Here is a 70,032-nt window from a genome sequence, read left to right as displayed (position 1 = left end):
CCCCCTGCTTGTGTTCCCTCTCTCGCTGTCTCTCTCTCTCTGTCAAATAAATAAATAAATAAAATCTTAAAAAAAAATAAAGAAAGAATGTTTTTAGATTCTCAAAGGAGATCCCTGCCTGGCCTCAAGTTTCTTCATTTGTAATCAGAGAAAAGGGACTGCAGGACCCCCAATGTACTCTTGGGGGACATTTTATGAGCCAAAGATTCTACCTCTGAAGCAGGAGGGGATGAGGTCAGAACGCACGAGGACCGCTTCCTCCTGCCACAGGGGACAGGTGCCCATCCAACTTTAACTCTGACTATCCCCAAAGCCCCCTCACCGCACTCCCTCACCCCCACCAACCTGCTCCTGAGACCAAGGCTGGTGCCGGAACCACTCCCTCCCCAGTGCCTTTGCCTCCTGCTCCTGGGGCAGGACGGAGGGCTCTGTCCGGGTGTTCTGTGTGCCCCCGGAGCCCTGATACTTGGCTCAAATGGGGGCCCAGGCCCCCCTGGGTCTGCCTCAGGTGCCTTCAGTTGGCACAGCCAGAGGGCAAAAGTGGCACTGCTTCTCCCTCAAAGATTTTTCAGGGAAATGTTTGTAATTTAACCGGGAGGTGAAATATTTTCACAGAGAACAACACGGATGTGTTATGGAGTCAAATACAAATTGGCTAGAATTTTGGAAGCAAAACTGGAGAATCCATCGTGGGGCAGCCACTGAAGGAAAAGCTGGAGGAAGCAAAGTAGAGGCCCCTCCTGGGGGCCCTGGAGGGGCCACACGGAGGAGTTGAGAGAGAAAGCAGGTGTGTCCTGGGGGCAGCTGGGAGGGAGGGAACAGAGGAGATTAAGGGCAAGCCCCGGGGAGGTGGGGGATGAGGACGATGCAGCTCCCACTCTTTCCATCCACTGCCCCCCGCTTCAGCCCTTGCCTCCACTAGCTCTTCCTACAGAGCTGTAGCCTGGACCTCATGCAGGAGAGGCAGATGTTTCCAAACGAGGCCAGATGCTGAGAATCGGGGAGCGCCTGGCCCCTGTGGGCTTGGAAGGATGGGGGGATGAAGGAGGTACAGGAAATGAGCGAGGAGGGAGTGTGATCTCTAGCCAGGGGTCTCAGCTAAGCCTCACAGCAACTGGGGAGGCCCATTTTTACAGATGAGTCAAGTGAAACTCAGCACTACCATCACAGGGTCTGAGATTACCCACCTCCCTGCCCAACCCCTTCCCATTGAGTCCACACTCCGGATGGATCAAGCACCCACAGCCCTCCTGCATGTCCCTCTCCTTCTCCCGGTCTCACCATAGACCCTTCCTCTTTTTCCTTGGCCTTGCTGCTCTGTCCTCACCTTGCCTCCTCCTCCAGGAAGCCCACCTGAGGCCCTCACTCAGCTCTGTCCTGCTGGGTAGTCTGTCCCTTCAATCTGTCACTTGCACACCCCCCCCCATCAGACGGGAAGCCCACTATGAACTCCAACTGCCCCTCCCATCAGATCACCTAACTGCTCTGAGGTTGAGGGCGGCTCGCTTACAGTCCCCGTGCAGGGGGGCCAGTCTGGTGTCCATGGCAGGCGCTGGGCGAGGGGAGAAGTACAAAGGCAGCCGCCTGGGGCCCCAGATGAGGTGAGAGTCTTGGCTGTGTCCCCAGGCCCATAAAGAAGGATGTTAACGGCCTCTTAGGGAGCAAGTGAGGGTCGATCAAAGGGGTGTGCCGGGGGCTCACTGCTGAGGGGAGGAGGGAACGGCTCCTTCCAGGTTGTGGGTTAACACCGGCACCTCCTTTCTGCCCTAGCATTTGGAGTATTTCATCCTAGGAGGCTACTGATTGAAGGAGAATGATTTATTCCAGTCTCTTACTCCCCCTTCCTCCCTTACCCCCCACCAGGGCCCTCATGGTCTCTACCACCCACAGGGTCCACCTCCCCCCGCCCCAACACCCAGCAGCTGTTCCTCTCCGGAGGAGTGAGAGAGGATGGGGTGCTATCAGCTGGGAGATGCGGAGGGGAAAGGGTAGGAGGTCGGGCTGGTTTACAACAACCTGTGCTCCCACCAGCCTGACTAGGAAAATCAAAAGCAGTTGGCTCTCCTGGCTGACCAATTCAAAACCAGGGTCTTGCGGAGGCTAGAAGGCCTGCTTGAAAGTAGGAAGTAGGGAAACAGTGGGGCAGGGACTGCTTTGGGGAGGAGCCCAGGAAAGCCAGCCAGCCCAGGGCCTGGGTAGACACTTGGGTAGAGGGTCAGAGGTGGTAAACATGAGGGGTTGGGGCCTAAGGCTGGCAGGACCCTTGATGGGACCATGGAATTCGTGTGCCAGGACCATGGCCCTTAGGGGTGGTCAAGAACAACCTATTATTTTTACAAATGAGGAAACAGAGGCTCAAAGACAAAGAGGGACTTGCTCAAGGTCACAGCACCATGAGTCAGCGGCAGAGCCGGGACTAGACCCCAGGTCAGGATTTGAGGTTGCGGGGGAGGGAGGCCTTGTCTCCGGCACCACGTGTCCACATAAATGCGCAGCGATGGGGTTTTCTTTCGTTTGCATATGAGGACTATTTTCATTGCACCGCCAATTCTGCCCGACCTCCCCCCTCCCCATTCTAATAGCAGGCTTTCCCCCTTGCATTGCTCTCCAGCCCTCCAGGCCTCTGCTCCGAACCCAGTAGGGCGGGGCCAGCCCTGGGAGTAGACGCAAAGGGATGCCCCGCCCCACCCTATTCATTCCCTGGGACTCTCCAGCCCCCAGGTCTTTTCCTGTCCCCTGCCTCTGGCCAGGCCAGTGATTTCCACAATGAACTGAATCACAGCAGCTAGATCCATCCTCTCAGTGTGGAGACCTTCTCTCCCACTGATCCCTCCTTCTTCCAGGAGCCGCCTCCCGGGACAGTGGCTTGTCTGCTCTGGGCAGCCTGCCCCCAAATACAGCTTTTGCTTCTCATTCACACACCAACCACCCAGGTCCCTCCACAGGCCATGGCATCATAACGCAACACATTCATACAGCATCAGAGCTGGAAGGGATTTTAGAAATGTCCTCTCCTCTATCCGTACCCTCACTCGACATAAAGACGCTGAGGCTCACAGACGAGAAGTGAGTTGTTCAAGGTCATGTACTTCGGGTCAGAATCTGAATCGTCTGACTCCAATCTGTGTTTTCTGGTCCATGTGGTTCTCCAGATTAGGTATTCGCTGTTCCAAGGGTCACATAGACTCCCAGGATTGCCTTCCACAAGGCTCCTTTAACTGGATGGTTTCAACTTGGGAGCGAGGCCAGAAAAACAGGAAGCTGGAGGATAGAGAGAGAGGGCAGTCCCTCCATCTATCAAACCTTTATTGACCATCTCTGACGTACCAGACCCTATCAGGGAAGCAGCGCTGAGCACTCCGTGGCCCCTGCCTCTCAGACAAGAGGGGGGGCAGACCCCCGCTCGCTGCGCTGCTGGGGTGGAAGCGCCAGGCTAGCAGTTTTGAGCAAAGTGCTGTGGGAGCACACAGGAGGGAGCAATTCATCCTGCTGGGGCGGAGCAGGGGAGGCTTTGTGGATCTTGGAGGGGGGAGTACACGTTTGCCAGGTGGGAGATGGGGAAAGGGGCATCCCTGGCAGAGGGACTGCAGGAGCAAACGCTAAGAGGAGTGAAAACCTTGGTATATCCTGGGGAGGTGAGAAGCCCCCGTGGCTAGTAGCTGTTGAGAAGACGGGGCCAGAGGTGGGTTTAGAAAGGTATGCCGGGCCTCCTTGTGGAGGCCTTGTAATGCTTTCTCTTGAAAGCAAAGGGGAGCCAATACTTTTAAGATAGGAAGGGAGGATTAGATTGTATTTGGGGAAGCAGACTCTGGCGGCAGCATGGAGGAAGGAATTGAGTGGGAGGCCCACTGGAAGAGTTCTGGAATTATCCGGTAGAGAGAGGCCCAGGGCCTGAGTCCTACACCTGTCAGACAGCTGGGAAGCAAGGGCCTCAAGGGGGCCCATTTCACAGACAGAACAGATTCCACACTTGCACACCTGGTCAGATACGGAGGAAGAGGGGGAGGACGGGGGATGTCTCCATGTTGCTGGCTTGGGCGGCCAGTGGTTGGAGGTACCTTTTACAGGAGAGCAGCATGGGCTGCGAGGGAGAGAGGGATAATGAGCTTTGAATTCAACATACTGAGTTAGAGGCCCCTGTGGCACAGATGGTTGGCGAGGTCAACTAGGCCGTTGCAGAATCTGGATCGCCAGATGAATGAGGCTGAGTTCGGGACAGAATCAGAGTCGTGTGGCTCAGAGGTTATCTACTCTGAGGCACTGAAGTCAGCCAGACCGGGGTTCAAATCCTGATCCCACGTTCTTGTTCTGGGACCTTGGACAAGTCCCTGAACCTCTCCAATCCTTAGTAACCTCATCTGTAAAATGGACAAAGTAATAGGGAACATCAAATGAGACATTTGGCCGGCACTTGTCATGTGGCATCCAAAGTTCTGGATGTTTTCCCCTCCACCTTCTCTGTCTCCCTTACTCCAATCTCTAGTCCTGCAACAGTGGTCCTGAGTGTCCAGACATGGGGCACGCCCGTCCTCCTCTGCCACTGCCCAGCATGGACTCCCTGCCAGCCACCGACCAGTCACCAGAGTCGAGCTTTGGGGCTTCAATTTGGCCTGCTGGGGATGACAACACAGGGACCCCCAAGGGCTCAGGGAGGTGGCTCTAGGCACTGGCGAGGCTGACAGGGTACGTGTTCCGCTGCCAGGCTGAGCTGGGTCCCTGACAAGACGCTTACCTTCTGTCCGGAGGGGCAGGTTTGGGTGATGGGGGCTCACCCGGGTGATCCCTGAAGCTGGGTCCGGGGCTCACATTTCATACCACTGGACCACCGGGATTTAGCCCTCTGTCCCTGGAGCATGGAAGAGAGCGCCTGGATCTGGGGTCACCCACCACGTGTTTTCTCAGGTCTGACGGGTGAGCTGGAGGGGTGGAGGGGGCGTGTCCAATGCCTCCGCGCCATGCAGATGACATGCAAATGACCGCGTGCCCCGCAGGGCCCCTCGTCCCCCCCCCGCCCCCCCTTCTGCGATAGGAGGGTCTCAGCAGTTCTGAGAGAGAGGGGCTCTGGGGAGGAGGAGGCTGGCCGGAGGGAGGAAAGACCCTGCCCCCCCCCACGACCCCACTTGTGTGTGGGGGAGGGGCGAGTCCGTCCAACTAATGGGCTCGTGATTCATCGCTGGGCTCTTGTCTGCGCTAATTGGCTCTGCCGGGCCGCCTGATTCATGGCAGGGAGCCGGGCTCTGGGGGACCCCCGTGTCCCTCCCCCGCCGCCCGCGCAGGATGGCTGCGTGAGGCTTTTAGATCCAGGATCCGTTCCAAGGGACTGCTGCCCGGCATCCATCACTGCTGACAGACTGGGACTTGGGGTGGGGGCGGGACGCCGGCACCGAGCTGCCCGCTGATGCTTCCGACCCCACCCCAGCCACTGAGGGGCATCGGAGGGCAGCAGGTGCTTGGGCCGGGCCTTAGGGAGCCACACGGGGTATCCAGGTGTGAGCGGTGAGGGCTGGTTTCCTAGAGGAGGGGAGATGGCAATCAGTGGGAAATGGGAAGAACACTGCGGGCAGGAGAAAAGACTTGGAAGCAGGTGAGGGTCGGGCTCAGAGGCAGCAGAGAATTGTGAGAGGTGAGTCTGGTGACTGAGAGCAGAGATCTGTGGCATAGAAGTCACTCAGAAGCTTCCTCGTAGGCTGCCCAGAAGAAGACCAAAGAGACCCAAGGCTTTGTTTGAGAAATTGCTGTGAGACCTATGCCGAGTCACTGAACAAGTCTGAGCCTCCACATCTTAGGACCTTTTAGCAGAAGACAATGGTGCCCAGGCATCGGCACTCTTGGGGACTAACCTCTGGCATTGTCTTGGTCTAGGCATCCAGGATCCCTAGGAGTATTGCCTGTCATTCATTATAATCCTCAATGACAGAAAGTGTACGTTGTTGCCTGCCCTCCTACCTCCAGGGGTCGGTGGGGGGCGGTACTCCCTGGACAGGGCCATCCCCCCAGTACCATTTCCACCAGAGCATCTCACCGCACAGATTTTCAAGCTCTCCAAGGCCCCTGATGTCTGCCCCACATCTGGGCTGAGGTCGCAGATGAGGCCACACCCACCAGGCTCCAGGGGCCCCAGCTGTCCAGCCCGAGTGTCAGGAACAGGCCAGGGGGCTGGTCAGGGGAGGACTGGGGGCTGGAAGGAGCCTAGCCTGAAGCTTAACAAATACCTCCTGCAGGAATCCATGAATGAACAAATGTCCTGCAGCCTCTGCAGAGGGAGGCCTGAGCCCGCGCAGCAAGAGATGAATGGGGAAGAGTCCGCCGCCAGGCACGACCAGCCTCTCAGCTGCTCCAGCCAAAAGCCCAGGCGCCATCTCCACTCCTTTTGACCCTCAGCCACATCCAGTTGTCAGCGGGGCCTGTTCATTCTAAACCAAACCCGTTTTGGGTTCTTCTGTCTGTCTTCACTGCGGCCAGCCGCTGCGGGCCGGACTCCGCCGCCAGCCCGGGTCTGGCCTCCCCTCCCAGCCCCCAGCCTGGCACCTCTAATCCATTCTCCACTCAGCAGCCGGATCTTTTAAAGACATAAATCAGATCTCATCACTCCCCTATTCAAAACTCTCTCGTGGTTTTCCATCACATTTAGCAGAAAATTCAACCTTCTTGCCTTACCTTACGAGGCCCTCGGTGATCTAGCCCCTGCTTTCCTGACCCCCCCTCACTCTGGCCTTCCTGCTCCGGCTCAAAATCTAGCCGGTTTATTTCCATTTCAGGGCCTTTGCACTGGTGTTCCTTCTGCCCAGTATGCTCCCCCGCCCCCCCCCCGACACACACCCAGTCCTGCACATGGCTGGCTCCTTCTTGGCCTTCAGATGTCACCTCAAATGTCACTTCCTCAAAGAGGCCCTCCTTGACCGCTCCATCTGTCATAGCCCCCAGGCACTCTCTACCTACCATGGCAATCTATTTTATTATCTTCAACCCTTAAAACTACCTGATAAATTCTCATTTATTTGCTTAAAAATCTGCCCCCCACCGCCCCCCCACCACCCCTGCCAGAGAGTCCTGTCTCCTGAGGCTTCCCTGCACTGGCCACTATGTTTCAGGGATGTCTGGGGCCCTGCTAGCATCCTGAGGCTTGAATGAAGGACTCACAGGGCAGGCCTTGCCACCAGCTCTTCCTAATGGAATATTTTTCTTTTTGCGCGTGGAAAAGTTGTCTTCCCCCCATAGTTGGACAGCGGGCCCTCTCCGTGGCCAGATGCATCTTCTTCACAGCCACCTTCTCTCCCCCTACCTCATCTCGCCCCACTGCCTCCCCCTAGCAGGAAGTCTGGGGTCAGAGCTGTGGTGTGAGGGCAGTCACGGGAGGGTGGTCCCCCTCCGCTCCAGGTCTCTGTGGCTTTGTAATGGGACAGGTGGCTTGCGGTTTTGCGAAGCTGGAGGGAGAGGCATCTCAGCAGTGTCCAGGAGTCTAGTACCCTCCACCACGCCATAGCCTCTCCTGCCCCCAGGGAGGAGGGGCACAAGGAGGCTGTGTCTGGAGAGAGGATCTCTGTCCCAGCAGGGTCGCTGCAGTCTAGGCCAGGAAGTCCTTCTAACCTAGTATTCATCCACTCTGCAATTTGAGCTCTCAAGTGACCTGAGTGACTCTAATCCTCACACAGGACTGATTTCCCTTTCTCCAACCCCACCACGGAGGAAACTGGAGGTCAGGGCTCAGGAGAGAGGAGGGCAAGTTCATGTCCTCAGGGCTTAGAGGCCAGGGTCTACGGGGAAAAGCTCTGATCTACAATTAGCAGTAGGGCCAACCTGGAAAAACACATCCCCATTTTCCAGATGGAAAGACTGAGGCCTGGAGGGTTCCTTCTACCTGTCTACAGCCAGGGGACCAGGTTTCTCCTGCTGCTCCTGCCTGCCCCCTCCCCCAAGGGCTCCAATTTCTTCAGGCTTCCACCGCAGACCCCACCCCAACCCTGCCCTGCCAAGGGGATGCCCCTGAGATTTCCGTGCCCCTGTGCTTCTTCCTCCTTCTCTCTCTCCTCAGGAGGGTCGGGCTTCCTGAAGGAAGGGGGAATGTTTTAACCCTCACGGTGGCCGCTGCTGACACCTGGGGAAGGCTGCTCGCCTCTGTGGCTGACTCAGTGGCACCCTGACGCAAACGCTGGTCCTTCTCTGAGCCTCAGTTTCTCCATTTGCACAGTGGGTCCAAGGGCACCTTCTAGTTCTATGAGTTTTCCTTCTGTGAAGCCCGTCTAGCTGCAGTTCTGGGGGAGGGAGGACGATGCACATAACAAGGGGGTGGGGAGTGCTCATAAAGCAGAGCAGGGTGGAGACTGTGGTGCCATTCTGAGACCTGTCACCCACCGTGGCTACTCTCTGCTCTACCTCGCTGTCTCCCTTTACTGACCCTCTCCTTCTCCGGGCCCACCCTGCTAGCTGGGAGAAGGGAAACCAGGCAGAGGGCTGTGGAGGAAAGCAGCAGAAGGTTGCTAACCAACCTCCATCTTGCTCTAGCTGTCAGCCAGGGACCTTCCCTCCCTCATCCACCGGCCCCTGAGGAAGGAGGTGCGGCCGCACACTGGGGGCTCCCATTGATCCGGACACACAGGCCCTGCCCCTGCGGGAGCCTCAGTCTAGTGGCGGGGGGGCATAACCCCTGCCCTCAGGTCCTCTTGCAGTCAGACATCTCCCTGGCTTAAGGCAGCTCTTCCTCAGAGTCTACTGACTTCAAGACAGGAAGACTGATGTCGCTCCAGCACAGGGAGAGACTTGGCAGTCACCCCAGCTCCTGGGGGCTCAGAGAGGGTGAGACAGGGGTCTGGGACCACCCTGCGAGTGAGCCATGAAGGCGGGGGAGGGTGGGATAAGCCCACTCTCGGGGGCACCAGGAAAGGGGCAAGAAATCCAACAGGTTGAATTTCCGAAAAATGCACCAGGATCATGCATATTTTCCCAGGCATCCTAAATGTGGTTTTAAATGGAAAACACAGCCCATCAGGGCAGAAGCATGTTTAGATGAAGCAAGCCCTCTCCCTCCCCTACCCGCCTGGAAGCTTTCTTTCTGCCTAAGCAAACATGTGATTATATTTATTTCATAGGCCTGGGAGGCCTGACTGTCACCCCTCCCCTCCACCCAGCTGGGGGCACGCAGATCTAGGCTTCCCCATCAGTGGGTTCTTCTCCAGGAGCTTGGGAGTGGTACAAAGTTACTGGGCTCAGAGAGGGGAAAATCAGGGGTCAAGCCTCTGCTTTGGGTGACCGGAGTAACACCGGGTGAGCCTCAGGTTTCTCCATCTGTGAAATGGGGGTGATCGACTGTCCTGTGGCAGCCAGCCTCCAGTGTGGTGCCCACGAACCTCACCTCTTGGTTTTCATGGTCCGAGTCCCCTCCCACATGGAATAGGGCCAAGGGGTGTAACCAATAGTCTTGCAGAAATGACAGAGTGTGACTTCATGTGACTTCCTCCTTATTCTCTCCTAGATCACTTGTTTGGGGGGACACTAGCCACCATGTTGCGAGAACACTCAAGCAGCCCTATGGAGAGGCCCATGTGCTGAGCTGCTGAGGCCTCCAGCCAACAGCCAGCATCAGGTATGCGTGCCATCTTGGAAGTGGGTCCTCCAGCTCCAGTCGAGCCTTCAGATGACTGCCCCTCTGAATGACATCTGACTGTGACCTTCCAGGAGACCTTTAGCCAGCACTACCCAGCTAAACTTCTCCCAAATTCCTAAACACAGAAACTATGTGGAATAATGAATGGTTGAAATTGTTTTAGGCCTTTAAGTTGTAGGGGGTATTTTGTTACAGAGCAATAGATAACGAATAGACCCTCAGAGTACCCCCCCCCTTTTTTTTAAAGAATTTCTTGCTTTCTTTCTTTTCTTTTTTTTTTTAAGATTTTATTTATTTATTTGACAGAGAGAGCCCAAGCAGAGGGAGCAGCAGGCGGAGGGAGAGGGAGAAGCAGGCTTCCCGCGGAGCAGGGAGCCCAATGTGGTACTCGATCCCAGGATCCACAGTCCCCTTTCCTTCTGTCTTGGGCCACACCAGCAGCTGCCCTCCTCATCTGCGAGCCTTGGGTCCCTTTCTCCCAGTCTTGTAAGCCCCTCCTTGCTACAACCACCCTTCTTCAGCTTTTCTCCCCTGTTAGTGTTTCTCAAACTTGCCTGAGCTTAACAATCAGCTGGGACTCTTGTTAAAAACATTTAGTCCTGGGGCACCTGGGTGGCTCAGTCATTAAGCGTCTGCCTTCGGCTCAGGTCATGGTCCCAGGGTCCTGGGATCGAGCCCCGCATCGGGCTCCCTGCTGGGCGAGGAGCCTGCTTCTCCCTCTCCCACTCCCCCGCTTGTGTTCCCTCTCTCTCTGTCTCTCTCTGTCCAATAAATAAATAAAATCTTAAAAAACAAAAACAAAACAAAAACGTTTAGTCCCCCCAGAGGATCTAGGTCACCCCAGAGAGTCTTAGGACCCAACAACTCTGGAAAACTCTAACTTGTGTAGAAGCTTCTCGCACAGTTCTTAGCACATAGCAGTTATTCAATAAATATTTATTTTCTCAAAAGTTCTGTTTCTACCATTATCCTCTCCTGGGACGTGCCATCATGAACACCTGCCACGGACCAGGGGCTGTGCTAAGTGTTAACCTATGTAATTCTCTCTCCTCTGAGGTGGTGGATGCTAGAAAGCTGTGAAGCTGGGATTTGAACCCAACTCCTTCCCTCTCTGAAGCCCACCCTAACCACTCTCCCTTGTGAAGCCCACTGTGTCTGGTGTCTCTCAGGAATGCCGTCAGGCCCTTCTCTTGCTGTCATACCAGCTAGCTCATCCCACTTTGGCTCTATTCCAGCCAATACAGAGCACTGGCACCTCTCCTGCCTGTCTCCCAGCCACTGCCCTCACTATTTCACACTGGTATTCCCTGCCTCCACCCCTCTTCTGCATCCCAACCAAACTCATGGCTCCCTCTGCCAGGAAGCCTGCCTGGGTTGTCCCTGCATTCTCTCCACTGCTTCTCTGTTTCTGGGTCTGGGCTGGGGGCCCCGTGGGTGCATCTGTCTGGATGCCCCATCTCACCCCTGTCTTTCACAAGGGCTGGAGACTCTGCATCGGGCTTACACAGTTCAGATCCAGCCCTAGCGGCAGATTAACATTGGGTCAATCACTTGATTTCTCTGAGCCTCGGGTTCCTCATGCCTATACTGGACATCTAAAATCTGCCTTGCACTGCTTGTGGTGAAGGTGTGAGGAGATCGTGACTTTGGAAAGCACCTTACCGATTGTAAAGTGTTGTATAAATGTGAAGGGGTTAGTAAGTTGAGCTTTTTCCAACCCTGCCTCTGCCTGCCCCACCATGCACACCTTCATACCCTTTGCTAGGGTCCAGGGGTTACATTAGTTCTCCCCCAAACACCCCCAAGTCTTTGTTCACGCTGCTTCACTGCCTGGAAAGCTGTCGCCTTTTGACTCTGCCTGGCTTGCTCCTTCTCAGCCCAGCTCAAGTGTCACTGCCCCCATGAAGCCCTCCGCTTCTCTCCCTTGTGGAATTAATGCCTTCCATCCACTCCATGGGTGCCTTTACTGTCCTTATCACCCTACTTATGTCTGCTTGTATGTCTACCTCCCCCAGTGGAACATCTTATTCACCTCTGTATGTATGCATGCAGCAGGCACTCAATAAATGAACATTAGCTTTGCATTCTCTGCTATACATTCCAGTCCTACTTAATAGCAGCCTGCTGCTTTTCCTTGCTATCCACAAACACTTTCTCTTCCAAATAAGTCTTTCGGATTCACTCCCTGCCTCCCGCCGCCAACATCTCGATCAATTACCTGCCCGCTGCAAAAAGGAACCAAAATGAGGCGTGACCGTGGTCTGGCGCTCAGCCTCTCTCCTAGGGCCTGGGACAGACAAGAAAGGCATGGGGAGGGGTGCGGGTGGGGAGGAGGCTCCAGCACCCCACCCCCACCCACGGGGAATTGGCTTTGGCTCCACTGTTGCGCGGATGGGGTGGGGGTGGGGTCAGTGTTTGGTTTTCTGGCATTTCATTTATGCCTTGGAAGTTGGGTTTGGGCTGTCAGGGGATCTGGGGAGGGGAGCCAGGCTGGTGGCAGGGGGTGGCTCCATGAGCGGTGTCTGCCATCTCATTGGCTTCCTCCCTGTGCTGAGGGCAAGATCAAACATCAAACGCAGCCCCGGCTGGTGCCTGGGCTAATGGAGCTGGGCAAGCGTCTTCCAGATGTGTGCAGCTGTTTTCTCCCACTCCCCATCCAGAGTCTTGAGTTGGAGACCCAAGTCAGTGGCTCTGTGGGTCCCAGGGCACCAGGTTTTGGGCTGGGGAGGCTGGCCTCGCCTTGTCCCACCCGTGACCACAGTTTTCCACTGATGGAGCCTCTCTCACCTTCCTCCATTCCTCTCCTTCCTTCCAAGGAGTCTTTCATGCCCTACCCACTGGGAAGTCCGTCTTGCTGTAGAGCCCGCATCCTTCCTGCTCTCGGGGACTATCTCCTGGGACTGGACAAAGGTAGAGGGAGAGAAACTCTCTCAAGCAGAGAGGAAGGAAAGAGAGATGCTCCGGATGATTCAACAGGGGGAAATGGGGGGAGATCATGAAATACGTGGAGCCCAAGTTAATTTGAAAATCGGAGCACTCCACTTCCAGGCACTCAGCAGTCAGAGAGGCTACCAGCCTCTTAGCCGCCCCGAGTCCCTCTTCCCAAATGCTATAAGCTTCTAATAAGGATGTAATACAATTGAATTTATTACAAACTTAATTGTTTACAGAAATTTACCCAGCTGCAGACATGGGCAGGGAGGACTGACCCAGTGGGAAAACAGAAGAGCTGGAGAAAGAGATGAGGGGAAGGAAAAGGGTGGAGGATGACGGACAGATGGGAAGGGAAGGGGAAGAGAAAAAAAGAGGAGATGGATGCAAGGAAGAGAAGGCAGGAGGGACAGTCTGGAGGCAGAGTGAGTCAGTCCTCATCAGTCCTCATCAGTCAGTGGGGCCCCAGCGCCATGTTGGCGAGAGAGTGCCAGTGAGCCTAGGAGGGAGAGGCTGCAATGACAGCTCCCCCAGGTCCAGGTAGTGGCCCGGTGGGACACACCATGGGTGGGCTGGGGGCAGGGCAGAATTTCCAGGATTGGTGCAGAGACAGGGCTGCCTCTGGTGCAACTGTGTGGAATGCTTCTGTAGGAAGGCTTATTGGATTGAGCAGAGCAGTGGGCCGGCTTTTCTGGATCTAGAACTCTCCAGGCCCCTCTGCTCTACATCATATTGTAATTCTCCTTGGCTGTCCACTGCCTCAGCGCACATAAACACCAGGGAGACAAGCACTCGTTCATTCGTTCAAAACAAACGCAAGGGAGAAGCAGGTGTCACGTACTGCCATTAGGCACTGGGGATTCACCAACATGGCGCCCCATCATCAGAGAGCTCACGGTCTAAGAGGCAGAGGCAGGGACGGATGTGGACACAGTCTAGGACAATAGGATGGTAGGAGGAAACCCAGAGCCTGGAGTGTAGTAGGTGGCCAAGGAATATTTGTTGAATGAATAATGTGAGCACACTGCCAGGAGCGGAGGGGAGAAGGGGCTCGCTGTCCACAGAAGCTGGCCAGGTAAAACAGAGCGGTGGCATTTGGAAAAGCTCAGCCAACTCTGAGCTCCTTGAAGGCAGGGGCTGTGCCTTAGTCCCCCTTGGATTCCACCCACCAGCTCCTGGCCCAGAGCAGGCGCACGGTGTTGGACACATGAATGAGCGTTAGTGTGGAGCTCTCGGGTTGTCAGTGACAGAAAGACATCTCAAACTAGCTTAAGGAAGAAGAAAAAGAGGGAGAGGGAGAATATGGTTCATCATAATGGAAATATCCTGGAGGAGGGTTAGAGACGAGGTCCAGGCAAAGCTAGCTGCGGGTACTACCTGTTGTCACTGAGCCCCTCTTCTCTCTGCTTTCTTCTTGTTTGGCTTCTCTCAGGCCAACTCCATCAGGCTTTCATTCTTAGGCTCTCCCCAAGGGATGGAAAGAAGGCTTAGAGTACTCTAGCTCAGCATCCTAGATAACAGGAAGAAAGTACTTCTTTCCCCGTAGTCCCAGAGGAAGCCCATGGCTTTAGTGACATGCTCATTCTTGAACCAATCACATGACTAGGGGTATTGTATACACTAATTTACCAGGATTTGGCCATATGGCCATTCGCAGAGTGGACAGGGAGTTGAAGGTAGAGTGAAAGTAACCCTCTCCCCGCAAAAGAGTTGGGAGGAGGAGGTTTCCCATAGGCTAAAAAGGGCGAAGTGGTGCTAGACCACAGATGTCCATGACGAATGAATACATGAATGATTGGTTAAATGACTTGGGCCTTGAAGGGTGAATAGGAGTTCACTAGGTAGCGAGAAGAGAGAGGGTCACCTTATATGTGTGTGTAGACGTACAGAGTCTGATTTAACATTCTGTTTTATTTTTGTTCCTAGCTGCCCATCCATGTCTGTTCCCATCTGTGTGTCTGGATCATCTTGGAAGCCCCAGAGGGCAGGGACAATGTCTGCCACACTCCATCTGGGCACTGCCCAGGCCTGTCCATTTAGACACTTAATCAAGGCTGTTTAGGCTCCGCGGCCGCCCTCCCCTGCAAGCAGGGTGCTCTCTCCCTCCCCCAGTGGATCTGGGCTAGGCTAGGCCACTGTCCAGTCCTGGAGGAGTGGGTGGGGACAGTGAAGAGCCAGAGACATGAGAAGGGAATGATGGGGAGACCTCTGCCCACGATCTCTCCCATTCTTCTGGGGCTTACTCCTTCCCCTGATGGCAGCAGAAAGTCCTTAAAAAGTCATTTGTGAATTGTAAACATAATAATCTGACATTTTTTTTTTTTAAGATTTTATTTATTCATTTGACAGAGAGAGACACAGCGAGAGAGGGAACACAAGCGGGGGGAGTGGGAGAGGGAGAAGCAGGCTCCCTGCGGAGCAGGGAGCCCGATGTGGGGCTCGATCCCAGGACCCTGGGATCATGACCTGAGCCGAAGGCAGACGCTTCACGACTGAGCCACCCAGGCGCCCCAATAATCTGACATTTTAAAGGAGGCTTTTTGAAAAGGAAAAAACATGTCATACGATTGCTCCTTCTGGCCCTTGAGCACATGGCATATTGAATTTAGAGAGTTACAATTCCACTTTTTCCCACTTCCTACTCTGCCTGTGCTGCCCCTTGCCTCCTAATTACAGCGTCTGACGGCCAGTTCACGTTCACAGAGGGGCATGTCTTTGACTTCCCTCACCCTCTGCCAGGTGGTGGTTTAGGCTACCGTCGGTTCATCCACTCCTTCCTTCATTCATTCCTTTGCCTGTGCATTCATTCGCCCACCGCTACTGAGCTCTTGAACCCAGGCCTGTGCTAGGCTGGGCGGACCCCTGGATGGATGACAGACACAATCACTTGTCTCCCCAAGGAGCTCAGCACCCAGACGGAGAGAGAGAAGGCCATCTCCGACCACGGCCCGGTGTGCTGGTAGTGGGGAGGGAAGCAGGGCGCCTGAGGTCTACGTGGGGTCACCCAGGCTGGAATAAAATGGAGGACTTCCCAGAAGAGGTGATTGCTGTGCTAAGTTGTGCTGGTGGGTAGGAGGGAGTGAGACGGTTCCAGGGGGGACACAGGGAGGCGACGGGGCTGGGGAAACCCCAGGGGGTGATGAGCATCATTGGCTTCAGGTCCTTTCTTTGGCTGAGTTCTTTCCCCTCCCTGGCTGCCCTGTCTCCATGCATTTGTGTGCCTGACCATTCTTGCAGCTCCTGTGCTCCGGCCCGCCTCCCTCAGTGCCAGGCGCAGGGCCAAGTCCACAGCCCCCCCTCTCTCGGACTCTGGGGGTGTATGCTGCAAGTGGGGGAGGTGAGGACAGGGGATCCGAGCAGAAGAAAGGGGTGACAAGGGAGTTCTTTTTTATTTAGGAAGAAAGCCGGCGTTCTGCTCGCTGCGGGAGTCGGGCCGAGACTGAGGGGCATGTCATAGGCCCTCCCCATAGAGCTTGGGGGACACTTACCCCCCACTGCTGGCCCACTAGAAGAGGGGTCTCCAAACACGAATGGGGTGGGAGATGGACCTCAAAAGGCGGAGGAAGGAGAGAAAAGCTGCCGGGGAAATGGCCCGTTTCCGAAGACTCGGGGGCTGCGGTAATGAGAACCAGAGGAAAGGCTAATGGAGATCAGATTGCCCAGGGGCCGGCCCCCAGCAACCCCCTCCCCAGCTTTCGGAAAGGAGAGGCCCAGGGACAGGATGTAGGTGGGAAAGAGCCACTCTCCCCACCTGGTCCATCCCTTAATCTCAGACGGAGTTGAGGGGCTTAAAGCTGGAGGAGCAGGACCAGGTGGGCTGCATCCAACGGGAGGAGGCCAGGCCCGCCAAAACCAGCCCCCTAGGCTGTGGGTTCCGTGGGTTCCATGGGCGGCCACTCAGTGAGTCAGTCAACAACCTGCCCCACACACGGACCCTCTGGCCACGAAGGGCCAGAGCAGGGCACTCAGAGGGAGAAGAAAGAGTGGGCTGCGCCCCTGGGGGCATTCCCAGCCTGAGGGTAGAGACACGGTCCAGCAAGTCCCCATTCTGGGGCGGGGGCCACAGCCCTGCGCTCTGGACCGCAGGCTGGTGAGCCAGGGGGCTGGCCCCAAGCTCCACCTGCCTGGCAGAGTAGACGGTGTCCGCCGGGAGGCGCTCACAACAAGGGCCAGGATGAGGAACCAGGACTGCCATAGTAATAACCAGTACTGTTACTAATAATAACCACAGCCTAATGAGGTGAGCACTCCTTTGGGGCCAGACCCCCGGGGGGAAGAGTGTTGTGCACACTTAACCTCATCAGTCTTCATGACCACCTCAGGAGGGGGAAAGGGCTGACCTTAAGGCCATTTTGCAGGTAGGGAAGCCGGAGCTCAGAGGACGGAAATGAGGTGCTCCCAGCCCTGGCCTCCCTGGCTTCAGCTCCAGGGCCCTAGAGCCAAAAGCCCACTCGCCCTCCTCCTCTTCCGCCTCTGTCCCTCCCTCTGTCTCTAGTCTCTGCTTTTTGCTCCTTCCTCTTGTCTCTTCTCTGACTTGGCACCTCTGTCTCCTCTGTCTCTCCTCCCCTGACTCCGTTCCATCACCCCCCCTGCCCCCATCCCCGGGACTGTCCAGCAGGGCACTTGGTCCTGGAAGGCCCTGAGCAGCCCTCCTGCTTGCTCTGGGCCTGCCCCTTCCCCTGCAGCAGGGGGCCAGGAGCCAGGACTGGCCAGCGGTGGGGTGGGGGGGACCTGGGTGGGGCACACAGGCCACATGGCTCCTCCTCGAAGGACGCCAACAGCCCCAGGACAGGAGACTCCGGGCAGATCTTGACAGGAGGCAGCTGGGCACAAGGCCGGGGCAGCTGGGTGGATCTCCGGGCGAGGGTCACTTACAAGGGGGAGAGGAAAATGCTGCTCGGCCCCTTCTCCTCCCTACAATCCTTCCTTCCTGCCCTTCCCCTTTCTTATCTTTCTTCCTCCTCCTTTTATCCTCATATTTATCCTCTCCCCTTCTCATTTCTCCCCCCTCCCTGCACTTACCCTAGGCTTGCATTTTCTCTCTCTCTCTCTCTCCCCCTTCCCCATCCCTCCTCCTCCTCTATCGATCAGTCTCCCCAGCTCTAGCCAACACGGAGGCCTTGGACGGTGCTCACAGTCTTGCTTGAAATTTATTGCCCAGTAAAGGAGGCAGCAGATGGAAGTCTCCACCACCCCACCCCCACCCCCACCCCCACCCACTGTGTCTCCACATCCCAACAAAAGCCAATCTAGACACGAATGTCGTCCATCAAATGCACCAATATGGGGTTATTTATAGGCTACCCCTTTCCAAGAAAGCAGAGTGTTTTTCCTCCTCTCTTTTCTCTGTGAGCTTTTGCGTCTCAGGAGCGAGGGGCCGGTTGGATTCATTATTTGAAAAGCTGCACCCTGAGCTTCCCATCCCTCAGATTCCAGGGTAGGGGGGCATGGAAGTGTCTTGATTGGAAATGAATTAATTAGAAGTGAGGCTCTTCAAGTCTCCGAGTTGGGTTATTTATAGTGTTCGGTTAATTTTGATAATTAACACTGGGGAGGAAAAGCGAGTTCCGGGCAAAGCAGTGCCCGCCAACAGAGACTCGCTTCCCGCCCCGTCGGCCCCCCTCCCCACGCTGCTCCATTTGGACTCTGTCTAAATAGGCTACTCCCCGTCGCGGAGTCCCTGGTTTTTCTAAAAGTAGAACGAAGGAGAGAAGGCCAAAGGCTGGGGGACTGCTTGGGCGAATAGCTGCTTCTGAGAAGTGGGGAACCTAGGCTGTCGGGGATGCAGGTGTCAGATCTCCCATCCATCTGGCATCAGGCCAGCGTCCCCTCCTGTCCTGGCCACATGTCCTTCCTGGAGGAGTAGGTGCCAGTCTGAGGGTCTGGGTGGTGTTCTGCAGGGCAGCCCACGGACCTAGGAGAGTGGGGAAGCCTTAACCCAAAGTCTGGGCATAGGTGCTGCTTCTACCAAAGCAGCGGGGGACAGAGGAGCCCGCGGACGAGGGTGATGGAACCAAAGACAGCCATTCTGCAGCCACCTGGTTTGGAAGGAGAGAAAGGGTGGATCAGGAAGAGATTTGTAGAGACGCAGGAGGTTTGGACTTGGATCCTGCTGACTGCCATCCGGGGAGCAGGATGGGCATTTCAACGAGAAAGTGATCTATCACCAACAATGACAAGGGAGCTTCTGAGTGCCCCCACCATGCATGGCCAGCTCCATCTGGGCCCATTTGCTCCCCCATCCCTTACCCAACCCCCACACCGACGGCTCCCTGTCAGGCTCTTATACCCTCTGCTCAGAATGTCCTCCCTTCCCTGCCCTGGGAAGGTCCTTTCCTTGGACAAGGCACAGCACACCCGGGATCTCCCTTGGGAGCCTTTGCTGAGTTGGTGGTTCCCTAACTTTGTCAGGTGCAATTCTCAGTGGTGGCAGGGGGAGCAGACTGTGAAGGGCCCAGCTGTGCCCCCCTCCCTCCCCCGGAGCTGGGCAGTGCAGTGGGTTCTGGACCGCCCCCGGGCACCAGGGTGGTTCACCAGGAAGGGATCGCCTTTCTTCCCGGGATAAGGACCAACTGCTGTCCCCTGAGTGGAAGGCAGGTGGGACCACCCAGCGCAGGTACGGGAAGTGGTGGGAGGCTTTCTCTCTGAGCCGGAGGCTACTTCGTCTGCAGCCTGCTCTCCGGAGCGCAGAGGCGGTCTGGAACACCGGGAGGAACTTCAAACACAACCGCCCTCTCTCACTCTCCGGAGGGAGGCTCTGCTCCCGGGGCTCGCCAAGGGCCGGGGCCAGACCGGAAATGGCGTCGGGGACCCAGGGGCCCTGGCCTCCTGTTGTTCCTGCCGCCTGCCACAGCTCCCCCGCCTCCCTCCCTCCCTCCTCCCCTGCGGATGTTCTCAGGTGTCTCCACCAAATCCCTTCCCCTGCCACTGCCCCCCTTCTCTCCAGCTCCTGATCCCTGATAGGAGGGAGGGAGGGAGGGAGGGAGAGAGAGAGAGAGAAAGAGTCCTCCTGCTGGCTTTTCCTTGTGCTCCATCTCTCCATCTTCGTAACAAAATGCGCTGTGTCCTGGTCTCGCTTCGCTTCCCCTAGCTTCCCACCACGAGCACGCTGCCCTCCCAGCCCCGCGTGCCTCTCTACCTTTGGATCTGAAGTCCTCCTGCAGGAAGCCTACTGGAGGCTGCCCCGCTGCCCTCCCACTCGCCGCACACCATTGTTCTTTTAGTTCTGCTGGGCCACTGCTGGGTTTGCTTCTAGGTTGTTTGGAAGTTACTTATCCATTGCTCGTGTTCTATCCTGAGTTCTCCGGGTCAGACCCCACCCCTTCTTGAGGGCAGTGACCTGTTTCCACCTCACACTGGGGGCTCCCCAACAATGAGGGTTTGTGGAAATGGAACCCCTTCTGCTTCCCACCCCATCCCCACCCTAAGTCTAGGGAGCAGACCTGTTTGCTCAGCCACCTGCCTCTGTCCTTGCTCTGCCCACCCCCGCCCATGACCACCCACCACCTGCCTCTGTCCCTGCTCTGTCCCTGTACCAGGAGGACTCCAGGCCCCTGCTGCCCTCTGGGGGGCAGGGCCTGTGGGCATGTGGCAGCTGCAGGCTAGGCCCCTGACCCCAGGGCACCCCAGGCCGACCTTCAGACATCTCTGAGTGGTTTTCCCTCACTTTTTCAGCCCGGGGGCCTTCGGGGAGCTGCTATTCTGTCTCCAGCTTCCTCTGAACCGAGAGCCCATTTTTAATTAAAGGGGAAAAAGAGCTGAAAATCTGTTCGCATTTAATCATCTTGACGACCTTTTTGCTTAAGAGTTTCCATCTGAGAGGGGATGTTGGGGGGGTGGGCAAAGGCGTTTCTGGAGACTGGGCCTGGGTCAGGGAGGAGGACGGAGAGCCTCTTACAGGGATGAATAATGGAACAGGAGCGGAGGTGGCTGGGGCTCTGAGTACCGACTCAGCACTTTCCTCCGCGCCTGCTGGCTCCTCCAGGAGATGCCCCCGCCCGCACCTGCCTCACCTCCCCAGGGCACCCTGTGGGCTGGACCAGGCTGGGGCTGGACAAGAACCTGGCCTCAGACTCCCCAGGGGTGGGGAGCAGGGGCGGTCGGGGAAGGACCACTTCTCTCTCCTCACAGGTGGGGAAACTCCTGGAGAGGCATTGTGAGTGGTCCCTGGTCACACAAGGAGCAGGGGCAAGCTGAGGGGAGAACCCTGACCTCCTGTCTCCTTCGGCTCACCGTGCTGGAATGGCCCAAACTGGTCTGTAATCCCCTTCTTTGCAATGGACCCACGGAATGACTTAGAATATGCCGTGCACTTCACTGGGCCTCAGTTTCCCCAATTGTAGATGACCCCTGGGGGTGGCTTCCACTTCTGAGATCGGAGTCCTGGCTTCGAGTGTGTAACTAGGAACACTCTTGCGCTCCTGTTCCGGGTGTGAGACACTGACTGGGCAACCCCTTAGACCGGGAGATCCCTAAGGCCATGCGTTGCCCTCCCTGCCCCGCCCATGTCCGGCCCAGCAGAGGGGAGGAAAGTGGCATTGAAGTTCCTCTCCATGTTCCAGACCCACCTCTCCGCTCCCATGGGACAGCAGACCAAAGCCTAGAGACCATGTCTCCCTCATCAGGGTAGGGGGACTTCCAGGGCCAGGGGTCTGTCTCCTGCCTCAGACTGGAACTTCGCTCAGGGCAGGGCTGTCTCTTCTCTTTCCCCAGAGGGGGCACTCATGGCCGGTGGAGTGGATGGGACTGAGAGAGTGGATGTAGGGACAACTGGAAACCTGGGCCCTCTGTTCTTAAATTTTCAGCCCTGTCTCAGGGGCCCCCCAACCTTGGGAGGTTGGGATGGACGGCGGAGGGGGGGAAGGGATGCTCTTCCTTCTGCTCCTCCTCCTTCCTGGGCCCTCTTGGGGGTCTTCCCTTGACTGGGAGACTTACCAGACTGTGCATCCATGCCCTTTACCCTCCCCTGCTGGAAACCAACCCAGACAATTGCACTTGACCCCACTTCCCAGACGCGCCAGAGAGAAGATAAGCTTGAGCCTGAGATATCTCCTCCCCCAGTGATTCCCGTGGGAATTGTGCAGAGCCCAAGGCTGTCACGGCTCTGGCTCTTATCTGCAGCAGGAAGGCCCCGGAGCCTGGGTCTCTAGTGATGAAATGTCATCTCACCCCTCATCCGGTCTCTGGCCTGAAGGCCAGAAGCCACCATCGCAGCATCAAACAGGACAAGAGCAAACTGACATCTCTCAAACTCCCTTGACTTTCAGAGCACACTCACTCAATACTGCTTGGACTCCTTGCAGTAGTTCTGGGAGATTGGTATCTCACACCCATTTTACAGATGAGGAGACTGAGGCTGAGGGGAGGGAAGGAGGGAGGGGACTGGCCCCAGGGCACATGGCAAAAAAATGGTAGACCAGCACCCGGGTCTTCAGATGCCCCGTCTTCTTACCTTCCCACTTGCTGGCTTCACCCTGCTCCAGCCAGGGGGTAAGCCTACTTGGTTTTTCTTTACAATGTTCTTGACTGTCTTTGGATGCAGGATAAAAAGTGAGAACGATGACTGAGTCCTTCAGAACTGCAGGGCAGCTCTGCGATCCTGAAGGGCTGGCAAGGAGCAAAGCTGAGAGTCAGGAGGAGCTTTCTGGAGGATAGCCACTCACAGGGGAGTGGGTGCTGCAGAGATTAGGGCAGAGGCTGAAACAAAAGGCCAGGGAGGTTTGGGCCCTGGAGTCAGCAAAAAAGACCGCCTCCCTGAGGCACAGGCTACCCAGAATCTCACCCTGTGCCCTTACTACCAGGCTGGGAGCACTGGGCTCAAGCACTCAGGTATAGCATTGCCCTCTCTGGGCTCCCCTTCTCCAAGACACAAAGTCTGGGGACATGAAGTCCCTACCGCCTGTGTCTGATGAATTGATCAGATCTTGTGATCCCTTGATGAGAGATACGGGTGTGGAACAGGGCAGATGGGAAGATGGAAGCCTTGACCAATTCAAAGGGAGAAATTATGTCAAAGGAAGAGAAGACAACTCTCAAGGAACCCATGCAAGGGCCTGGGGGTGGGAGCAGCTGACGAATGTGGGTCAGGCGGGGCCCTTGCAGGGTAGGGTGGAGGCAGGAAGGGAGCGGGGGCCTCTGAGGGCTGGGCAGGCAGTGAGGGAGGGCACTGTGGACCAGCCCACTTTGACGCTCCAGTTAATCTAACTGGACTCCAAAATTGGCTAATTTCTCCTACCCCTGCATCTCAGTCGCCAAACTGCATGGACCCAGACCTGTCCCAGGGCGCAGCCCCAGGGCCCCGTCCTGCCCCCTCATTGGTCAGGACCCCCTGGCAGCTCACGGGGCAGCTCAGAGGTAATCGCTTCAAAGCCACCGAGCCAGCTCCTAATGGGGGGCAGCGGGTTTCACTTACCTTGCCTGGCCTCCTGGCAGGGGCAGATGGGATGCAGCTGGGGGAGGCCCGGCAACCTCCTCCTCCCTCCCCTCCCCCTCAGAAATTGTCATCCTCTTGCCCATCTCCCATCACCCCTTCTCTGGTTGGTCTTTGGAACTGGGGGATAGGGGAGGCGATTCCCCCAAAGCAGGAAAAGGGAGCGCTCACTGAGTGAGCTTGAAAATCATACCTTGGACCAGAAGACAAAGATCATCCCCCGGCTTGCCTCCACCCATCTACCTGTGCCCCCAAGCCCAGGTTCTCTGAATGCGTGTCAGGAGGGGGCACCTGGGTGGTAGGTAGAATCGAGGGGCAGAGTACAGCCGCTCTGACAGGCAGGTTCTAGCTCCCCAACTCCGGGTGAGGGTGAGGACCGGAGGGGCGGGGATGGAGGGAAGGAGAGACCAGGACCTGAGGGTTAGCAGTGGGGAGTGCTCACTCACACGGGCCACTTATGGTACCACTGCTTCCTTCCAGGGGGTCCTGGGACGAATGGCTTAACTGCTTCAAGCCTCAATCTCTTATCTGTAAAATGGCAATGCCAACATCTCCTTCATGGGAAGACAGTGGGGGTTAAAGGAGATAATGTGTGGCTCTCCCCACCCATAGGATGTCTCAATAGATGTGACTTCTCATTGTCTGGTTGGGGAGGCAGGCTGGTTTTCCAGTGACTGCTGGGGATGCTTGCAGGGAGCTGTGAGCAACATCCTGCGTGGGGTGGGGGGGGGCTGAGGTGAGGGGTCCCAATGGGACGGGAGGACAGGGAGTGTGTGTTAGGAGCTTGCCTTCCTGAGGGGGCGGGGTGATGGAGGGGTGGCAGGGTGCATGGGGGAGGGCCAAACCCCACCCAATTGGACTTCTGAAGATGCAATTGGACCACCACGGCCACTCCCAGCCCCATGTAGAATGGCATTGACATTCTCCACCCTCTCCCCTTAGGCTCACCGTTAGTCCAAGAAGACTTGGAGTGTGTGTGGTGGGGACAGGGCCCTCTATATGTGCAGCTGTTATGGGAAATGGTTCTGGGGGATCCTCCAATGAAACGGCTGCCCCCCCACACACACCCGGCACTGTCTGTCTGATCTCACTTGCTGGTCAGCTCCTAAGAGCCCACTTCTCATGCCCCGTCCCACAGCCATGGCTGTAAGTGCCGAGGGTTGGGGACAGAGAGCTGAGTCAAGGGAGAAAGTTTTGAAGGGCACTTGTGTCTGGGGTCAGGAGTCACAACCGTTAGGGAGTTAGGCTCCAATATTGTTCCCAGGCCAAGGGACAGACCCGAGTATCCCGCACTCGTTAGGCACAGGAATCCCTGCTGGGTGGGGTTCCAGAGGAGGAGAGGCAGATGCAGGACGGCAGGTGGTGGCTGGGGGTGGTGGCCATGGCCTGGCGGTCATGGTGATGACGGTGACGGTGGTGACAATTGTGGGGTGCTCACAGTAGTGATGTGGAGGATTGTGGGTGTGGTAGTGATGGTGGTGGTGGCGTGGTGTTTCTGGTAGTGATGCTGGTGTCATGGTGACAGTGGTCACAGCGGTGATGGTGTGGGTACAGGTGGCCGTGATGGTGACAGCCGTGATGATGGTGATGGCCCCCGCAAAGGAACATCCTGATCACAGCCATGCTATTTACGGCGTGGTCAAGCCAAGGTGTCACATTATAAAATAATACTTCACATCAAATAACCAGCACCCTGGAACATCAGCTCCACGAGGGCAATTCCCCGCTGTATCCCCAGTGCCTCCAACACAGGGCACACAGTAGGTGCTCGATAAATGTGTGCCAAATGAGTGCAAGGGGATCAAGTCTCTCGTGGTGAGAAACACTATGTTACTTCATTTGTTCTTCACCACGCTCGTTCAAGATCTTTCTAAAGACATTCCCACTTGATGGATGAGGACACTGAGTCTGAGAGCGATGACATAACCCACCTAAGACATGGCGGGGGGAGTGAGTGATGGGGAGGTAGAGTAGGTGGGCATTTATAGCCAGGCCTAGCTGACTCTCAGTTCGGTGCTCTCTCTCCCCTAGCACTTTGCAGCTGCTCTCCCCACCAGCTCTCAGCATTCCATCGTGGTCTTGAGCTTGGGCTTAATCATAGAAATACTGCTAATAATAGTAACAATTGCTGTTTGTAATTGTTCGAGTAAGGCTTAAATGATCAAGACCGTGGAAATTATTAATAACCCAGGCCCAGCCATGGTAGTGTGGGTCATATTAAATCGTGTTGAGATGGATAACCTTGGCAATGATAGTAACCGGGATCATAAATTAATAACAGGAGTATTTAAATTAATGCCACACTGTCGATACCCTTGGTAGTAAGCAGCTCGATGCTGCTGTTAGGACTAACGTTGGCCCTTCCTGCCTTCCATGAATTCAGCGGAGAGGAGAGGCAGGGCCGTAAAAGCTGCTGGAGGAGGAGACAGCTTAGAGGTGGTCCCTGCCAGGGAGAGGGACTCCTCAGGGATTTCTAGCTGCCTGGCCTTGGAGGTGGTGAATCATCCACACTCATGCTCAAGGACACAGTGATGTCCACCTGTTTTTTTCAGAGGCTGTCTCCTGGACTTTGTTGGATACACAGGAAAGACGTTCGCAGGGCAGATTCGACCCCCCCATGAATGAATAAATTAGCTTCAGCTGATCTAGGGAATCACCTACCAACTGCTTAGATGCTCCCTTCACAAGTGCACTTGATCTCCCCCTCTTCCTGTAATGTGGGAGGGCAGTACTATTTTTCTCTAAGTCAAAACTGAGGTCCACAAATGGCCAAGATCAGGGTGTGGGGATGGGCTTTGTAGACTTGCCCCTTACAAGCTCTCTGTTCCATGGCCTCCTTGCCAGGGGATCAGGAAAGGGTGGGGACAGGCAGGGAGCAAGCACTGAGGTGGGGGTGCTTCCCACCGAAAGACTGGTGGTACTCTCCCTGGGTTGCCAGGGGCTTGTGATTGGGACCTGCTCTGGTTTCTAGGGCATAGTAAGTGTGGTCCTGGGGATGCCATCGTAGTACGTGGTACATGGATGTGAGTCCATCCAACCACTTTTCCTTTTATACCCTTCAGGCCTTTATTGAACACCGGCCGTGTACCAGGCATTCAGATAAGGAACCATAGTCCCTGTCTGCAGGGAGCTCATAAGCCAATGGAAATACAGTCTAGTGAAGGCTACATTGTTGAGGATGTAACTGTGTGTTTGTGTATGCGCGCGCGTGTACCTGAACGTGTGTGCACTTGTGTGACAGACCGTACATGTGACGGCTTGTGTGGAGGTGACTGCACATGTATACGTGCATGTGTGTTTGAATGTTATGACCACATGCGCGATGAGTGTGCAAATGTGCATGAGTGTGCAGGTGCACATGCATGTGTAGAACGCACAGGCTTACACGAGTGCATGAGGGGGATGTGAACACATGCAGTGTAAGCGCATAGACGTGTGAGCTTGAGAGTGGGTGTATTCCCGTGTCTTGTGTGCACACCTGTTACCCCTTCAAACCCATCTTTTGAGAATTCAAATAACATTGGGATGGACTCCACCTTAATGTCCCTTCTGCACACTGTCGGGGTCAGGCCACCTGCTACTCCTCCCCTCCCCTTCCCCTAGGCCTTTGCACTGGGAAGGGACAGAGGTAGGGGTCGGGTGTGGACCAGGAGGTGAAGGGCGGGGCGGACAGTGGGCATTCTTGCTGACAACGGCTGGGTAGGGAGCAGGGCCGGGGCGGGGGGGGGGGGGGGTTGTGGGGGGGGGGGAGAAGCTGAAGCTGGAGGCAGAGGAAGATGGGTGAGAGAGTGAACGCTGCGGGGGTCTGCAGCCGAGAGGAACCGGAGCCGCAGAGGGGATGCCCTGGTCCCTGAGCCCACAGCATCCGGAAGCGGCGCGCACTAGCGCGGACCCGGCCCTGGGTACCGGGGCGGAGTCGGGAGAGGCTCCGAGGGCCCGTGCGCGGAAAAGCGGCAGCGGGGCGCGCGGGCGCCCAGCTCCCCGCAAGCCTTCCCTTCCCCTCCTCTCCCCTCCCGGAGGCGGCGGGGCGGGCGGGCGCGGTTCCGGGGGTGGGCGGGCTGGGCGGGGAGGAGGCGGGGCCGCCGCACTGGCTTCTCCCAGCCCCTCCCGGCCGCAGCCAGAGTGAGCGGAGTCTCGGCCAGCTCCGGGGGGCGGGCGCTGGAGCGCAGCGCCGCGCAGCCCTATCCGACCGCCGAGCGGACTCAACTGGAAGCCGAGCGCTGCCGCGGGAGGCGGGCGACGGGGGCAGGTGCGGCGGCTGCGCCATGGACGGGCCGCGCCTGCTGCTGCTGCTGCTCCTGGGGGTGAGTGCTAGCTGGAGGGCAGCCCGCGCCCTCTCCCCGGACTGGAACCCAAATGGGTTCAGGTTTCCCCGAGGGAAAAGAGAACGGAGCGTTGGCGTCCCAGATGCGGGGGGGTGGATGGCGGGAGAGGAGCTCCGCTGCCAGGATCCACAGAGGAGCGTCTAGGGTTCTCAGAGCGCAGGGGCGACCCTGAGACCAAGGGTAGAGATGCGGGGAGAGGGGCGCACGGATGCGGGTCCTCAGGTACCGCGGAGGGTGCGTATGGAGGAGCTGAGAGGCGGTCTCTCGGATGCCTGGGTTCTGAAGAGGGAGTTTAGATGCTGGGATCTCGAGGCGACTTTCCTCCTGAGCATCTTGATCTCTTGAGGGTCGTGGGACGGAAGCCAGGCTGAAGGAAGAGGAATGGGACGGGGATTAGAGATATGAGGGGCGAGCGGGGCTGGGGCGGGGAACCGGAGACAAGGAGATAGAACAATGGGGGAGGTCGGAGGGATTGGAGGCAGAGGGGACCGGGCATCGGACAATGAGGGCCAGCCAGACAATGGGGGGGAGGGGCGTGGGAGGGAGAGCTTCGGGGAGCGGGGTCGTCTGAAGAGAGAGAAGCGGGCTAGGGAGGGCAGAAAAAGGACGACAGCGAGGGAGAGAGAGAGAGATAGATGCCAGCGAAATGAAAGAGGGCGGAGAGGGAGAGCGGACCCCGAAGTGGTCGGGGCCACGCCTGCCCGCCGAGGGACAGTGGGACGAGCAGACAGAGCAGAGGGACGGACGTTTCCCGCGCCTGCCGCGCGCCCTTTCTCGCGGCCTCGCCCAGTCTGGGAACTGCGGCTGGGGAGCCGAGGCTGGGAAGGGAGCGCCCACTTCGCCGGGGCGAACCCGCTCCCTGCCTCCCCCGCGACCGGCGGGCTCCTCCGACGCGCTCATTCTCGCGGTTTGAAGGCGCGCCGGGGACCGGAAGGGATGGAGCGGGCATCGTGCGACCCGGTCCGGCCGCAGCCAAGTCTCAGGGTGCAGAGCGCCGGGACTCGCGAGGCGGGGACGGTCCGGGCGGCGCGCAGCCCGGGGTCGCGGCCTCCGAGGCGGCCCCCAGGGGGCGCTGAGAGGCGAGGGCTGTGCCATCCGCAGCTGCCGGCGCGACTGGGGCTGCGCGCCGCGCCCCCACGCGGACCCCCCATTAAGTTAAGCCGCCCGAGCGCGGCGCCCGCAGTTCTCACGGGTCCAGCGCCCAGGCGGGTCGGGATTCCGCCTGCGCCCCCCACCCCCACCCCAATTTTCGGTGGAAGACGCCGGGCACCGAACGGGACGGAGGCGGTCGGACGCCGCGGATTCCGCCTCCGCAGGGGACTGCGGGTCCTCTTAAGCATCTAAGTCCGTCTCATAGTCCCAAGATATTCAGGAGATGTGACCTGTGTGGGCCCAGGAACGGAGTGCCACACGGAGTTTGGCAATGAAAGAGGTGTCCTCACTCTCCCTGCCATCTTCATTTCTCCTGAGCGTTGCATCCCCAACCCCCATTTTACAGGAAGGAAAACTGAGGCTCTGAGAGTTTAAACGACTTGGCCAAGATCCCAAAGCAAGTTAAACCAGAGCGCTAGCCAGGCTGTCCCGCACCTGATTCCCAGCGCGGTACTCCCCATACCCCGTAGGGGGGCAGCCCAGCGTCCCAGCGCGGTACGAGAGCCGCGTTTCTCGGCTGGGGGCGGGCTGGACAGCATCCCCTGAGTCAGGCGGGCTGTGGAATGTGGGGGCTGGGGTGGGCAGAGAGCCTCTCCGGGCGCTGGTCCCATCCCCGGAGCTCAGCTCCCCGGAGCTGTCAGTACCTGTGGCCTCTCCGGAGATTTGGGAGTGACTGCGGGCGCGTTCGCTGACCAACGCGGCGGGTTAGAGATGCTTCTTGACTGGGGAGGTGGGACTGGGCCGGCCAGTAGTGCGGCCCCCGGAGCGGCGAGGGACTGGGCTCCGGACCGGGGCTGGGGAGAGCGTCCTCCCAGTAGAGAAGAGGCGAGGGATGAGGAGGGCTGCGCGCGGAGGTCCTGGGGGCTCGGGAAGGTGGACCCCGCGCAGAGCCGGCTTCCGCAGCCCCTGCGGCTCTTGCCTCCGCCTCGCCGCGGGGCTGCTGTCTGCGGGCTGGCTGTGCGCACCGCGGCGGTCCGAGTTTCTTCCTGGGCCGCGGCGGGAGAGTGCTGAAACCAGAGCGCGTCCCGGCGGCTCGGCTGGCGGGCCGCGCCGGTAATGGAGGCACTTTGTCATTCAGACGTCTGTAACCGGAGCCGCCGGGCTGGCTAATGCGCCTAATAGGGATGCAACGAGGGCCGCAAATGGGAGGACAGGAGCGGCCGGGCGAGGGAGGCGGCTCCGGGATGGAAGGGGTCCCCACCCTCCCGGTACCAGCCAGGGCCCATTCACGCGCCTAGATTCTTCCCGGGGAGGGGGGGGGGGCTGTGCAGGGTGGGGAGGTGGGAATAATAAAATTAGCTGAGTGCCTACGATGGGCCACGCACTGCCCTGGGTAATTTCTCTTGTGTCATTTAATCCTTATAAGATCCCCGCAGAGTAAATCTAGTTATTCCCATTTTACAGTTGAGGGAGTTGAACCTCCCAGACTTTCAGGGTATGAAAGCAGGCTTCCCCCAGTCCGTGCGTGGTGGCGCCCTTGTTGGAACCCAGAATGCTTGGCTTGGAGTTTATTCTGTCCTCTGTGTCCCAGTCTCTACCCCCCCCCCCCCCCCCCCGCCTTCTAGATCACGGAGGGACAGGAGGACCTTAACCATCACTAGCTCTGAATATTAGATCTGTGTCCTATGTCCTTGGCGCCACAAATTTGGAACTGAGCCCCTTCCCCCCATAGTCCCCAGGCCCCTCTCAAAGTGTTCATGCAGCCTCATCCTCAGTAATTAGCTTGTCTCCTACCCCAAATTCAACCGCTACCTAAAGGAGTAAAGTGCATGTGCCAGAGTCTCCCCGGGTTTGCATTGACCTCAAAAGACCCTCCACATATTCGAAAACTCTCCGATGCCATGGCGGTGGCTAATGGCTCCATTCACCTAAGGAACCCCTTTGCTGAAACTGTTGTGAGTGGTTAGGGCTCATCACATCATATAGTTTCAAATTCTTTCAACCATTTTGGTGTGTTTTCTATTTTGTCCAATTTTTAAAAAATTTTAAGGTTTCTAAAAGTCAGTTCATTTAAGGGTGATTCCACCTTCCTTTTTTGAAAGCCTTGAAATGGCAAAAGGATTGCAAACATTTTCAAAAATGGGATGAAATCATCCCATCAAATTGGAAATGAGTAAGTGTAATAAATGTAGATTTCAGGCACATGGGTCTATCATTTTGGTAAATTGATCATTTTGGAGCAATAAACCTGAATCCGTGTCATCCCTCCTTGCTTCCCAAGATTGCCCCGCCCTGGACCAATAGAGGGTGTGGCAGGGGCCAGGCATTAAGCCACTTAGCAGAATTGTCTCTGTGAGCCTCAGTTTCCCCAGCTATCAGAGAGGAGATGAAGGCAGTCCCTCAGGTCCTTCCCCCTCAGCATCTTGGCTTCTGGAGTAGCGGTGTGGAGTGATATCTCCTCTCCCTCATGGGACTGTGACTTCCCCGGGGGATCGGGGACCATGTGTCATTGGAAACACTTAGTTCAATGCTGAGCAAATAGTTGTCAACTAGTAAATAGGTTAATTAGTTAACTGCGAGGAGAGCAATTCCCATTCTCCTTTCCCTGTGCCCTCTTCAGACTCTTCCTGGTGGGTCTTTCTTCATGCCTAGCCTGCCCCTCCTCTAGGTAGTTTCCTCTCTTTGGGCCCAACTACTGCTCGCCCCTCCTACTGCCTCCTAGCCGGGCTCAGCAGCTCAGCCTGAGACAAGACACTTCCTTGATAACTAACATTTATTGAACTTCTACTATACACTGGACAGGCTTGCCTAAATTACTTCATGTAATTTTCATGGCAACCCTGAGCACTAAATATTACCGACCCAACGTTTTAGGTGGGAAAATGCAGGCTTAGAGAGGCTGGGAATTGCCCCAAAGTAGCAGACTGTTAGGTAGCCGGTCTGGGGTGTTTTGAAATAGGACACATAAAACGAGCACAGGAAACACATGGATGCTAATTATGTGGCCTGGAGTCCAAATGCAGGACTCGGGAGAAGAGAGAGGTAGGCAGGCTGCAGCGGGGAGAGCAGGCCTCGAGGAAGAGGGTCATGCAGAGGCCGCTCGAGTCCCATGGACCGACCCCCTCAGCTCTCCGCAGCCCAGCTCTCTGCTGACCTCAACCAACTGGAATCCAGCCAAAAGCCACAAAAGAGGCAAGAAAGACCTTGGGAAAGAAACCAGAGGGATCCTGAAGTGTATAAACACCTCCTTCATTTGATGCCTACAGCGATCTAATGAGGCAGGTGCTGTCACCATTACCTAAAGATGAAGAGGCTGAGGCACAGAGAGATTTCAGCCTGTCCTGGGTCACCCAGCTCTAAGCCATGAGCCAGAGCCATGGGGGCCGTGAGGAGGAAGGGAGTGTAGGTCACGCTTTTGACTCAGAGAATGGCCCCCTCCTGGTTCAGATCCTACCTACACGCACGATGTACACCTTCCTACCCAGGCCAGTTACATGGTTTCTACAGATTCAATTTGACCTAATGAGTTAGAATGGTAGGGGCGGGGCTGCTCAGGTCACACTCTAGTAGCAGCGAAAATTGACAACTGATACCTTGACAGGAAGCAGAGAGACAGAAACACTAAAAAAAAAAAAAAAAAAAAAAAAGCTGACGGAAGAACTCTGAGACAAAAGTATGGTGATTTGGGATAAAGAACACAAAGGGCTTCACTGCACTGCCGCACAGAATAATCAGAGTCCCTGAGTCACAGGGAAACCGTGAAGGTATGTTCTGGAATCAGAAGGATGCAGCCACCGTGATTAAAATGGAAATTCCGCTATCCAGAAAGTCACCCCCATCCCACATTCCCCGGCTCGGCGTTCTAGGTAATTGAGGTCGTATTGTATTTTCACATTCTGAAATCCCATAAATATACAGGTTGGGTACCAGGCGCTGGGGCAACCACAGTCTTGCCCTCCGGGAGCTGACAATCCAGTGGGGGACATCGCAGCGCTCAGACCAGATGAGCTCTGTAAACAAGGGGAACGTGTCACAGGGCCACTCAGCCTCATCTGGGAGGCGTGGGGGCCACAGGATCACTTCCTTGAAGAAGTGACATTTAAGCATGAACCCTCAAGGATGAAAAGAAATCCAAACAGACCCTTCTGGAATCTCGCTCTCCCTCCTAGGGGAAAGCCTGCATCTGGGAACCCCCTGCCCCCACCCCTCCTGGTTTCTGGCCTGCAGATGTTCCCAGACCTGTGTTCCTACCACCTGGGAGGAGATGGTGGCAAATACCCAAGGACCCCCATCCTATGCTGCCCTCACCGCACCCTCCCTGCTGGTTTCCTGAGGACCACCAGCTGCCTCCTAGACTGATCCAACCTGTCCATCCCCCCCCCCCCACAAAACCCTGTTTAGACCTCAGGATATTTTATTTTATTTTATTTTTTTTTTTTTAAAGATTTTTTATTTATTTATTTGAGAGAGAGAGAATGAGAGAGAGAGAGCACATGAGAGGGGGAGGGTCAGAGGGAGAAGCAGACTCCCCGCCGAGCAGGGAGCCCGATGCGGGACTCGATCCAGGGACTCCAGGATCATGACCTGAGCCGAAGGCAGTCGCTTAACCAACTGAGCCACCCAGGCGCCCCTTAGACCTCAGGATATTTTAAAGGACTGGAGGGAAAGGGAGTATTTTTGGCTATGATCTCGCCAATGTGGAAGCAGAGGAATGTCCAAAAGGACCTTTAACACTCCCCTCTAGTCCCATGACCCCAGAGTCCATACCTCCTCTTGGTACCAAATGGGAGCTGCATGGTCTGAGGCCAGGGAAACAGGCTTTGGAGTTTTATTAGACACGAAGAATTTTTTTTAGGAATAGAAACATAAAGCATCAGCCAGCACTCCCCCCATCCCCCAGGGAATCTGGTGCTAAATCATTCCATCCATGAGCAAAGAGCAAAGATGCCTCGGTGGCAGGAATCTGACTCCCCTTTCCCTTGGTTCTAGCGCTATTCCCACCGGCTGCATGGGGCCAGGGAGAGGGAGAGGAGAGGGCTGGTGGCTGGAAATCCGACTCTGGATTTCTTGGAAAATCCAGAGCTGGGCTGCTGGGTGGTGAGCTGGGCTGCTGGGTGGCGAGAGATGTTCCTCATCATCGCTAACAGGCACCCCTTTCTCCCTGCTTGGTGCCAGACTCTTGCCAATTGGCCGGTTCTTTGCTCTGGCCCTGAGTGGTCTCCATCTCCGTGGGTGAGGAGAGGTGAGGACTCAGAGGGAAAGCAGAACAGGTGAGAACTCCAGGGCAGCATCAGGATTCGAACCCAAGACCCCAGCCCTCTGCCTTCTGTTCTTGTGTACAGACACCGCTCATTGAATATTTGATATGTGGAATGGTAGAATTAAGGACCTGGAGAAGGGCCCTACTAGCCTTTGCTAGAAAAAGGCGTCCCTCTGGGTAGACAGAGCCCTGCAGCTGTGCCTCCCGCTACGTGGCATTTGAGCCAGAGTTTAGCTTCCAGTTGCCCCCTTGGCGGGGAGCCCTGTGCTCCCCCGTGGGAGCTGTAACCTGTACTGGCCAGAGGCCACCTTCCCCATGCGGTGTGTCCTCGGGATTCCAGGAGTTGCCATTAACCCCAAGATGAACTCTGTAGAATGTCAGCATCCGGGGCTCTGACCTCACACCCCCGGCAGCCTGCAGGGGCGCCCTGTCCCCCACTGCCTTTCTTCCCCGCCAGCTTTGATGTGCCTGATGCCTCCGTGCTGAGCTCATCCCAGCCCAGGTGGTTCCAATAGAAGGCTTTAGGAGGGGGTGTTTGATCTCTTGGAAGACACCCCCTCTCGCTTCTCTTGCCATTCTGACCTTCTGATCTATCCCCCCCGCCCAGGTGTCCCTCGGAAGTGCCAAGGAGGCATGTCCCACGGGCCTGTACACCCACAGCGGGGAGTGCTGCAAAGCCTGCAACCTGGGTGAGGGGGTGGCCCAGCCTTGCGGAGCCAACCAGACCGTGTGTGAGCCCTGCCTGGACAGTGAGTACAGGGGCCGGCTGGGGGTGGGGCGAGGGGGGAAGGGAGGGCTGGGAGGCGCATGCCCACTGGAAGCCTGACAAGGGCTCTGCCTCCTGGCAGGGTCTCCTGCCCACCTCTGTGTGGGCACCGGAATGGGTCCGACCCAGTATAGGAGGCGAGAAGAGAAGCTGAGAATGGTTGAGGGAAGTCCGCAGAGGGAGGAGGGGGACCTCATGAGGAGGGATCCCCAGGGGGTGCCCCTTCCCAGCCCCCAGGTGGAGAGGCCGGGTAGAAGAATGTGGCCAGGTGGGAGGAGTAGCAGATGCTAAGACCAGCTAAAAATATCATCTGCACTGTAAAATCAATGGCTGCCACTTACCCTCAGCGTGTTTGGGGGGAGGGAAAGAGGATCAAGTCCTGGCTGCCCAGGAAACTGACCTTGGGGGATCCCGGGAGGGTGTGGCTACCCTTCCCCCCAAGGCCAGCTGTTCCCCAGCTCTGACCAAGGAAGCAGGGCTTTCCAGAGGTAGCAGGAGTGGGGGCAGTCCTCACTGTGGGGTGGTGTCAGAGGGGAGAGGGGCCTGTCCTACCTGGGATTTCCTCAGGAAGGGGAGAGAACCCCATCTTCTGGGACTGCTGCTAGGGGATTCAGAAGGATGGCAGGTCTGGGGACTGAATTCTGTGTGCTTCTGACCCAGGACTCTCTATCCCTGCTGGATGCCCCCAGCCTCAGTTGCTGCCTTCAGGCCACGGGCTCAGTGCTCTTTTCCTGCCCAGAAACCTTTCCTCCCTGCCTAGAGTCACATCCTGCCTTCTACCTGGCACGCACTGCCTACCTGGAGGGCCGGTGGGAACCATACCAGATTCTTCTTTAATCATGATAGGAACAAGGGCATAGGAACTGGGAACTCTTTTTTTTTTTTTTTTAAGATTTATTTATTTATTTGAGAGAGGGAGAGAACATGGGGGCGGGTAGAGGAAGAGAGAGAGAGAATCCTAAACAGACTCCCCGCTGAGCGCAGAGCCCGACGATGCAGGGCTCGATCCCACAACCCTGAGATCATGACCCGAGCAGAAACCAAGAGTCCTACGCTTAACCAACTGAGCCACCCATGTGTCCCAGGAACTGGGAACTCTGAACCCAACTGCCTAGACTGACCTCTGGATTCCTCTCTACCATCCCCCCCCCCCCAACAGCCTATCTACCAGACAACCCCAACTCCTTGGTGTTCCTAGACACACAGTTTTCCTCTCTCTGTGCCTGTGGATCCTGTAACTCCATCCCGCAGCAGGAAAGGCCTGGGCCTAGATGGCGAGGCTAGATAGACATCCTGTAATGCCTTTGCCACCTTGCCATCTGGCCACCTGCCCTGGCCTACCAGGGTTTCCTTCCCAGCAGGGTTGGCCAATCATCGGCTATGCTGGAACCTCCCGAGTTTGCCTCTCTCATTTCCTAGACTCCTGCCTAGGTCCTCTCTGGCCTGGACCCTAAGTGTCCCAGGATGGGTACCCACTCCCTTCTGTCAAAGCAAGAGATGGGGTAGAGGAGCCTGGGGGAGAGAGTCTCTGGCATCTCCAGAGAAAGGGAGACAGGAGCTGGAGACCAGCTAGGAGGTGGTGGTGGGAGGCGTCCCTCCCCTTTGCTCCCTCTGTTCCCCTCCCCACCTCCAGCTGCGTTAACAGGCCGCCTTTATAAGCTCACTTTATGGCATGGAGACCCCAGTGGACTTTCCCTCTATCCTCAAAATGTTTCCACAAGGAAACCCATTAAGCTCCTGCCTTCATTCTCTGCCAAAAAAGACCACATTTTTCCCACCCCCTAAAACTGTCTCCCAGGACTTGTCTACTAACTTTCTGTATTTTCCCATGGGTAGCCCCCCCATTTTCTCTCCCCCTCCACTGTGACTAAACCCACCCCCCTGCCACATGCCAACCAGATCGAATCCTCCTGTTTGTATAAACTGGACATCCTGCCTTGGCTGTTTATGTTTGGAAGTCCTTTCGGCAGACTATATCCCTGTGACCCACGTTCACCAGACTTGCCGTAGCCCACCCCAGGGGGCCCAACCTTTGCAGGATCCCTGCGGTGTGTCTAATGCTTTATGGTAGAATTTCGTTTCTTCCTCACCACAACCCTGTGAATGGAGAAATTATTCTCGGTTTTACAGAGAAAGAAAAAAAGCTCAAAGAGGTGAAGTAAAACACCCAGAGTCACATAGCTAATAAGTGGTGGAAGCAGGTTTTGGGTCCAGGTTGACCCCGTCCCTGGGAAGAGAGACACAGGGGTTCGTTCCTCTGCCAGAACTGGCTTGAAACTGGTCTCCCTCCAGGCCCACCCCTGTCTTGTCTTCTCGTCCCCCTCAGCTGCTTTGCTTTTCATTTCTCTCTGCTTTTCTTTCTTTGCATTTGCTTCTCCACTGACACTCCGAAGATAATGACTCTGTGCTCCATCTGGTCTCTCGATTCCTTTAGAGAAGGTTGAGATCAGAACCCACGGCAGGCCTCGATTTCCCTCCAGTGGGATCCTAGTCTTTACTTCTGCTTCCACATTCTGAACACTCCCTCCTTCCCTGGTTCCCGGTTCCTAAATCCTGCTCTTTCTGCCCTTGGAGCAAGGGTACATCCTCTTGGATTCCGACTGGCGCAGAGTTCTGCACCTGGGCGGGTAGGGATGGAGAAGATCTGGCTCTGTGCCTTCCCCCTCCTTGCACATGGAGGAGAGGACCCTGGCATCCCCTGGTGTTCCTCCCCTTATTAGATTAGACCTCACATCCATTAAGAGAGCATGAGTCAAGAGTGAGCTTGGAAATCTCCCCTTTGTGCCATTGGGAAGGGCAGAGGACTATATTATATAGAGGCAAGTCCTTCTTGCTTTCTAGCTCCAATCCCTCCTACTGTTACCTCGTAGGGAAGTCCATCCCCACCCTCAAGAGCCAAGCCCTTCAGCAGCGTGGGGTAGCGCCATGGGTGGGAAATTCTGCGGTCTAACCCTGGACAGGCCACACCTGAGCCCCCACCTGCGCGGAGAGGACGAGAAGGGCGGCGGAGGCCGGAGGCTCCCTCGTGAAGGCCCGCCCGAGCCTGGGTTGGGTTCACAGCCCAGCTCTGGCCGGCGGGGAGGGCTGGGTGGGAACCACGCTCAGATTATTCCTTAATCATGCTGGGAACAAGGGTACCGGGCTGGGAACTCTCTAAGAGAATTTGCCAAGAAATGTACCGGCCTCCAGCTGGGTTACCCCGCGAGGCTTCACAGTCAGCGCTTCCAGGCCTGGGGCACCGGGGGCTCCCGGCCCCCTGTCCCCTTCCCCGCGACGGCTGCCAGGAGCGCTCACAGACCGCGGATCCCGAGGGACGAGGGTCCCGCGGGGCGCTCCCAGCCTCTGCGTCCCAGGTGCCCCGGTGGAGGGCCGGTGGGGGGTGGGGGGCGACCTTCCAGGCCCCGCAGCTGCCCGGCGCGTCCCTCTGCCCACAGGCGTGACCTTCTCGGACGTGGTGAGCGCCACCGAGCCGTGCAAGCCGTGCACCGAGTGCGTGGGCCTGCAGAGCATGTCGGCGCCGTGCGTGGAGGCAGACGACGCCGTGTGCCGCTGCGCCTACGGCTACTACCAGGACGAGGCGACGGGCCGCTGCGAGGCGTGCCGCGTGTGCGAGGCGGGCTCGGGCCTCGTGTTCTCGTGCCAGGACAGGCAGAACACCGTGTGCGAGGAGTGTCCCGACGGCACGTACTCGGACGAGGCCAACCACGTGGACCCGTGCCTGCCCTGCACCGTGTGCGAGGACACCGAGCGCCAGCTGCGCGAGTGCACGCGCTGGGCCGACGCCGAGTGCGAGGGTGAGCGCGCCGGGTCGAGGGCGCCCCCTGGGGGCCGGGGGCAGCGGGGGGGGTGATGGGGGGGCTCGCCGGCCTCGAGCCAGCCGCCGCCCTCCCCGAAACCCCAGGCCCAAAGGACCCCTCTCACTGTGTCCTTCCGTGGGCTGCGTGTTTGGAAAGCCCCAATCCTCCTCCCAGGCCGCAGCTACGACACTCCAACTCAGTTTCTAGGGCTTTCTTCCCCCATCGGGACATGTTTGATCCTTGAGCAGGCTCTCTGGACTGGAGAAAGGGGCTTGAGGACCCTCAGGAGTTGGGGCCCTTTGGCTCGGAGGCCTGGTCTGGGTCCACAGTGGTTTATGGCTCTGGGACCCGGGATGGAATCTGCCCCGTCACTCTCCGAGTGATGGTAGGGAGGTCACTCTGGTCTCTGGACCTCAGTTTCCTCATTGGTTATGCCGTTTTCAGGGATGCCGTGCGTTAGGGAAGGTGGCTGGCCCGCTTTAACTGGTGGTATCTGGGGGCGGGGTCAACAGTGGTTGTTACCCTTTCGCCAAGGATGACGTTGGACTCCCGGAATGCTAAGGAGGTGGTGGGGGCGGAGAAAGAAGGGCAGCAGCAGGCCCAGGCTTCAGGAGCCCAAGGAGGAGACGGGCGCACATGGATGGGCGGGCGCACATGGAGGGCTGTCGGCCCCAGAGTGGGTAGCAACTGGGTGCACTCACCTTAGCTGGGCATGGGGCCCCAAGGAGTGCACCCAGTTCCTGGGATGGGAGGAGGAAGCAGGATGGCAGCCAGGACAGAACTCTTGGATTCTGGTTGGTGACATCCATCTGCAGGGAGGCAAGTGGGCTTTTCCATTGCAGGGAGAGGGTGACAGCGCCTTTACTTTCTGTCCATCCCCCTGTGGCTGGGCCCCCACTTAGCTACTTCCCTTTGGGACCTCTCCCTCAGGGTGCCCTCACTCTGAGCAAACAGTGCCTCCTTCAGGGAGCCCCAAGTTTGCCGGAAAAAGACGGCCCTTGCCCCAGTCTGATGAGGTAGACGTTGTCCCAGTTCCCAGGAGGTCCCCCATTCTGGGGGAAGCAGCACAGTCTCTGCCCCCAGTCAGTCCCCAGTCAGATGGGGGAGAGACAGATCCCCTGCCGTGGGGAGCATGCCTGCCTTCCACACCCCATGATCCCTGGCTCGGGGAGCTCAGGCTGGGGAGGGTGGTTAAACTGGGCTGAGGCCAGGTATGTGTGTGAAGCCTCCTGCATGGGGGTTGGGAGGGGTGGGGGGAGTGGGGCCCAGAGCATAGTGGTTCCGGTGGCGATCGCCCTCAGCCCGGAGACAGGCAAGTGGCGTCAGGCACAGGGCAGAGCGGGGAGGGAGTTTCAGCAGCTGTCAGCGGGCAGGCGGGCAGCACAGTTCACGGGCAAGTCTGGACCAGCCAGTGGGGGGACTTAGTCAGGGGCGCGGTTGGAGCAAAGAAAGGTGGCAGCTGGGGGAGGGGTGGGCCCTGCCTTTTGAGGCGTTCACAGATTGCTCTCAGATACCATCCTACTTTGCAGCCGTCCTGAAGGAAGAGGGTACCCCTGAGGGTTGTGTTTATCGCTGCCCATCTTCCGTTCTCTGCTCTAGCCTCTGAAGGGTTAAATGTCAGCTCCGGAACAGAGGGAACACTTCAGGAAATGGAATTGGATGCGTGGTTTGGTTGCCCCCCCCCCCCAGTGCATTGTACTTCCTTGCGTATACATTTCAGGTGTCAACATGGTGACTCACTCAGCCTTGGGGCAGAAGGATACCCCCCGTCCACTCCTCGCCCCAGTGAAATTTGGGTTTAGGAGTAACCTGGTCCCTCTTTCCACCCCCAAGTCTGACAGCTCCCATTCCGGAAATGGCTGTCAGGACTCGCCAAGGGCTTAGGGGGTTGGAATGCTGGTGGACATGGCCACATCTGGATCTCATCCTGCTGTCCCCCCCTCCTAGCCCTGCCCCAGAGGGGACTGGAGAGATGAGGAGAAAGTGCCCTGGACAGCCCTGTCTTCAGCCTGATCTGTCCCTTAATGTCCACTGTCAAACTTTCCCATTTGAGATTTCTGGAATCTCTGTGATGGCCTGATTCACCAACACCCCCCAACATACCTTCAGCCTCTGGGGTGGGGGGGAACCTAGCCAGTTGTATCTCAGCCTCAGGGCTCAGATGGCACCAGCAGCTTGCCCAGTCCCCTAGCAGGGCAAGAGAAGACCCCAGTCCGACACCCTGTCTGGGGCTCCATTCCCACCCTACCCCTGCCCCCCAGGACTGAGCGGGGGGAGGGGGAAGATGGGACAACAGATGGCGGCCCCCTCCCTAGTGCCAGCCAGATGGATTCCAGATTCACATCTGGGGGCCTTACCCCTCAGAAGGTGCTGAAAATGGGGGCCTTTGAACCATCTTCGTCTTGAGCCGTGAAGGGCCGAGAGACCAGGGGGCAGCTTCCACTCCGACTTGGGTGGGCAAACTGGGGGTGGGGTAGGGTGGAGCTAGGGAGCAAGGTGCCTCCCCTTCACCTCATTGGCATGTGCTGTCTGCTTCCCCTCCCTGCCCCAGGCGTGGGAAGTGAGGACAGATGGGCTAGGCAACTTTGCCTGGACAGGTACCCCCAGGCCGTCTGGAGCCCACAGCCCCTGGGACTGCCCCTGGCTGGGTGGCAGGATGGAAAATCCCACCCAGTGGTGCCAGGTCCCCTGTCGGGGAGGCTGGCAGTGCCCACTGGCATGAAAGGGCCCAGGTGGGTGGCAAGGCACAGTCCTCCCCGCCTCCCCACCTCCCCACCTCAGGCAGCAGACAGTACCTTCTTTGGAGGCCTTCTCCCCACCAACAGTCTGCTTCCGCCCAGGGAGGGTTGGGGCTGCCCAACACTGTCTTCTCTGGGCGGTGAGATCAGATGGTTTGGTTTGGGGGCCACACAGGGCAGGAAACAGAGGCTGGCCACTGGCTAAGGACTGGCTGGAGGGAAGCCAGCCAGCTGGGCACCCCCTACCCTGTCTGAGCTGAGAGCTAGGCCATCAGAGACCAGAAGGGAGGCTGAGTGCCAGTTCTTGGAGAGGTGGTTTGCAGGGAGGTATCTCTCTGTCCAGACCTGAGTACCCTCATCCTTCCCTAGGACCGGGATGACTGGGGCCATCGGGACAAACTGGGACGAGGGAGGTTATAACATTTTCCCAAAGTGATTCCAGCTCGAGGCCTCCTGGTGCCCACTCTCTCTTCTTTGTGTGTTTGCCAGGCTTCTGGGGACCCAGGGAGGCAGAATAGAGTCCTAGGGTCACAGCTGCACTTCAGATGGGGGGGAGCTTAGAGACCATCTCTCTTAGCATCCCCATTCAATAGATGGGGAATTGAGATCTTGAGAGGTGAAGGGACTGGTCCAGGGTCACACAGTCCATCAGTGACAGAGCCAGAGGGGACCCAGGCCCTTGCTCTCCTCCACCATCATGACTCATACACACAATCCCGGCCCTCACCCCCATGTGTAACGGCCTGGCACGGGGAAGGGCCTGGGGATGAAGTGCTGGAGCGGGGCTGGGGGGGGGGGGTGCGGGCCCTCATTCCTGTAGCTCCTTCCCCCAGAGATCCCTGGCCGTTGGATTACCCGGTCCACGCCCTCGGAAGGCTCGGACAGCACTGCCCCCAGCACGGAGGAGCCCGAGGGACCTCCAGAGCAAGATGTCATAGCCAGCACAGTGGCAGATGTGGTGACCACAGTGATGGGCAGCTCTCAGCCCGTAGTGACCCGAGGCACCACGGACAACCTCATCCCTGTCTACTGCTCCATCCTGGCCGCTGTGGTTGTGGGCCTGGTGGCCTACATTGCCTTCAAGAGGTGAGAGGGGGGCACAGGGGACAGAGAGCAGGGCCTTTGCTCTCAAGGAGGGCTTTACTGTGAACTTGACCTGAAAATACACACACTTTTGAGAGTCAACCCCAAACCACGCTCATCCTCACCACCAGCTGCCCCATGCCGGGGGGGGGGGGGGATGGTCCCTGTCCTGCTCTGGCCCCAGCACCTGCCCACTCCCATGACACTGCTCCCCTCCCTGACTGCACAGCCCCAGCTGCACACCGAGCTTTCTTCACCAGCCACCTGTGCCCTCGTCCCTCAAACCCCATTGACCCCCAGCGACCTCTGTGTGCATGTGTCCCTTCCCATGTCACACTGGGGATGTTGTGGCACCCGCATCCAGAAATTCAGGATGCGCAAGAACTTCTGGAAAGTGTTTTACTTATTTATTTATTTTTGAAGATTTTACTTATTGCATGAGCTGGGGGAGGAGCCGAAGGGGAGGGAGAGGGAGAGAGAGAGAATCTCAAGCAGACTCCATGCTGAGGTTGGAGCCCCACGTGGGGCTCCATCTCACGACCCTGAGATCATGACCTGAGCCGAAACCAAGGGTCAGACGCTCAAGGGACTGAGCCACCCAGGCGCCCCTGGAAAGTATTTTAAGTGTTTCAGTGCATTTTCCATTCTTAAAAAGAAAATCTTCAAAGTAATACATGCTTGTTTGGGTAAATGCAAACAAGACCAATGTCTTATAAAGCAAAAAGTAAAAGCCCTCTTTTATCTCCCCAAATCCTACCTCTCTCCTCATTGGAATCTGTTTGGAATGGATCCTTTCCAGCCATTTTCTGTGCCTTTATAAACATGTGTACATAAAACTTTTTATAGTTATACGTAAACACACAGAGGGTTTTTTTTTTTTTTAAAGCATCTATGGGATCCCACTATCCATACTCTACAACTTACCTTTTCACTTAATCTCCCTTGGGAGAGCTTTCCCCAGGACATACAGATTATCTGGTTGTTTGTAACCGCTCACTCAGGATATGGATGGATCCTAATTTATTTGAACAGTCTTCTTTTGATGCACATTTGATTTGTTTCCAGCTTTTTCTTGTTGCTAATAATAGCAGAGGAAATCTTTGTGTATATCCCTGCACACATGTGGGAGTAGTTTAGCAGGGTAGACTGGGAACAGTGGAATTCCTGAGAAATCACTGGACGCACCATTCATTCCGTGAACATTCGCTGAACCTTTGCGCCGCGCACCGAGCCCTGGGAGCCGGTCGGCCCGCATGGTGCTTTCGGTGCAGCCAGGGGCGGGCGGAGATGGAGGAAAGAAGAACCATAGGTGCTCTGGTGGGGGGCTATGCTTGGGCACCTGCCAGGGCCCCAGCCCCCACACATCAGAGCACAGATCCCTTAGGCACCTGGATGGTGCCGGCCCTCGCCCCCTGACACTGGGCCCGTCCTCTGGCACCAGGTGGAACAGCTGCAAACAGAACAAGCAAGGAGCCAACAGCCGGCCCGCGAACCAGACGCCGCCGCCGGAGGGAGAAAAGCTCCACAGTGACAGTGGCATCTCTGTGGACAGCCAGAGCCTGCACGACCAGCAGCCGCACACGCAGACGGCCGCAGGCCAGGGTGAGCAGGGAGGCGTGGGGGGGGGGGTGCTGAGGTAGGGAGGAAAGGAGTGATTAAGGGTAGACAGTAGGAAGGACTGCCGGAGGGGCTGGCTCACGGGGAACGGGGCCTCTGTGTAGGACAGGAGAACAGGGTGCGCAAACGGGGAGGAGAGGTCTTTCCAGTGGAGAGGCGTGGGAGAGGGGGAGCTTTGACAAATTAGAGCATCCAGACTCATCAAGCTAATTGTCCCCCCCTAGGGCTAATTACTCCCCAAAGTGGCTGCAATTAGCCTCCTGCTCCGGACTTCTGGGGAGCAAGTAGTTAATTATGGACCCTAATTAGTGGCCCAGCTCCAGGACACTTGCTGTGGTGGAGTGTGGGGCTAGGTCCTGTCCCTCCCCTGTCTTGCCTAATTGCTGCGGGGCGGGGCGGGGTGAGATGGGGGGGATAGTGCTGGAGCTGCGGGCCAGAGAGGATGTGAGTCAGCACCCCCAGGCCCCTCCACAGCCCCCCATCCATGACCTCATCTTGACCACCCCTCTGCCTCCAGGCCCTTGGGGTTTACCCACCCTGGGAGGAGAAATGCCTCAGCCTGTCTTCGGTCTTACCCTGGGGCCCCCATGCCCACTGAGGGAAAAAGGGGGTCTGGAGGGTAGCCTCTGACGCCCCCTGGGTTCTTGGCAGCCCTCAAGGGGGATGGAGGTCTCTACAGCAGTCTGCCACCGGCCAAGCGGGAGGAGGTGGAGAAGCTGCTCAATGGCTCTGCGGGGGACACCTGGCGGCACCTGGCAGGCGAGCTGGGCTACCAGCCTGAGCACATAGACTCCTTCACCCACGAGGCCTGCCCCGTCCGAGCCCTGCTTGCCAGCTGGGCCGCCCAGGACAGCGCGACACTCGACGCCCTTCTGGCTGCCCTGCGCCGCATCCAGCGAGCTGACATCGTCGAGAGCCTGTGTAGCGAGTCCACGGCCACGTCCCCGGTGTGAGCCGCCCCCCGGAGCCCCTGCCCTGCCCCCACATTCTGACGGCTGATGCTCCAGCCACCCCCACGGGCCAGCGTCAGAGCTGAGCTCTGGGCAGGGCCGCGGAGCCCGGGCCCCTCCACCGCAGCCCTGTCCCTGCTCCCGTGTGGTCCCATCGCTTCTGATCGCTCTCTCCAGCGCCAGAAGGGCCCCTGCTGCCTCTCCCACCCTGCCCCTAACATCACATCTCACATCTTCGGCCTTCTCCCCGCACTTCTGGGTGGGCCAGCCCCTCCCATCTCAGCAGGTGTCAGGCCTGGGGGCTGACATCAAGGATGGTGCTGGGGACGATGACAAAGCCCCAGAGACTCAAAGGGAGAGACTGAGGAACCAGAGCCATGGGCTCTACACTGTGAACTTGGGGAATGAGGGACCATCATTGTGGCCTACGTCCTCCCTCAGCCCCCTCACCCTCCTCTCTGGCCCAAGATGAAGACCACCAGAGGCTTGTCAGAGCTGAAAGGGGGTTTTGAAGTCTAGTCCACCCCCTTGTTTTACATATAGGAGAGTCAGGCCCAGAGAGAGGGAGTGACTTGCCCAAAGCCACCCAGCAATGGGGAGGACAAATGTGGGCTGCCCCCCCACTCTCTGAATTAGGGAGTGCAGGCCTCAGGTTTGCTTGAGGGCAGGGAGCTGGGTGGGGGGGAGGGGGCAGACAACCCTCTGGGAAATGTCTCCAAGCCAAATCCAGTCTGCCCTCCACCATCTCCAGGCCCGTCCAACCCCTGTGGAGATGGGAGGCTTTCGCCCAAGGTCTGGTGCACTGATCCGTCATGGTCAGAGATGGACTTGACTGAACATGGATTGGGGTTTGCGGAAAGGGGTGCCACTTCCCTTTGCCAGTCCTGCTCAGGCACGTCAGCGTGGCACCCATGGTGTGGCCCAGCCTGCAGGTGCCCTCCATCCCGGCACAGACCCAGAGCCAACACAGGCAGTATCTTCTAGAGCCAGCCCCGGGGTCAGGGACTAAGGGCCCCGGACCCGCGACAAACAGATCCATAGACACACAGACGCAGAGGATGAGAAATCCTGCTTTTCTCCCCAAGTTCTTTCTCTTGGGCTGGGCCCGGATCCTGCCCAGGGCGGCTGGCAGAGAAGCACTGAAGGGATTTGAACTCAGCTTGCCCTCTTCCCTCGCCCCTGGTTTGGCGGGCCAAGCTCGGCTGAGGCTTGAGCTGGCGTCTGGCTTCCGAGGGCCTGCACGTGGAGGAATGCTCCCCCCCCCCACCACCCCCGTCCTTCCTTTTCCTGTGAGCACAGGGTTTGGCTGGGCTCCGATGATGGTCGCAGTGAAGAAAAGCGGACCAGTGTGGGAATGCAGCAAGAAGGAACTGAGGGAGACTGTGGCCTGCAGAGGGCCTCTCCCAAGTTCAGAGGACCCTGTGAAGGACCGTTTATTCCCTAGCTTGGTGCCAGAAAGGGGCCGTGAGGTCTCATGAGGTCCTTCCTGGCATGTTCTGTTTTGCTTGACGTTGGAATGAGTGTGGCGCCCCTCTATTTAGCATGACCAAGCCCCGAGCCCCAAGCAGGGTGTGCGCTGGTGGCCACCCCCTCCCCTGCCCAGGGTTCTCCCAGCTCTGTGTAAGGGACTGGGAGCATTGTAAGTAGATGGCATTTCTGTGACCTCCATCTGATGAGGGGAGGAAACTCACCTGCTGGCCCCTCACCTGTGCACCTGGAGAGCAGGGCAGGATCTGAGTGTATTTATTTTCCTCCCCAGCAGCTGGGGAGGGGGTTGGGGTACCACAAGTATGTTTTAGCATGTGTTTGGTTCTGGGGCCCCTTCTGCCTCCCTTTGGGCCGAGATGAAACCCTTTCGGCCCCCCAGCTGGGGGCTGTGAGCTCCAGACTCCCTGTCACCTCTCCTTTGCATCCTGTGTAATCATTTCTTGGGCCTTCCTAAAACCTACACATAAAACATAAATGACGAATATTATAATAGCAAAGAAAGAAAACCAGTGCAAAGAGATTTTCTGGAAACGCACATGATTGGAGCCAGTGGGGGCTGTGTGTGGCAGGGGGCGGGGGGCAGGTATAATTTCTAATTTGGTGAGTTCCTGTCCTATTGTTTCTCCACCCGCCCCCCACAAAATGGGGAGTGTTCACAGAAACCGAGCAAATCCACATGTGTAGCCATGAAGTTAAGTGGGATAGGGAAGGAGTGGGGGCCCTCTGCCCCCAGATTTTGGAGAGGAAAAGTGAAAATGACCGCAGGAAGCCGGCCAGCTGTGAACTTGACCAGATGTCAGAAGTGAAACTAACCACAGGGGAGCCAGAGGCTTGCTAGGAGGGCCGGGTCGCAACCCCGCAGCTCCCAGCCACCCACATGGCCTGGGAGACGCGCACTCACACCCACACACATGCACACACACGGGGGCTGGCTCCAGATGGCCTGGCAGGAGCCTGGCTGCTTGGCCTGCAGTGAGGCAGGCCCCTCCCTGGCGGCTCTCTGGGGCAGGTCCCAACCCCAGCTCCTGGCAGCCTGGCTTTGAGCCCCGCCTGGCCCGGGAGCCGCAGGGTTCCCGGCCCCAGACCTGTGCCCGTCTCCGAGGCTGGTCCGGCAGCTGGTCCAGAGCAGCTCAGCCTCTGCTGGTCACTCGGCCAGGTCTTCTGGTGGGGCTGGCTCGTGACTGCTGCGGAAGGCCATGGGAGGCTTGCTCTTCCCGGAAAGAACAGCAAACAAACCTTCCTGGTCTCAGGATCATGGCAGGGGTCAGCCGGGCCCCAGCCAAGGGTTAGGCATGAGGCAGAGGGGGAGCTGTCTGCCATCTCCCACCCCCCATGTCCGTCCGTGAGGGCTGTGAGGAGCGCATGTGGAGGGGGGTGATTCAGAGATCTGGTACTTGGATAACCCCCAGTGTGACGGGGGAGACAGGCTCTGTCTTGAGGGAGCCTCCTGTCTGCTGGAGAAAACACAGTCCCAGATTTTGGGTACCTCTAATCTGATGAGGGAGGTACAATTCCCGCCCTAAGATAGCTCCCATTCTGATGGGGGGAAATGCCTCTAATTTGGTGGGGGAGAGCCAGATGCTGCTTGTGGGAATAAGGGAGACACACCCCAGCGATCCCGAGGGGGGGGGCGGACAGCAGACAGGCCCTGTGTGGTGTGCGGGGCCATACTAGGGGTGAGCGGGGTGCCCCAGCCCGGGCCCACCCCTACCAGGGGTTAGGGAAGACTTGTCAGAAAAGGCACATTGAAGCTGAGCCCTTACTGATGAGTGGAGTCAACAGGCTGGGGGAGGAGAGTATTCCTGGCAGAGGACGCAGCTCAGCAAAGGCCCCAAAGAGAGAGACAGCAGAGCACACAGGAGGCCTGGGGAGGCTCCTGTGCCTGGAGCCCAGAGAGAGCAGAAGGTCGGCAGGGCCAGATGGGGAAGGGCTTACAAAGAGACAGGCCACGGGGTCTGGACTACATTCTGAGAACACTGGGGAGCCATTGAGGGGTTTTGAGCAGGGGGGTGCCACAGACAGGCTTCATCTAAGAAAGCCCTTGCTCTGGGGGTGGTTGGGAGGGTGGAAGGCGGCGGGAGAGGCGGGGAGGTGCAAGTCAGTGGCGGCCAGAAGTATAGGAAGCCGCAGGGATGGTGAAAATAGGCCATTCGGAAAAGCTGCTCAGAGCATGCAGAATTGGGAAGGGGGGCTGGAAGTGGCTGATACTGGCCTGGGGTCCCCAGGGGTAGCGGAGCAGAGAGCCTTATAGCTGTCATGCCACAGATTCGCACCCCCTCCCCCAGCACATTGTGGAGAAACCCTCTCTGCCTTCCTTCAGCCTAAGCTCCACGCCTCCTTCTCTAACTCCCGCTGCAAAGGCAAAAATGCTTATCAGCTTCCCATCTGTAACCCTCAGAGGGTTGCATGAGGCCCCTGCCAGCTCCTGCACACTCACTGCTTTGCTCCAGCCATCTTCATCTTTTGTGTTCCCCCACACCAGCCCTCTTATAATTCTTCAAGCTTCAATGTTCTCTTTGGCCACAGGACCTTTGCACATGCCGTCCTTTCTGTCTGGAACACTTGCTCCTTCTTTCCCAAGGGCTTCCTTGGGGAAGCTCTCACCATACTCTAGACACAAATCAGGTTTCTTGATTCCACGTCCGAGGACATCATGTTCCACTCCTTTTCTTTGCAATCAGGGACCATTTGAGTGATTATTTGATTACTGTAAACGCCAGGAATCCAGAGACAGGGTCTGGTTTTGCTCACCTTCTAATCTTCAGCACCTGACCTGGCATAGAGCTGGCACCCAACAAAAATTTGTGGAATAAATGAGTGAATGTGCTCTCAAACAGCACTGTCCAATAGAAATATTGGATATATGTGATTTTTAATTTTCTAGTAGCCACATTACAAGAGTGAAAAGGAGCAGGTGAGATGAACTTCATATTTTATTTAGCCCAATATAGACAAAGGATTATTTCAACATATAATCAATACTTTTAAATTATTAATGAAATATGTTAATTTTTTTCCTACTAAGTTTTCAAAATTCAGTGTGTATTTTATTCTCACAGCACATTTCAATCTGGACTAGCCCCATTTCAAGTGCTTATAGCTGCATGTAGCTAGTGGTCATCACACTGGGCAGCCAGCTCTAGGGACTCATACCTCCCAGAGTAGGAACTCATTCAGAGCCCCTAGCGGGCTCAGAGGACCCATAGAGGCTGCCTTGCTTCTTCCCATGTCATCAGTCCCCTTATAGTTCTATAGTTCTCCCCTCCCACCCCACCCCCATCCCCATGGCCTCTCTCTGCTCAGGCTGGGAAACCTCCCTTTATCTCTTTCATTCTCTAGGCTAGAGGATGAGACCCTTCATCTTTGCCCGCCCATCAGGGCCCCTTGTCTTCCCCTAGTGCCTCCCTTCCCTCTTTCATCCAGTTCAGTGAAGCTGAGATGAGACTGGAAGCATGTGAAAGGCCTCTTCATCCAGTGAGGAGAGGTGTGGCGGGGCCACTGAGCCTGGAGCCCAGGGCTCCAGGGGGCTGGGCTAGAGCTCGGATCAGGAGAAGACATTTCCCATGATGCTCCAGGCTGGGGGGGTGGGGTCTGCTGACCATATGCCTGGGGTAGGCGGCTCCTCAGATAATGCAAAGCAGATTCCTCCCCAGCTTTGTGGCAGCTGGTGGGCAGAAGGCCAGGGGACAAAACTGAACCCCCTTCTGGGTGCAGGAGAACAGAGGCAAAGGGGGCACCTTCGGCCTCCTGCCCCCTGTTTTCTGACTGCCCCCAACACCCCTGCCCTCACGCTGACCCTCCCAGCTACGCCAGGCTCCCTGCTCTGGGCCCCCTGCCCCAGGCTCCAGAGCCCTCTCCAGCCCCAGCAAAGTCCCCCACTTCTCAGCACATGACCTTGATGGTCTCTGGGGCAACGCCCTCATTCATTCGGGGACCCAGTATTCTTCCCAAGGGAGACGTTGAGAGGGAGACCCTCTTCATTCCAACGTGCAGGGGGATTCCTCCCAGGCCTGACTAAAAGTTAGGGCTCCGCACAGCGGTCCCCATTTCCACAGCCCAACTCTACCCTCTGAATCCCCCAACCACGTCGGAAGATGCCAGGAACATTTTCCTAGGGCTCTGTCACGGAAGAATACTCCGGAACATTCCACCTCTCACCCTCCATCCCCCCAGGGCCCTGAGTCCAACCCTCTTCCCACAGCGTCCGGGTACTTCCCAATCCCCGTGCCCTCCCGGCAATCCCCGCTCCGGCTGTTTCCAGCAACATTCCCAAAGGGCTCCTGGGAAAGGTAGGACCAGGTCTCCTCCCTGCTCTGAGGCTCTCTTTGGAAAAGTCTGGGAATCCTCCCATCCCCCTCCCCTATTCGAGTGACTCATAGAATCCGGTGGTCCTTGTGCGTCATCCAGTGGGAGCCGAATGTCCCCCTGAGAAGCCCTCCACACTCTCTGGCCTGGGCTCGGGGCTCAGCGTCCACATTCCAGGGGCCCAGCCCTACCCCGGGGCCTACGGCTTCAATCAGCAGTCCAGATGGTTCTCATTCTACTCCTACAGACCTTGGGATGCCAGCAATCGGCGCCGGAGGTGCGGGCCAGGGGCACAGAGCAGCCCAGCTTCCATTGGTCAGCCTCGGAGCCCAGGGAGGCCACACGGTCGTGACCTCCTGGAAGATAGTGCCGACAGCCGGGAAGCCAGCCACCTGGGAGCTCCCCTCTCCTCACCCTGCGTACCAGTTTAGATTCTTGCTGCAAGAGGGAGAAAACCCAACCCAGGGCGGTTTAAGGGAATGTACTATCCGTCGGAAGGAAAGGTCTAGGGGTAGGGCCGGCTCCAGGCACAGCTCGATTCAGAGGCTCCAACAACATCCCAGGGCCTAGTTTCTTCCTCTCCATTTCTTGCCTTCATTTCCTTCCCTGGACGATTCCCTTGTGGTGATAAGAAGGCTGCAACAGCTTCGGGTCCAGCCTGTGGGAACAAGAACGCCTCAGTTCTAGAATCCCCCAGAAAGTCTCCAGGCGTCCTGGGTTCCGCCTGGCCCATCCCCGTGGCCGTGGAATGGCCATCACTGATTGGCTAAAGTGGAGGTCATACTCCACCCCGAGGCAGGAGTGTCGCCCCTCTTGAAGCATGGGGACTGGTGGGGGGAGCGGAATTGAGTACAGTTACCAAAAGGGGGGCCCCCCTAAAGGACAAATGTAGCCCCCAACCTAGCTCAGCATTTGAGTTTCTTCCTCCCCGCCAGGCAACCCGAGCGAGACTCCACCCCCAGACCCAAGTACGTCTTTCTAGTAAGAAACGCCGCCGTGAAACAACACAGACGTTGAGGTCAAGGGCAGCCAAGAGGCACTGGGGTTCCAAAGGTGGAGGAAGTCTTCATGGCTGCAGGGACCCGAGGAGGAACCTGGAGGGGAGGCTTTGACCTGAGCCTTGAACGATGGGCAGGATTTGGACTGTGGGGGGTGGAAAAAATGGAGGGAGACTATTTCGGGCAGAGAAAACAGCTGGAACAAAGACCAAAGAATGAGGACTCAACTTTGACCGGCATAAATAATAAGGCGAACAAGGTGAAGATCAGGCCAGAGCTAGCAGGGACCCCAGTGCCAGCTACTGAAGTTATCTAAGCAGGAGAATGTTCTGGAAGGAGAGGCAGGAAGCCCTGCTGGAAGGCTGGTGCTTCAGGCACGAGAACTAGCAGTGGGGAGGAAAAGACGGGAGCAACTCAGGAAATATTAAGTAGGGAGAATGACCTCGCACTGGCACCGGATCGGATGGGAAGCAGCACGGCGGAGAGGAGTCTCCGTGACTCCCCGTCTCCAGCTTTGGCAGCCGAGGGCATGATGGTGCTGTGTTGTTTATCGAGTCGGCAGCCCGGGAGGAGGAGCAGGCTTTCGTGGAAGATCTTGCATTCCCTTTTAAGTGTGAGAAGCCTGGGGGCCATTCAGGGGAGAAAGGCAGGAGGCATTCGGTTATACATGTCAGGAGCAGGGAAATTCCAGGGCTAAAGTGGAATGTTTTTAAGCAATTTTTTTTTTAAAGATTTTATTTATTTGCGAGAGAGAGAATGAGAGACAGAGAGCATGAGAGGGAGGAGGGTCAGAGGGAGAAGCAGACTCCCTGCTGAGCAGGGAGCCTGATGTGGGACTCGATCCCGGGACTCCAGGATCATGACCTGAGCCGAAGGCAGTCGCTTAACCAACTGAGCCACCCAGGCGCCCTAAAGTGGAATGTTTTTAATCATCTGCCAGCCCCTGGGTGAGGTCCCCACTGGACAGAAGGAGAGAGAGCCCTGGGACAGGCCTGCTTAAGTGCCCGAGAAGAAGGAGACAGATGATCAAGAAGGGCCAGTGAGTGAGCGCCTGGACCTTGCAGCGTCAAGGAAGTCTACGAAGAGAGCAAGTTACCAGGAGGAGGTGCAGGTGATCCCCAGTGCCAGTGCTATGGGGACACCTGGGGGGGGGGACTGGGATGAGCCACTGGATTGGAGGAGGGTGTGCAGGAGACAGATGGCGGTGGCCAGAGGAAAAGGCGGTAGGTGAGAGAGTGGAGGTCCTATATAGCTTCTCCTAGAAGCTTTGCTGAGAGGGGAAAGAGATAGGGTTTGCCTGGACGAGGGACTTTGCTGTGGGGAGGAAGAGGAAGGAGGTGATCTCCATGGTCAAGGAGGGCTGACCTTGAGCCATCCCTTTCCTCTTGGACACCAGAGCGTGGCTCCATCAGCCCAGCCCCTCTGTGTGATGCTCCACAGCCTCGAGGGGCCAGGCCAGTAAAGGGGATTGTGCTTTGGTCCTCAGGGCCCTACCCCTCTTGTTGCCCCAACCGTCTCGCCCTCTATCCCCCACGCATTTCTTGGTCCTCCTCACATCCACCTCACTGCCCCCGGTGCAGGATTAATTGGCAAGAGCCAGGGCCTCGTTCTCAAGGAGCTCAAAGTTCAGTTAAACGGAAGAGGAAAATTGTCTGAAAATCTAAATGGGATTGGATTCTGCCAGGAGAACCAGAGCCCAGATCCCCTGTCAAAATGCCACTTCTTTTGAGACTTTACTAACAGCCACTGGGCTCTGTGAGTGAGGGCCTCGCCCCAGCCCTTCCAGGGGGTGACCGGCTGAAAGCCAGGGCAGGAGTGAAAAAGCCCCCAGCATCACATTAGATTCATGCGGAAGCCACCTGGCCGGCTCTGGGCACCAAGGCCCACCTCTTCCTGGGATCACACATGGGCTGGGCACGTGCCCAGAGAGTGCCACATGCCTGTCAGGCTGAGGCCTGCCTCGCGCCTCTCCAGGGAAGCTGCCAGAAGCCCCGGAGCAAGGCAAACCAGAAGAGTGACTCAGGCGGGAGGCGGGCCTGGGGTGGGAAGGCTGCAGTCCGGGCCAGATCGGGCCCCCCACTCCCCAGCACCAGGTGCAGGCTAGTCAAGGGACACGAGAGGGAGCCTGGGAGCCAGGGGTGGGGGCTTGGCTCCCCCATCTGGGGGCGTGCTACACTTAACAGGAGGGAAGTCACCTTGGCAGACTGGCATAGAGGCTGTCTCAGGCTGACCCACACTCAGAGTTGGTGCCTCGATGCCAGGCAGTCCTCCGTCAACCAAGAGTCTCTATCGAGGAAGGGCTGGTGCAAAGGGCTGGTCTGGGGAGGTGGGGAGTCTGGAGTAGGGACTGGAATTCAGACAGAAGGATGGAGGGTGAAAATAAGCTGACCCCATTCGAATATTTCCAAAGGCTCATTCCTCTTCCAGAATCCCCTGCCCCCTCCCACAGAGTGGCAGGGACAGCTGGAACCCACCAGGGGAAGAAGAAAGGGGATCCCAGTTCAGAGCCTGATGTCTTAACCTTGATACAAACACCCCCTCCCCTCTGCTCCCAGCCCCCCACCCAGGCTGCAGGAGGCTGGCTCCACTGGGAGCCTGGCATGGAGCCACATAGGTCAGCCCCGGTGCGGGGGGTAGACTGGCATGGCCACTCACCAACCCTGTGCCTGGACCCCTCTGCACATCCCCACCTGCCCACTACTCTGCCTGTCACCCTGCTGGTCCACAGAGACTCCTCGGGGTTTGAGACCTCAATTTGGGATTCAGATAAGCCTGCCCTTTCAAGACATCCCACCCCTCCCAAACCTGGGCTCTCCTGGATCCCACTGGGCAACCCCACACGGACTGTCCCTGGGCCCCTAAAATGAAGGCTCTGTGCCCCAGCCAGAACACTCCTCACACCCTTGCTGCTGCTCATTTTGCCTCTATCACCCAAGGGACACAAGTGGAAAGAAAGTGAGTTTTAGAGTCACAGCGTCCTGGGTTCAAACCCTAGCCTTGCCACTTCCTAGCTCTGGGATCTTGGGCCCGGGGGTAAGCATCCTGATAGAGCCTTTGTTTCCCCACTGTAAAATGGGAATAGACGGCATCTACCTGGGAGATTTGCTGCGAGACTTAATGTTAATATATGGGAGGTTAGAACTAGCACAGCTGTGGGGCCCAGTGGGTATCTGAGTCATCATCATCCCCACCCTGGCATCAGAGGCCCCGTAGGAACCCCACGCTGCTCTTCCAGCCTTGCTGTGCCTGCTGCCTGTGGGACCGTCTCCTCAGCCCTTTCCAGCTCCTCAAGGAAGCCCTCCCAGACCTCCTTCTCACAATGCCTCCGGATCTCCTCAGAGCCTCGCATAGAAAGGACCTTACTTCATTTGGGGTCCTTGCTTCATATCTTCTATTAGATTTGTATCTTTATAGCTTTAAGAAATTTTTTATTAAATTCTAAGCTGATTCCTCTCCGCAACCCATCCTATCCTCACTGTGTTCCCCTTCCCCCAGCACTTGGGAGCTCACGAGGTGCCCCAAACCCAGGGATGCCGATCGCCGTCCTCTTCCCTGGATCGAGCCCAGCCCATCTCCCTTCCACCTGCCTGGACCCACTTCCACACGGAGACCTCACACCATCCAGTGAGGACCATTCAAGGGGAACCCGAGTGGTACTCGGAGAGAGAGAGCAGAGAGAGAAGCACACGAACGCCGGCCAGCCCTGTGATTTAATCCAGCTTGACACGGTTTGGCAAAAGCCATTCATGGTTGTCCCTCTGGTTCCAGCCAGGCCGGCAGCTCTCGCCTTCCCCCATTCTTGGCTGACGATGTGGAGAAGGAGAAGCCACCCACAGACACCCGTTTGCAAGACAGACATAGCCTGGGCCTCTGGGCTGGAGCTGGAGGAAGGCTGTGGGTGGGGGGAAGTAAAGTGGGGGACAGTTCGGAGTTGGGCTGCAGCTGACACAGCGTGAAGACTAATGCATCAGACACCTGTTTGCTTTCCAGGCTGCTCTCCCCCACTGAACCCCCACACAACCCCTTTTAGACTTTTACTAAGGTCCCTTCATTTCACCTGAACTGTAAACTCTGTGGGAACAAGGGACTGGCTCTTACTGATTAATCCCGCACACCTCACGCTGTGCCTGATGAACAGCTATTCGCACAACCACCCCACTCTATAGATGAGCAAATTGAGGCTCAAAGAGTATAGTGACTCTCCCAAGGTCACACCATGGATGTATAGCAGAGATGGGAACCCATTTGAGACGTTCGCCTCAAAACACCCTGGACCCTTGTCACCGTCCCCTGGGGGCAGGGGTCTCAAGGGCAAGGTATTGCTGCAAACAAACTCCCAAAGCTCAAAAAGGTCTGGAGGATTCCAGGGCAGAAAGCAGGCTCCTTTGGCCTGCCCCCAACCTCACCTGCATGTACCCCGGTTCTCCCAAACTGACCTCCCAGCTTAGAAGGCCCTGAGCAAGGTCACTCACCACAGACCAGAGGAGCTTCTGTCCGGTTTTATAGCAAACCCCCACCGCTCCCCCTTCCCGTGCTGCCCTGGTTCTGTGGGGAGGACCCAGGACCCCTGCAGCCAGTGAGGCCCATGGAAGGCTGTGCAGGGGTCTGGTCTGCAGGTTCCAGTCTGTCTCACACTCTGAGCCATCCCTGTGTAAAAGCTCCTATCTCTCCCTTCTGCTTTAGGTTTAACCTCAGTGTCTTCTGCTCTTTAGAGCAGATTTTAAAAACGTGTAGAGCAACTGCTAAGAAGCCCCCAGACTGATTGGAAAGGCATGGTTCTTGTCTCGGATCAACTCCCAGTCTGATGGTAGAAACAGGTCCCACACGGAGGACAGCAGAGAGACCAAGAGCGGTGGGCATCCATGCAGGGGATGGGGGAGGCAGAGGGAAGTCCACGTGGATGGACTGGTCAGCAGCAAAGAAGGGCTGGGTGGGAGGGGGGAGTGTTTTTGGCCCGAGGAAAGGCCTGAGGGAGAAGCAGAGGCTTGCGTGGGTGGGGACAGAGGCCGCCTGCCAGGACCAGCAGAGGGAGCCGAGGTGGGGGAGTGGGCAGGACCCCGGCCCTGGGGGCCCCAGATCCTGGACTGGGCTCCTTCTGAGAAACATAAGCCTGGGGGCCCTCCCCCTTCCCAAGGCTCCGGTGCTAAAAAGCCCACGACATTTACAACTTCAGGAGGGTAAAGAGCCTGAGAAATGAATCGCAGACCATATGGATTTGTTTCCTGGGTTTAAAAAAAATCCTTCTAATTAGGCCGGGAAAAGCCATTGGCCTCTGTCTCGAGGCCCCTGGATTCAATTACCACCCAGCTTCCCCCACTCGGGCCGAGACCCTCCCCACCTCCTCCACGCACGGGGTCAGGGCTGGGTGCACTGAGCAGGGTGGCCAGAGGGAAATGGGGGGACACAGGGTTTATATTCATTTCTGATGATTCCATATTAAATCCCAACCCAGCATCCCCCCCAGTCCCCTCACCCCTCCCAACCCCTAGTCCCCACCCCAGCCCCTTTGTCTTCCCACCAGTCCCCTCCTCCCCCAACCCTAGCCTCCTTGTCCCCCCCAGCCCCCTCATCTGCTAGGCTCTGGGAGGGCCAAGGTCTTGGGGCAGGACCTCCTTGGATTCCCTTCCCTTCTGCCAGGAAAACTTCTTGACCTCAGAAGAAAAAGGAATCTTTGAGCAAGTTGAGGGCTGTAATTATGGGTGTTTTCCAAAAAAAAATGTTTTAAGAGTTGGTGTAATACCTTTTCTACAATAAATCAAAATAAGCCATGAAAAAGTCCCTTACTCCTCCACCTGTGCTCTGGATTCTCTCAGAGTCTGTCCCCTTAGTCTATAAACACTCTCCCACTTCCCTCATCCTATAAACACCTTCTCTGAGCCCCGCCACCCTCAGGCTTCTGTCCTCTCACCTTCCCGTCAAACTCCAGATTCTGGGAGAAAGACGTTCACTCCGTCCTCCCTCCTGCTCTCAACCAACAGCACCCTGCTCTCCTCCCACCCCAGTTGGCCCCCCTCTTTGTGTGATCCAGTGGGGCCTCCAGAGACTCACCCTCCCAGCGTCTAAGGAAGGGCCTCACCTTCCCTGGACTGCTGTCCTCTCTGATACAGTTACCTGTCCTCGAGGCCAGAGCTTCGGGGTCCCCTGCTGGGCCTTCCCCTCTCTCTAGGCCATGCTGTCTTCCTAGCTCATAGGATCTACTGCCATGGTGACCCCTGTGTCTATTACCTCAGCACCTCCTCTCTCCTACACCCGATTTGCCGGCTACCTATAAAAGCCAACATCTCAAACTCCACACGCTCAAAATGCAACAAGAATTCCTCTTTATCTGCATTGCCCCTCCAAAACCAAAACAACAGTAACGAGAATTCTGCCCTCAGTGCTCTGTTCTTTTTTGTGTAATTAACAAACTTGATTTTTTTTAGAGCAGTTTTAGGTTCACAGCAACATTGAGTGGAAATACCAAGAGTTCCCACATACTCTCTGTCCTCGCAACACACGTCCGTCCCTACTATTTGCATCCCACACACCGCACGTGCGTTACAATGGATAAAACTACACTGACACATCATGTCACCCAAAGTCCATATCTACACTAGAGCTCACTTTCTGTGTTGTACATTCTATGGGTTTGGACAAATGTATAATGACATGGATCCACCACTGTAAGTATCGAGAAACTGCCAAATCATCTTCCAAAGTGGCCGTTACCATTTTTGCGTTCCCGCCAGGAATGAATGAGAGTCCCTGTTGCTCACGAGCATTTGGTGTATCCATGTTTTGGAATGGCGCTGATCTAATAGGTGTGGAGTGGTGTCTCACTATTTTGATTTGCGCTTTCCTAATGACAAATGATGTGGAACATCTTTTTGTATGCTTGCTTGCCATCTGTATAGCTTCTCTGGTGAGGTGTCTGTTCAGGTCTTTTGCCCATTTTGAATTGAGTTGTTCATTTTCTTATTGTGGGCTTTTAAGAGTTCTTTGTATATTTGGGGTAACAGTTCTTTTTTTTTTTTTTTTAAAAGATTTTTTTATTTATTTATTTGACAGAGAGAGACACAGCGAGAGAGGGAACACAAGCAGGGGGAGTGGGAGAGGGAGAAGCAGGCCTCCCGCCGAGCAGGGAGCCCGATGCGGGGCTCGATCCCAGGACCCCGGGATCATGACCTGAGCCGAAGGCAGACGCTTAACGACTGAGCCACCCAGGCGCCCCTGGGGTAACAGTTCTTTATCAGATGTGTCTTTTGAAAGTATTTTCTCCCAGTCTGTGGCTCATCTTCTTGTTCTCTTGACATTGCCTTTCACAGGGCAGAAGTTTTAAATTTTAATCAAATCCAGCTCATCAATGATTTCTTTCTCGGGTTGTGCTTTTGGTGTTGTATCTAAAAAGTCAGCAGCAGGGCACCTGGCTGGCTCAGTCAGTGGAGCATGCGACTCAATCTTGGGGTTGTAGGTTTGAGCCCCACATTTGGTGTAGAGATTACTTCAAAAGAAAATCTTTAAAAAATAAAAAGTCATCACCATACTCAAGGTCAACTAGGTTTTCTCCTGTGCTTTCTTCTAGGAGTTTTATAGCTTCACACTTAACGTTTAGATCTATGATCCGTTTTGACTTAATTCTTGTGAATAATGTAAAGTCTGTCTAGCTTCATGTTTTTGCATGTGGATGCCTCTGTTGTTCCAGCACCATTTGTTGAAAAGACTACCTTTCCTCCATTGTATTGCCTTTGTTCCTTTGTGAAAGATCAGTTTGCTGTATTTATATGACTCTGTTTCTGGGCTCTCTGTTCTTTTCCTTGATTTATTTCTCCATTCCTTTGCCAATACCACACTGCTTTGATTACCATAGCTTTATAATTAAGTCTTGACGTCAAGTATTAGTCTTCTGACTTGTTTTTCTCTTTTAATACCGAGCTGGCTACTCTGGGTCTTTTGCCTTTCCACATTAAATTTCAGAATCATGTTGTTGATATCCAAAAAATAATGCTGGTATTTTGATTAGGATTATGTTGAATCTATAGGTCAAGTTGGGAGGAATTGAGATCTTGGCAAAACTGAGCTTTTTAATCCATGAACATGGAATGTCTCTCCATTTATTTAATTCTTCTTTGATATCTTTCATCAGAGTTTTGTAGCTTTCCTCATATAGATCTTATACATATGTTGTTAGGTTTATATCTAAGTATTTCCTTTTGGGGGATGCTAATGTAAATGATGATGTGTTTTTAATTTCATCCATTGCTGGCATATAGGAAAGTGATTGCCTCTTGTATATTAACCTTGTATTTGCAATTACTTATTAGTTTCAAGAGTTTTATTGTCAATTCTTTCAGATTTTCTGCATAGATGATCATGTTATCTATGAACAAAGTTTGATTTCTTCCTTCTCAATACCTTTTATTTCCTTCTCTTGTTTACTGCAGTAGCTAGGACTTCAAGACAGTGTTGAAACACAATGATGAGAGAAGCATCCCTGCCTTGTTTCTGATCTTAATGGCTTCCAGTTTCTCACTGTTAAGTGTGATGTTAGCTATAGGTTTTTGCAGATGTCTTTCTCCAGTGGAGAAGGAAGAGGAAGTGCCCCTCTATTTCTAATTTACTGAGAGGTTTTTTTTTTTTTTAATCATGAACGGGTGTTGAGTTTTGTCAAATGTTTTTTCTGTAACTATTGATACGATCATGTAACTTTTCTTGAGCCTGTTGATGTGATGGATTACATTAATTGATTTTCAAATACTAAACCAGCCTTGCATATCTGAGATAAATCCTACTTGGTCATGGTGTATAATTCTTTTTATACATTGCTGGATTTGATTTGCTAATATTTTCTGAGGATTTTCACATCTGTGTTCACAAGAGATACTGGTCTGTGTTTTCTTTTCTTGTAACGTCTTTGTCTGGCTTACATATTTGGGTAATGCTGGTCTCATAGAGTTAGTTAGAAAGTATTCCCCAATCTTCTGTCTTCAGGAAGAGATTGCAGAGAAATGGTAAAACTTCTTCCTTAAAGGTTAAAATTCACTCATGTGGCCCATCTGGGCCTAGTGGTTTCTGTTTTGAAAGGTTATTGTTGATTCAATCTCTTTAATAGAGATAGGCCTATTCAAATTGTCTACTAGTTCTCTGCTCTTAACTGATGACACTTCTACCCATGCAGGTTTAGGGTCTTGGTTATCATTGACTCCACCTCACCCCTATTTCTAACTGCAAACTAAGTAGCAACTACCTTGGTTCAGGTCTTCCCCCCACCCTCCAGAGTAACCAAGAGTTTGGAAGCCAGGTTCTAGGAGACTAGAAGGGTTGTTCTGACACTACTACTTATAAGTTGTGTGACCTTCAACAAGACACTGAACTCTCTGATCTGTTTCTTCATCCATAAAATGATGAGAGCTCGTTGTCACAGTCCTATTGGATCATAGCACACCACATGGCTCTGCAGTGAGTGATATTTACATGGTCAGATGCTGGTTTTGGTTTTTGTTGTTTTTAGACAAGGACCAACTTTTAGACAAATCACAGAGGACTTGTCTATGGTTGCAGCCTAGAAGGTAAATGTTAATGGCTTGATGTCAAAAGTATAACTCATAGTGGCTGGAAGGTGGAAGGGAGAGAAGATAGGTGGGGATCAATGTGGAGAATCAAGAGATACCATCTATCATGGGCTGAACAAGCAGTAAAGGTCCTGATGTGTGATGTTTGATGTTGCACAGGTGAGGCGTGGAGGGTGAGAGAACAGTGGAGTGTGAACACATTTGGGAGGGGAAGAGAGACGGGGAAGTTGAGAGCCAAATTCTCACCAGTCCTAAGAAGCAAACAATCAATAATATCTAAAGTTGACAGGTCAAGGAAGAGAACTGAAATGTTTTAAAATAACAGTATAAAAATTAGAGATAAGAGGACAATCACCAGAGTAGCTAAAAATAAAAATGATTCAAAAGTTTCCCTGGGGAGCAGGATCCCAGATGGGACAGGGAGAAGTTATTTTTCACTTTAATCCCTTTTTCGCTCTTTAATTTTTCAACCATATGCATATTTTAATTAGTTAAAATAAAAGTGTTTAAATAAATCATCTTAATTAAAAATTTTGGCTGAAGGATATTTTTAGTTTTCCTTTAAGATTGTTTTGTTTGTTTATTGAGGTATAACTGACATATAAGAAGCCGCACAGATTTAAAGTGTATTATTTAATAGTTTTTTTTTTAAGAATTTTTTTTTTTAAAGAATTTATTTATTTATTTGACAGGGAGAGACACAGCGAGAGAGGGAACACAAGCAGGGGGAGTGGGAGAGGGAGAAGCAGGCTTTCCGCTGAGCGGAGAGCCCGACCCCGGGCTCGATCCCAGGACTCTGGGATCATGACCTGAGCCGAAGGCAGACGCTTAACGACTGAGCCACCCAGGCGCCCCTATTTAATAGTTTTGACATATGTATACAACTGTGAGACTCTCACCACAATCAGGATAGGGCATATGTCCATCACCCCCAAGAGTTTCTCATGCCCTTTGTAATCCCTCCTTCCCCCCACCCAGTGCAACTACTGATCTGCTTTCTGTTACTAAGGTTAGTTTCTATTTTCTAGAATTTTACAAAAATGGAATCATCTAGCATCTAGCATGCACCTTTTTTGGGGGGTAGGTCTGGCTTCTTTCATTCAGTATAATTATTTTGAGATTCATCCTTGTTATTGCCAGAATCAATAGTTTATTCCTTTTTACTGCCCAATCATATTCCATTGCATGGATGTGCCAAATTTGTTTATTCTTGTTGAAGGGAATATTTGTGTTGTGTCTCGATTTTGACTATTACAAGTAAAGCTGCTATGAACCTTCATGTGTGGGTCTTTGTATGGACATCTATGTTTCCTTTTCTCTTAGATAAACACTGAGGGGGTGGAATGGCTGGATCATATGGTAGGTATATATTTAACTTCTAAGAAACTGTTGGGATGCCTGGGTAGCTCAGTTGGTTGAACGACCAACTCTTGGTTTCAGCTCAGGTCATGATCTCATGGGATGTGGGATGGAGCCCACAGCTTTGTGCTCAGCAGGGAGTCTGCTTGAAGATTCTCTCCCTCTGTCCCTCCCCCCACTCAAGGGCATGCACTCTGTCTCCAAAATAAATAAAGAAATCTTAAAAAAAAAAAAAAGGAAACTCAAACTGCTTTCCAAAGTAGTTGTACCATTTTCATTCCCACTAATAGTGCATGAGAGTCCCACTTCCTCTGTGTTCATGTTGATGCTTAGTATGATCGGTTTCATTTTTTTAAAATTTTAGCTGTTTATAGGTGTGTAGTGGTATTCCACTGTAGTTTTAATTTGCATTTCCCTAATGACTAATAGTGTTGAACACTTTTCATCTACTTATTTGCCATCCATATGTCTTCTATATCAAAATGTCTAACTCTTTTGCCCACTTTTTATTGGGTTGCATGTTTTCTTATTGTTAAGTTTTGAGAGCTCTTCATATGTTTCTGAATATAAGTCCTTTATGAGATATATATTTTGTGAATATTTTTCTTGTCTTTTTAAAAAATAAGACTTTTATTTTAGAACACTGTTAGATTTACAGAAAAAAAAATTATACAGAGTTCCCATATATCACATACCCAGTTTCCCCTATTATTAAATCTTACATCAATATGGTACATTTGTTACAATTAATAAACCAGTATTGATACAGTAATATTAATGAAGGCCCATACTTTATTCAGATCTCCTTAGTTTTTGCCTAATGCTCTTCTTCTTTTTTTAAAAAAGATTTTATTTATTTGAGAGAGAGAGACAGACAGACAGAGAGCACATGAGCAGGGGGAGGGGCAGAGGGAGAGGGAGAGAGAGAATCTCAAGCAGACTCCACGTTGAGTGTGGAGCCGGACATGGGGCTTGATCTCAAGACCATGAGATCATGACCAGAGTCAAAATCAAGAGTCGGACACTTAATTGACTGAGCCACTCAGGCACCCCCCTAATGTCCTTTTTCTATTCCAAGTTCTCATACAGGTACCCCATAGTAGTCAAGTTCTCCTTAGGCTGTAGCAATGTCTCAGACTTTCCTTGTGTTGATGACCTTGACATTTTTTAGGAGTACTGGTCAAGTATTTTGTAGACTGTCCCTCCATTGGGATTTCTCTGATGTTTTTCTCATGATTAGACTGGGGTTATGGGTTTGGGGGAAGAAGTGCCATTTTTATCATATCGTATCAAGGGTACATACTAATAACATTGCTTATCACTGTTTCTGTTAACCTTGATCACCCAGCTGAGATAATGTTTGTCAGGTGTTTCCGCTGTAAAATTACTCCTTCTCCCAACCCCCACTTTCCATACTGGACTCTTAGGAAAGAGCCCACACTTCAAGAATAGGAAACTATGCTTCACCTCAAGTGGGACATATATATAAATTATTTGGGCTTCTTCTGCATGGGTGTTTTGTCTCTTTTCCCCCATTTATTCACTTATTCAATAATTTATTGATCTCAGTATGGATTCATGGATATTTATTTTATGCTTTGAGTTATAATTCAGTACTACTTTACTTATTTTGTTGCTCAGATTATTCCAGCTTTGGTCATTGCGAGCTCTTTCAGTTAGGTCCTATTTTCCTTTGACATACCATGACTGAGGGTTTTTATTTGTTTGTTTATTTGTTTTGCTTTGTTTTGTTTGAGCACTTTTTTACCTCTGGCACCAAGATTCTCTAGGCTTAACTGGTGTATCTCCTGCCCAGTTCTTAAAATCAGCCATTTTTGGGGGCGCCTGGGTGGCTCAGTCGGTTAAGCGTCTGCCTTCGGCTCAGGTCATGATCCCAGGGTCCTGGGATCGAGCCCCGCATCAGGCTCTCTGCTCCGCGGGAAGCCTGCTTCTCCCTCTCCCACTCCCCCTGCTTGTGTTCCCCCTCTCTCTGTGTCTCTCTCTGTCAAATAAATAAATCTTTAAAAAAAAAAAATCAGCCATTTTTTCCCTCCAAGAACCCCTGGTTCCTTTTGTTGGAGAATGGTATTAGAAATTAAGATCTGGAGACATTTGCGAACGTCTTATCAGATAAAGGTCTAGTATCCAAAATCTATAAAGAACTTATCAAACTCAACACCCCAAAAAAACAAAAAATCCAGTCAAGGAATGGGCAGAAGACATGAACAGACATTTCTCCAAAAAAGACATACAGGGGCGCCTGGGTGGCTCAGTTGTTAAGCGTCTGCCTTCAGCTCAGGTCATGATCCCAGGGTCCTGGGATCGAGCCCCGCATCGGGCTCCTTGCTCCACGGGAAGCCTGCTTCTCCCTCTCCCACTCCCCCTGCTTGTGTTCCCTCTCTTGGCTGTGTCTCACTCTGTCAAATAAATAAATAAAATATTAAAAAAAAAAAAGACATACAAATTGCCAACAGACACATGAAAAAATGTTCAACATCACTCAGCATCGGGGAAATACAAATCAAAACCACAACGAGATACCACCTCACACCAGTCAGAAAGGCTAAAATTAACAACTCAGGAAACAATAGATGTTGGCAAGGATGCAGAGAAAGGGGAACCCTCTTACACTGCTGATGGGAATGCAAACTGGTGCAGCCACTCTGGAAAACAGTATGGAGGTTCCTCAAAAAGTTAAAAATAGAGCTACCTTATGACCCAGCAATTGCACCACTAGGTATTTATCCAAAGGATACAAACATAGTGATTCGAAGGGGCACATGCACCCCAATGTTTACAGCAGCAATGTCCACAATAGCCAAAATATGGAAGTAGCCCAGGTGTCCATTGACAAATGAATGGATAAAGAAGATGTGACACACACACACACACACACACACACACAGGAATATTACTCAGCCATCAAAAAGAATGAAATCTTGCCATTTGCAATGACGTGGATGAAACTAGAGGGTATTATGCTAAGCAAAATAAGTCAGTTAGAGAAAGACAAATACCATATGATTTCACTCATATGTGGAATTTAAGAAAAAAAAAACCGATGAACATAGGGGGAGGGAAGGAAAAATGAAACAAGAGGAAAACAGAGAGGGAGACAAACTATGAGAGACTCTTAACTCTAGGAAACAAACTGAGGGTTGCTAGAGGGGTGGGGTTGGGGGGATGGGGTCACTGGGTGCTGGACATTAAGGAGGACACCTGATGGAATGAGCACTGGGTCTTGTATGCAACTGATGAATCACTCAATTCTACCTCTGAAACTAATAATACACTATATGTTAAGAAAAAAAAAAAGAAATTAAGATCTGGGCACTAAGTGTGCTCATTTCTAATTTGGTGTGGTTACTTCAAGGGGCTCTCAGTTGACAGAACAGCAAAATATATGTACCCTAACCCTTGTAGATAAATATGTTTATAAATATTTCTACAGGTAACCATCTGTATCTATATTAAGCTAAACATACAGTAATGCCTCCACCTGTAATCCATAAATCATCCTATCATTCTAACCCCCTCTCCTTGCTTACCTACACCACTACACGGTGAGACACCTGGCCTTTCAGGTCTGCCACGCATTTCCCTTGAGTTCAATTCCCGGATACATCTATACCGGTATCAGAATTGTTAACTTGTACCTACCTCTGTGGGCAAGAACTATCCACTAGAGGGGCGCCTGGGTGGCTCAGTTGGTTAAGCGTCTGCCTTCGGCTCAGGTCATGATCCTGGGGTCCTGGGATCGAACCCCGCATCGGGCTCTCTGCTCAGCGGGAAGCCTGCTTCTCCCTCTCCCACTCCCCCTGCTTGTGTTCCCTCTCTTGCTGTGTCTCTCTCTGTCAAATAAATAAATAAAATCTTAAAAAAAAAAAAGAACTATCTACTAGAGTGCAGTTCTAATACACAGTTTCTGTTGACGTTAGTCTCACAGATGCTACTCATTTCCAAAGCGACTTAGAACAGCACCTTCTCTCCCCATCTCCTTTTGTGACGTTGTTTCATACGTTTGTAAAAGATGCTTTTGCCACATTCTGCATTCTTTCCTGAGATCTCCCAATCACCACATTCTGCATTCTTTCCTGAGATCTCCCAACCTCCTAAATTATTTTTAAAATTCGCATACGTGGCTCTTCACTTTCTGTAAAGTTCCATGGGGTTGACAAATACACAGTAGCATCATGGCGGTGTGAGAGTTGTGATAGTTTCATCAGCCTAAAACGAAATCCTCTGTGCTTCCACCATTCAATCCTTCCTTCTTCCCCCACAACCTCCTTGCAAACATTGATATTTTCACCATCACCATAATTTTGCCTTTTCCAGAATCATCTAATTGGAATCTTATGTAGCCTTTTTAGACTAGTCTCTTTGACTTAGAAATATACATTTAAAATTCATCCATATCTTTTCTTTATCACTGAATAATAATCCTCTGGAGATATATATATATATATCCAGTTTGTTTATCCACTCACCCTTTGAAAACATCTTGATCGGTTCCAGTTTCAGGCAATTATAAAGCTGCTAAAACATGTGTGTGGACATAAAGTTTTCAAGTCAGTTGGGTAAATGCTTCCGAGTGTGATTGCTGGATCATATATTTAGCTTTGTAAGAAACTGCCAAACTGTCTTCCAAAGTGGCTGTACCACTTTGCATTCCCACCAGCAGTGAATGAGAGTTCCTCTTGCTCCCCATCCTTGCCAGTAATTGGTGGTGTCTGTTTTTAAAATTGGAACCAATCTAATAGGTGTCTTGTTTTTGTTTTAATTTGCAATTCCCTAGTGACATATGATGTTGAGTATCTTTTCCTGTGTTTACTTGCCATTTGTGTATTTTCTTTGGGGGAGGTGTCCGTCCAGATTTTTTGCCCATTTTTTAATTGGTTTGTTTGTTTTCTTGTTGAGTTTTAAGACTTCTTTGTATATTTTGGATACAAGTCATTTTTCAGAAATATGTTCTGTAAATATTTTTTTCCCAGTCTGTAGCCTGTCTTTTCATTCTCCTAACAGTGTCTTCAAAAAGAAGATTTGTATTTTAATGAAGTCCAAGTTAGCAACTTGCTTTTTCACGGATCCTGGTTTTGGGGTCATAGCTAAGAAATCTTTGCCTAACCCAAGTTATAAAATAAACAATATCTTATTAATATCAATCATTAATATTTTATTAATAAAATAAAAATACTTTCTCTTATGTTTTCTCCTAGAAATTGTATAATTTTAAGTTTTACCGTTAAGTAAAACTTTATGACAAATTTTGAGTTTGTTTTTGTATATGCTGTGATATGTGCGTCAGTTTTTTGTTTTATGCTTTTTGTTTTTTTGCATATAGATATCCACTTGTTCTAGCACCCTTTGTTAAAAAGACTGTCCTTTCTCCACTGAACTGCCTTGGAGCCTTTGTCAACAATCAGTGGCCCATACATGTGTGGGTTATTTCTGGACTCTATTCTGTTCCACTGGTCTATTTGTCTATCTTTACACCAATAGCATATTGTTTTGATTATTATAGCTCTACAATAAGACTTGAAATCGGGTAGTGTTTGCTCTCCAACTTTGTTCTTCTTTTTTCTTTTTTTAAAGTTTTCATTTGTTTATTTAAGTTATCTCTACACCCAATGTGGGGCTCGAAATCACGACCCCGAGATCCAGAGTCACACGCTCCACCCACTGAGCCAGCCAGGCACCTCGTTCTTCTTTTTCAAAAGCAGGTCCAGAGCAGCACTTGGTCTAGGGCTAATTACTCCTCATTCCCGGGTAGTCTCCCCAGCGCTGCATGGGTTGTGAGCTTTCCCAGTCCAGCTGGTGAGAACAGACCCTCTTGCCAGATGGGCACTCCTTTCAGAGGAGAGATCATCTTTTCCAGCCTTGGGTCGTTTCCTCACCCACGTGCGCTGGTCAGTACTCAGCCTAACACTCAAGGGGTCCCCTCTACAGATCTGGGGGTACCCTCTGTGCGGACCTCTCCTCCCGGGAACTCTCTCCTGCCAACTCTAGACGCCATGTGCCTAGCTCTCCACCACCCACCCCCAGACTCTCACTTCTACCCCTCCTCTCTGGGAGCCCCTCTACCCCCCTGCCTGGGCCCTGCCTTGGTCTCTGCCCCTGGGCCACAGCCTGGAAACCCTCTCCAGGCAGGAAGCTGGGGGATCGTAGGGTTCAACTTGTTGTTTCCTTGTTTCCTATCCCTCGGGGATTACTGTCGTTGCCTGACCTTGTTTCACACATTCTGTCTGTCTGGTTGTTTTGGTTGTATTTGGGAGGGAGGGCAAACATAATCCCTGTTACTCCGTCCGGGGCAGAAGCTAAGGGAGTGTAAAGTCTCTTCCAGCTTGAAATCTCGCCGTTAATTAAGACTCCTGGCTGATCTCCCTGTGCCACACCGGTCTCCTTGCTAAGTCCAAGGAGACCCTGCTGGGGCGCAGGAGGGGGAGATGGGTTGGGCAGGGTGAACTGTGCAGGGCGGGGAGGCAGGGGTGGGCCAGGGGCTACGGGCAAATAGGAAGTAGGAGAGCAGCCCCCCGGAGGAGCAGAAAGGGAGGGCAGAACCAGATTTTCCTGGGCCCAGAGGTGCTTCCTCCCTCCAGGAGGCGGAGGGGAGCCCCTGTTGTGTGAGAGGCTACGGCCTGGAGATTTCACGGGAGTCCAGAGCTCCCACCTTGTGCCCCGCGTGGCGCCAAGGATTGGGGGGCAGGGGGCAGCTCACGGTAAGTATTTTATTGCGCCCCTGAAGATTCTGAGGGCGGGGGGTGGTGTGGCCCTATCGTGTCAGCCTGGCAACTTGCTGAAGGTGCACCCCCTGGAGATTCGGGTTCAGTGGGGCTGGGCCTCGGAGCCCCAGGTGATTCTCGTGGTCTGGGATTCCATCTTGAGAAGCACTGTTCCATGCAGTGGGCATCTGTCACCCACAATTTTTTTTTTTTTAATTTACTTGAGAGAAAGCGAGTGAGCACAAGTGGGGTCAGCAGCAGAGGGAGAGGGAGAAGCAGGCCTCCCGCGGAGCAGGGAGCCCGATGCGGGGCTCAATCCCAGGACCTGGGATCATGACCTGAGCCGAAGGCAGATGCTTAACGACTGAGCCACCCAGGCGCCCCATGTCACCCACAATTTACTGGGAAAGTGGCAGGCCGGATAGTCTCTGTGCTCTGGGGATCTCCCAGTCAGGAGCTCAGTGGGACATCGAGGTCTGGGAAGAGCACTGGCTGATGGGGAGGGAAGGAGCCCAGGCAGGCAGAGGTAAGCCTGCAGGGGAGGCTGTCGGCACCCTTTCAAGTCCCTGGTGTCCTGGGCTCTCTCCCATCCCAGATCTTATCTTTGGGTGCCTGTCCCTGGATGGAGCTTTCTCCGGGGCACCTCAGGATCCCTGGGGCAGGAGAAGGGGGGGCAGATCAAAGGGCAGGCGCCCTGACAAGGGAATCTGAGATGCTTTCTTTGTCTGCATCCTGGAGAGGCCCTGCCTGAGACAGGATGGATGGGAGCCCTGGGCCAGGGGCTGGGGAGGGGGGTGTGAGCAGAGAAACACAATCCTGGGGTATTCACTGTGGACAAAAGGGTTTGGAGAGGGGGTCAGTCTCCTCTCACCAGCTGCTCTGGTTGGAGGCTTCCAACAAGGTCTTGGGACATCTGGGTCAGGTTCTCTTCAGAGGCAGAGAAGACCCAAAGGGGGTGGCATTTGCACCCTTATTGGTTGGGGACCCAGGTTACTCACATCCAAGAGGAAGCCTAGGAGCAGAGCT

At 54.5% G+C, this 70,032-nt stretch overlaps 1 protein-coding gene across 1 annotated transcript; it reads left to right on the top strand.

The window, feature by feature from the left end:
- Window positions 1–27,098: 27,098 nt before the first annotated feature.
- On the top strand, window positions 27,099–46,597 carry NGFR (nerve growth factor receptor). The gene is made up of 6 exons (XM_036094993.2): window positions 27,099–27,265; window positions 34,246–34,387; window positions 37,839–38,198; window positions 41,773–42,025; window positions 43,464–43,624; window positions 44,291–46,597. Exons 1-6 carry the CDS (start codon window positions 27,227–27,229, stop codon window positions 44,590–44,592), a joined length of 1,257 nt encoding a protein of 418 aa, XP_035950886.1. The 5' UTR covers window positions 27,099–27,226; the 3' UTR covers window positions 44,593–46,597.
- Window positions 46,598–70,032: the final 23,435 nt, after the last annotated feature.

The sequence above is a fragment of the Halichoerus grypus genome, chromosome 2 (genome assembly GCF_964656455.1).
Source record: "Halichoerus grypus chromosome 2, mHalGry1.hap1.1, whole genome shotgun sequence".
NCBI classification, from domain to species: Eukaryota; Metazoa; Chordata; class Mammalia; order Carnivora; family Phocidae; genus Halichoerus; species Halichoerus grypus.
The sequence above is the reverse complement of the archived record's forward strand: the minus strand, read 5'-3'. Positions and strand labels throughout refer to the sequence as shown.

Excerpts from the sequence above, each read along its gene's own strand:
- NGFR (XM_036094993.2), top strand. The coding sequence starts at position 27,227 with ATGGACGGGCCGCGCCTGCTGCTGCTGCTGCTCCTGGGG. Across the intron at positions 27,266-34,245 it reads TGCTGCTGCTGCTCCTGGGG|GTGTCCCTCGGAAGTGCCAA; the intron begins GTGAGTGCTAGC and ends CCCCCCGCCCAG. Across the intron at positions 38,199-41,772 it reads GGCCGACGCCGAGTGCGAGG|AGATCCCTGGCCGTTGGATT; the intron begins GTGAGCGCGCCG and ends TCCTTCCCCCAG.